This window comes from Ornithodoros turicata, unplaced genomic scaffold (genome assembly GCF_037126465.1).
Source record: "Ornithodoros turicata isolate Travis unplaced genomic scaffold, ASM3712646v1 Chromosome23, whole genome shotgun sequence".
Lineage (NCBI taxonomy): Eukaryota > Metazoa > Arthropoda > Arachnida > Ixodida > Argasidae > Ornithodoros > Ornithodoros turicata.
The window spans coordinates 2,082,801-2,154,489 of record NW_026999342.1 but is presented as its reverse complement, the minus strand read 5'-3'; the positions used below and the strand labels follow the sequence as shown (position 1 = coordinate 2,154,489).

Genomic DNA, 71,689 nt, shown 5'->3' with positions numbered 1-71,689 from the left:
TAGCGGTTCCTCGGTAGAACGTTGCACGGTACCTTCGGAGGTGGGCTTGCAGTAATTTGGGATGGTGCTGGGCCGAATTATGCTGAACATGGTGTTCGTTGTTCGGGTCACCAAATGTAGAGGAGGTGGTGTTCCCCTACATGAGTCCTGACCGGCGATGATGGAATGTCCCAGCGGGCAGATGGTCGTGGCCTCACGCTAGGACGGTGCCGGTAGAACTCATGGTTTGAACATCCACGCAGGCCCACTACAATTATTTAACGCGTAAATATCATTTTTCAAATAAAAAAAAGATAATGATAAACACACACACACACAACTCTCCAATTTCCACATTTTCTCCTGAGACCACCTCCGTCGTCACGTTCTCACGGTCCACCGTTCACCTTTGTACTCCGCACCTGTGTCCTTATTCCGTCGCCATAACCCCCCCCCCTTTTTATCCTTAATTCCTCGAAAGTCACCAACAAGTGTTCTCGTTTCCTGTGTATAAGCCCTTGAGCTCGCGTTATGTCTCGATTCTGATACCCCTGCTTTTGTAGTTATGTTCTTTTGATTTTTATCTGTGTTTGCATCCTTTCCATCAACCTGTTAACCTCTCATACCAGAACTCCCCCGTCAACTGTATATATCTGCCTGTACCATGTTTACATTTTTGTAACCTGAAGAAATGCAGTCTCGTGCGCGAAAGTCTTGTTTACCATGTGTAAATAAATAAGTTGTTCCTACCGTTTAATATCACTCTTTGATTTACTCACCACCGGCAACCTGACATCGCCTATTTTTTCTGCCTTAGAAAATAATACTTTGGTAGAATGGAACGAACTATAGGCCTAGTATTTATATCCCAGAGAGCATTTTGATAAACGGAAGTGATTATTACGAGTTAGGAGGCATGAAAGTTGCTCGCCTTGCCCAGAGGAGTTAAAATTTGAACAAGCGCGGGCACGAGGAACCGACAGTTTTCCACAAACAGACCAATACTTCGGTAGAATTATGCAACTATGCCTGTAGCATTTAACACCTGGAGAGCATTTTGATAAGCGGAAGCGTTCATGAGTTAAGGGGCATGAAAGTTGGTGTCCTCGTCTACAGCGCAAGCGCAGGGAACCAACAGTTTTCTACATAGAAAGGAATACTTTGGTAGAGTGATGCAACTATACCCCTAGTATATATATCCCGGATAGCATTTTCATAAGCGGAAGTGATTACGAATTAGGAGGCATGAAAGTTGCTGGCCTTGCACACAGGAGTAAAAATTTCGGCAACCACGCCGGCACGAGGAACCGACAGTTTTCCAAAAAGAGACCGATACTATGGAAGAATTATGCAACTATGCCTCTAGCATTTAACACCTAGAGAGCATTCTTATAAGGATAAGCGGGAGCGTTCATGAGTTAAGGGGCATAAAATTTGGTGTCCTCGTCTACCGCGCAAGCGCAGGGAACCAACAGTTTTCTACATAGAAAAGAATACTTTGGTAGAGTGATGCAACTATACCCCTAGTATATATATCCCGGATAGCATTTTCATAAGCGGAAGTGATTACGAGTTAGGAGGCATGAAAGTTGCTGGCCTTGCCCACGGGAGTAAAAATTTGGGTAAGCGAGCCGGCACGAGGAACCGACAGTTTTTCACCTAGACACCAATACTTTGGTAGAACTATGCACCTATGTCTCCAGCATTTAACACCTGAACAGCATTTAGATAAGCTGAAGCGTTCATGAGTTAAGGGGCATGAAACTTGGTATCCTCGTCTAACGCGCAAGTGCAGGGAACCAAGAGTTTTCTACCTAGAAAATAATACTTTGGTAGAGTTTGTGGGAATATTTATCCCACCCGCGGGTCCAACTGTCCATTCTGCCATTGAAGAAGGACACAAGCAATCAAAGAATAAGCAAACGGACAACAGTTTATTACCATACCGGATCCAACCCAGCCCAGCGTTCTCTGCCCACACCAACGCCCAGAGCAGCTGTCTGCGTGCCAAGCCGGATAGGCCCAGAGGAAGCTTCTCCCCTGTGCTGCACGCGCAGCTTTGCTTTTATACCAAAAGTACCGCCCATACACGACATCACAACCACGTGTGCGCATCACCCACACCACGTTCCGAGAAGGCATACATGATTATGTTATCTCAATCTGAGAGCGATGCCGCGGCGGTACAGGAAACACGATAACAGTGATCCCTTCCAAAGTTAAATAACATTCGAGATAGTATGTTCCCTACATCCCCCTGCCTCCAAAACTGGACACAACGTCAAAATATAGGTTGGGTAAATCAACAAAACAGAAGATCAACAACGAACGCAAAGTACGGTGGTGCACAAACAGTTTGGGCGAAACGTCATACTCAAACGCCAGGGATGTCTGTGAGGATGTCGTCTCTGTGGTGGTGCTCGTTCACTGGGCGCAAAAGTTCAGGGCGATGGCGTGCTAACACGGCGATAGCTGCATCCACGTCGTTAGCGGCGGTCCTGGCATGACGCGCAGCTTCTGTCCTAATGGGGTGCAGCGATCCACGACGGTGAGCTCCCCGATGAATTTCTGGGACCATACATGTAGGGCACAGCAAGCGTTGCTCCTCTTCGGTGTAGGGAACTTGAGGGTCGTTGGGGTGGCGGTCTCCGAGCGTGAGACCGTTGAAAGGGGGCAACATACGCTGCGGGCCGTCGCCGCGGAGCGGACGTTGCTGGGAAGACCATTTAGCGGAGGAAGCCCAGGATATCGGTCGACCATCAGCTACCACGGTCCAGGTTGCCGTCGAGCGTGTACGAGGCGCTCCTCCTGAGCCACGTTGTCTACCTGGGCAGGCGCCGTTCCCACGATCACGCCGGGAGTCATGCCTGTTCGAAGTTCTCGTCCTGGCTGCAGCTGGTCCTGCTCTTGGGGCTGGCGACATGTCAAAACTAAAAAAACTACAAATCACAGCGGACGGTAAGGAGGTAAACTCCGACCGCAAAAGGTGTGTCTAGCCTTTTTACAACACTGCTGATCACCGCGAACAGCCGTGACACGGGGTACATGCGATAATCAGCTGAGACCGAACCCAGTCGAGAGCACTAGGGTCTAGTGACTGATGGGCGGGAACGTTTCTTCCTCTGAACGAGGTGCAATAACGTAGAACAGGCTCGGAAACATATTCTGAGCTGCTCGCAGTGACTATTATCGCTGATGTCTGACGGCACGGCCCTCGAACTAGTCTCAGTATCTCCGAGATCTTAGCGATAGCTGTCGGTTTTCGGGTAGGTAAATGAGACTTTGAACCTGCAAACCCATGAGCGGCGTAACCGCTCCATTATTAACAGCTTGTTCAGCCGGTATCACAAATACTACTACAGATAGTAACTTATCCCATACGGATATGACGGATATCCGATGTCGCAGGGAGCGTGTCACTGTCAAAAGGTTCGGGTCGGTGATGGCCCGTACCAACCTGGATCAACCTTCGCGAAAATACGCAGGGATATTCTGCTGAACGGAATCTGACCGCGCCGTGAACGCAGGGTAAGGTGATGCAAACCCGCTGCAAGCAGGTGACGTGTGCCGAATTTAGTGCCTGCTGATGCATAAACGTGGCAAATATAACAGTCATGTAATTAGGCGGCCTGAGAGCTGCCTTTCGTTATTACGACTGCGAGAGGTGGTCCGCCGAAAAGCGTCCAGCCGAACTCGTTGTGCGAGTGTTCGTCAAGGCACTGAAAGTACCTAAAACGGTTACCTGGTCCTACGGGTCGCGTAAACGTACCCCGTGGTGAGAACTGGCTTCCTCAGGATCGCGAGTCGGATAGGCTCGTAATCAGGCTCTGTGCGCCGCAACCAAGGAATGGCACACGGGGCAATCAGTGCTCCAGGATCTGAAGTGGGTGCTAGAGAACGAACAATAAACACGCGGCGGAGCCGCTTGAGGGTCACCGGTAAAACAACCACAAGAAAAGGAAAGAAGAACCGAACCCTTCTCCAATCGAATAGACAGGACCCGTCCACAGAGCCGCTTCTCCCCATCGCCTTCCAAAGTCAGTGCAGCGTTCATAGCCTGCAGACTCAGGCGAGTGGGAGCCGCGCCCCACGTTGGGCGCCACTTGTGAGAATATTTATCCCACTCGGGGGTCCAACTGTCCATTCTGCCGTTGAAGGAGGACACAAGCAATCAAAGAATAAGCAAACGGACAACAGTTTATTACCATACCGGATCCCAGCCCAGCGTTCTCTGCCCACACCAACGCCCAGAGCTGCTGTCTGCGTGCCAAGCCGGATAGGCCCAGAGGACGCTTCTCCCCTGTGCTGCACGCGCAGCTTTGCTTTCATACCAAAAGTACCGCCCATACATGACATCACAACCACGTGTACGCACCACCCACACCCCGTTCCGAGAAGGCATACATGATTATGTTATCTCAATCTGAGAGCGATGCCGCGGCGGTACAGGAAACACGATAACCGTGATCGCTTCCTAAGTTAGATAACATTCGAGATAGTATGTTCCCTACAACCCAAGCAGCACAATGTACTGAAAGTCGAGTGCAATAGGGGTGGTCGGTATTCGTCTTATCAGAGTACTTCAGTTTCACGAGCCTGTTCAAGGCCATCCACCTACCCGTCCACCCCTATTGCACTCGACTTTCAGTACATTTTGCTGCTTGGGAAGTTATACAACTATACCTCTAGTAGATATATCCCGGAGAGCATTTTGATAAACGGAAGCGATTACGAGTTAGGAAGCATGAAAGTTGCTGGCCTTGCACACAGGAGTAAAAATTTCGGCAAGCGCGCCGGCACGAGGAACCGACAGTTTTCCACTTAGAGACCGATACTTTGGAAGAATTATGCAACTATACCTCTAGCATTTAACGCCTGGAGAGCATTTTGATAAGCCAAAGCGTTCATGAGTTAAGGGGCATGAAAGTTGGTGTCCTCGTCTACCGCGCAAGCGCAGGGATCCAACAGTTCTCTACCTAGAAAAGAATACTTTGGTAGAGTGATGCAACTATGCCCATAGTATATATATCCCGGATAGCATTTTGATAAATGGAAGTGATTACGAGTTAGGAGGCATTAAAGTTGCTAGCCTTGCCTACGGGAGTAAAAATTTGGGCAAGCGCGCCGGCACGAGGAACCGACAGTTTTCCACCTAGAGACCGATACGATGCCTGTAGCATTTAACACCTGGAGAGCATTTTGATAAGGATAAGCGGAAGTGTCCATGAATTAAGTGGAATGAAAGTTGGTGTCCTCGTCTACCGCGCAAGCGCAGGGAACCAACAGTGGTAGAATATATGCAACTGTGCCTCTAGCATTTAACATCTCGAGAGCATTTTGATAAGGTGAAGCGTTCATGAGTTAAGGGGTATGATGGTTGGTGTCCTCGTCTACCGCGCAAGCGCAGGGAACCAACAGTTTTCTACCTGGAAAAGAATACTTTGGTAGAATGGAACGAACTATAGGCCTAGTATTTATATCCCGGAGAGCATTTTGATAAACGGAAGTGATTACGGGTTACAAGGCATGAAAGTTGCTGGCCTAATCATGATTCACATTGCAACATTGTTAACCCAAGAAGCGTTCCCCTGTCGTCAAGTACATCGAATATTTTGTCTAAAGGACCAACATTTTGTTTAAATTTAAGGCCGTCAAAGCTTGATGTTGCCGCTTGCATTTTCAAAGTTTCCTCCGCTTTGAATGACCCTGAAAAATCCTCTGCCTTTTGTGAGCAAGCTATGAGACGGTTGTCCCAATGCGTTGATTTAAGATTTGCTGCAACGAAACGAGGTACCTTGCCCATAACAACCATTCAAAATGAACTTCGGATGAAAGGATTATATCTATTGCAAACGGACAAATCATCAAAGTTTGCTGTCCTACCTGTGAGCCTTTCTGAATCTAAAAAGACGGAAGCAGTTGTGAAATTGCTTAAGCCGTTCCTGGCAATTTGCAGAAATCGAAACTGGCGATTTGTTCAATGCTCATGGAAGACGATATGAGTGATATCTGTAAGGCTATACGTTCTGCTTCCCGTTCGACCCTTTCGGTCAAGTTTTTCCTGAAAGATCACAAGGTTGATATGCCTCTGAGAATTGTCGTAAATGAGAACCACACTTGCAAAAAGTTGTATCTTCTTTCATTAAGAACTGTCTCTCCTCAATTTACAAACCTAGCCCACTTGTCTTGAAAAATTCTGAGAGTCTTCTTGAGGCCTTGGCATCTTTTCACGGTAAAAAATGTCACGCATTGTCCCTGAAAATTAAGGATCTGTATTATTCTCCCCGAGCTGATACTCTGTTAAACCGTGTAAGAGATTTCTAGAGTGTAACCTGGTGCGTTTCCAATCAAAAGCAGGTATTTCTGTCTCGGATTTTATTCGAGTTCTAGAATTTTAACTTAAATCAACTGCTATAAGTATTGATGGAGAATTGTTTACCCAAAAGACTGGCATCTCTATTGGTTCTGCCATTGCACCGGTATTGTCAGAAATTTACCTGCATACTGTTGATACTGCTGTCATGTCACTTATTTCAACTGTTTCCACTGCCTCTCTTCCTGTAAGAAGGTTTCTCGATGATTTGTTGCTGTTGTCAAACGAAGAGTCCATCATTTCTGATTGTGAACGTGTTATCAGGTCTGTCGCTCCCGAACTAGAGTTTACTGTTGAGTCCCCCATGAATGGCGAGTTACAATTTTTGAGGTGCGACTTTTGTTCAGCCCTTATCTTTGCTGGAGCTATGGCAAATTATTTCCTAAACCTATCTTGTCTGCTAATGGCTGCCATTCAAAAACTGTCAAGTTTGGAGTCATCGCCGGGTTGCTGTCACATGCTGTCAAAAAGGCTTGTGTTCACCAGTTACATTCTTCTCTGGGCCACCAACTGTCTCGGTTGAGGGACGCGGGCTACTCCCATTGTATGATTTTTCATGGTCTAATGACGCTTGTAAACAAGCTTTTTTCCGTTTCCCTAAAAAAAAAATATTAATGTTACTGGTCATCGTGTCGTAATTCTGTATTTTCATAAAATTTCTCATAACCTGCTTTTTGTTGCGAAGAAATTTGATGTGAAACTTGTATTTAGAAATTATTTTCGTTTAGACTCGTTGACACCTTTTGAAAAAGTTGAAACTTGGTGTAAAACCCACAGAACAGTGTATGTGAACTTTCGTTCTAATATTGTATATCAGATACCTCTGGAATGTGGTTTTTGTTATATCGGCCAAAGTAAACGCTGCCTAAATGATCACTTGCGGGCCCTCAAAGTAAAAAATAACGGTTGTTCTTCCGAATTGGTAAAACACCTACAAGTCTAGAGATTGTGCGTTCAGATGACCTTTGTAATGTCCAGTGAAAGTGACCCCTTAACAAAAGGAAACGCTGTCCATTATCTCTGCAGAGAACTGTGTCAGCAAGCCTTCCCCGTTGGTTTTGGGGTGTTCTTACGTTATCCTCACCCTTCCTTCTCACCCACTTGAACCCCTTATATGTTTGTGCTGTTAAGTAAACTTTCAGCTGTGTTTGAGACCTTGTCTGTGTTTGTCCCCTAGTCTCGGGTTTTTAAGTTATGCATCTATACCACCAGCTCGCTTGCTACCTCTCTATCCTCTCGTAAGAATACTTTGCTAGAGTGATGACTATACCTCTAGTATATATATCCCGGAGAGCATTTTGATAAACGGAAGTGTTTACGAGTTAGGAGGCATGAAAGTTGCTGGCCTTGCACACAGGAGTAAAAATTTGGGCAAGCGCGCTGGCACGAGGAACCGACAGTTTACCTACACTCTTAGAAAAAAGGGTGTCAAAAGGGAGTTAAATACAGCTTGAACACCTTCTTGAGCACAAGGGTGTTGTCGCAACACCCCCAACGGTGGACTAATCGTGATGGGGTGCTGCCTTAGCACCCTTGTTGGAGGGGTGTTGGGGTAACACCCTATATTCCTCTGCAGCAAGCAGTGTTGTACCCGCTACCAAAACTAACGAAATATCGCTACCTGCTACTCCACACAAAAGTAATGCAATACTGGCGTCGCTATAAATTTGAAGAAGTAACGAGATATCGCTGCCAAATAAAAATAGCGTAAATACTATGCCTCTACTTATCCGCTACTGTGCCCTTCGCTATGCAACACCTCACCGGCATGTCGTCGAATGTGTCTAAAGACGGTACAATATTTAAGTTCTGTCACGCAGCCGAAATGCAGTATAAAGTATACAACTACCTAACTACAGCCAGGGCCGGCTGTATGTTTGGCTATAGCAATATCCCAATGAATGACTATAGCAATATCCCATTGTGTTTATAATAAAGTTTCGTATTCCTGTTTCAAAAGACATGACGCTTTGCTTATCTGCACCGAGCAGTAAAGCTGCAAAACACAGTTCGAAATGTGCTATCAGCACGCTCACATTAGTTTTGCAACTGATTGCATGACAGAAAGTAGCTTCGTAGCCAATATTACGCAGTATTCTATACATACATGTGTGTGTTTCGCAAATGTGAGCTAAAAAGTTAGAAAATGTACACACTTACCTTATAAAAGTTAGTAAAATTGAGGAAGACCGTCACATCACTCTGCCTAATTAACAAGTAAATGAAATGAATGACGACAAGAAATTCTGCTTTATCGTTATCTCACTGTGTTCCACATCTTCCATATTATGAAAAGTAGCGGTAGCGGAAAAAGAGTCCGCCGCTACAAGTATTTGTATCGGAAATACCGTTTTCGTTACAAATTTAAAATGTAGCGCCATCGCTACTCTGCTACTGAAAAACGTAGTGAATACTGTTGTGCCGCTGTGTACAACACTGGCAGCAAGGCCCTGTGCAGGGCCGATCTCTATTTATCAAGATGATGGTGTATGAACCCTCTGTGTCTCGCATTATGTACAATAGGCCCCACATTTGCAAAAATGTGACGAGGTTACGCCAAATATCTGGGGCCTGACTACTCTAGGTTAACTACTGTTTGCAGTCTGAGTGAAAAGAGTGTGCTAGTTTTTCATTTAACATTTATTCGACAATGCGCTCAGAAAATTACTTCCCATCTGAGGACAACCATGCCACCAAATAAACATAGAGTTTTTGGAACGAGGCTTCTTGCCCTGGAGCGTTGAGCATCACCGTGTCTGTTTGTCGGAGTTTGTATGCAAACGTGTGCCTGCAGAATGTTTCAACATGCATATGGTGCACCTGTATGTACTGCTTGCGACATACTTGTTTGATATCTCCAGCCCCCGTAAAAGCGGGTTACCGAACCACGTTGCTGTGCTACCGTCGCCTTCGCCTCGCTTCTGTTCCCCTGGTGGCGGCGGGGCTGCGCAGCGCCACCAGACGGGAGAGATGCCGATCCGATAATCGCGCGTCGTCTGCTAGCTCCAAATGCGTCGCCGGGGCAGCGCTTTCCTCGGAATGCGGAGTGGAATGGAAATTGTAACCTGTTTCTTTTTGTTCCTGTTTATTGTTTTTGAAACATAAGTACACCAAGATTAGGCCTACACATTTGAGCAGTTCCTGGGGTCGTCAGGACTTTTTGTGAAAGGTGTCACAGTAATGCAAGGGACCACGGCTACTCCGTGAAACTAGCACAAGCGAGGGATTACCTCATTTTATTTACTGGTGTTATGTGGAGCAAGCAAGCAAGCCTAGCTTGCTGGCTAGGATAAAAACAGAAATAATAAATTTATACGAAATGAGGAAAAGAAACGCTGTGGAGCACTGGGCCTCAGTAACGCGTTGGTGCCCCGCCACTCTCAATCACTGCGCTCATTCGCCTGGGCAGGGAAGCGTAGAGGGCGGAACAACACCTTAGGAACAATCGAGAAAGTGTTGATAAGCTTATCAACACTTTTTCGATTGTTCCCCATGTGTTATTCCTGTAGTGTACTGACCATTCATCCGTCCACGCATTCGCAGTCCGCATTCCGAGGAAAGCGCTGCCCCGGCGACGCATTTGGAGCTAGCAGACGACGCGCGATTATCGGATCGACATCTCTCCCGTCTGGTGGCGCTGCGCAGCCCCGCCGCCACCAGGGGAACGGAAGCGAGGCGAAGGCGACGGTAGCACAGCAACGTGGTTCGGTAACCCGCTTTTACGGGGGCTGGAGATATCAAACAAGTATGTCGCAAGCAGTACAAACTACATGATGAAATTAGTAACTGAAGCACCTGTACAAACTTTGGGTTGTCCCCAGTTTCTATTATGAGAACGTCCCCCTTTGAATATTCAAGTCCATTGACCTTGGCAGAATTAGCTGTGTAGAGTTCATTGTTCAGGAGGTGGCTTGCACACCGATGCACTCTCAAGCAGGTCTCAAGTTTGTTGTTTTCAATGTCTGGTCAAAGAAGGTGCTATACTCAGCTGATAACTCTGAAGCAGTTGTTGTTTCGTAGCAAGTGTCAGAGGAATGCTCTTGAAGTTATGCACTCTCGTTGCATGTTGTTTGAGAAATTGATGTGTCGCCTCAAAGCGAAGGCACCAATACTGCCTCAGCGGCCCAAGTTCATGTATTATACGGGGATAGTGCACCATAAAGTGGAGCTTTGGTGGCACTCTTACGTCTGGGTATATGCCGACAAATGTTGACAGGAATTCGGCTATCTTCTCTTGAAGGTGTTCTCTTTGGGGTGAAAATGCTTAATTGCTACGATCAGATTCTATGCATGGTGATTTGTCTTTTTTTTTTGTTGTTGTTGTGGAATTAAGGTAACAGTGAATATCATTAAGTGTAGGGTAAAGCTAATAATCTTGCGATAGGGATTCAATAGATAGCAGGAGTGTTTGTATAAACCCTTTGCCGCTGTGTAGCGTAGCTCTACGCGTCCTTGGTGCATCCTCGGATTGGAAGTGATGACGTCATGCAGTGGCTCCATTGTTTCAGCTGTCTGTAGCAGTTGTGTGGACCGTTAGTGGAAAAACGAAGTGTAGCACCAGAAAATGGGAGGTTTGGTTCTTGCAGGGCATATGTGTTGCTTCTCACTGGTCGATTGTGTGCGTTTTCGTGGATTTTGTGGCGAGCAGATTTACGATGAGGACTTTTTTGAATAAGTGGAGTGTGTATGTTTGGAAATAGTTTGATGCTAGAGAGTGTGCTTCACTTTGTTCAAGTGTTTCTCTGTGCTTGTTTTCTTTTGTTGTCTAGCAGTCGCGCGGTTTTTCCTCGTGAAAGTGCTCGTTGGCCAATGTCCTGTGTCAGTTGTGAGCACCGTTGTCACAGTAAATTCGTAACGAAATAACTGAATCTATTTGACAGATTACATAGGTATAGGATAAAATCAAACGCGCAGTGCGGCCACGCGTCCGCTTTCGTTCCTGTCTCGTGATTCTCTCTCCCTGGGCGTCGGCCGGTGCGTCTGTGTCGTCATTTCATACCTGTATTTAGAGAAGCAGCGATGCCTGGCGATGGATTCTTACTTCGCTAACACTTCCGGCCTTCAATCAATTGCGACCTCGCAATTGTCATCCAGCACGATGTAGTCATTGAGCCATCGTCGCTGCCGCTTTGGACGTTGAGACATCGTCCGTGTCCGTGTGTCACAGTCGCTGTCGAGCTGCGAATGCGGAACCTCTGGCGAAGTATACTGTTGGAGTTGTCTTCATTCGAACGTGTAAGCACTCGTTTGAGCTGTCTGGCTGTAGCTAGTCGTGATTTGTGTTTGTCATTACACGTTCTTTCGATGGTGTACGTTTCGTTTTCCGCAGCAGTGATTACAAATGGTCTGTCGAATGGAGCGTCCAATTTGCTCTGTGCAATGCCGTTGTTGTACCACACAGTGTCTCCGATTTTGTAGCTCGGTACGAAATGTTTCTTGTCGTACGATGACTTCATGCCCTGAAGGTAGGTGGTCAGGTTTTCGTAGACTCGAGTCGAGATGTCTCCGCATCCCCGTGCATTTCGATTGAGATTCCCAGTTCGTTGTCAATGGAAAGGCGAGGTACGTAGTTGTACAGTAGCTCGAAAGGAGTAGTCTGGAGTCCCACGTGCTTTTGGGTATTGACTTCAAATTGACTTCAACTGCGGGGGCGAAGCTTTTCTTCGCTCGATGACCTTGCCAAGGAAGCCCGTGTCATCCAAGCGGATTTGTTGGCGGAATTCCAGCACCACCCACCGCCTAGGTCGGAACAAACACTGGAGCCTAGCTGCGCATGGAACTGGCCGAGACAGTCGCTAGACGCGGAACTAAACCCACGCGGGACTGTTGGAACACAATGCGGTTCGTCTGCCGGACCGGCATATCGTTCTTTGGATCATTTGCATATGAGCAAAAGAACCGAGCGAGGTCGGCACGAGCAGAGCCGCGCGAGCGCGAAGCCGATGACGCACGTCATGCACCGCGCAGGACACGCGCGACTCTCGGGCAGGTAATAACGCTGGAACACAACCCTGCTGTTACGGTTGCGGCGAACGCGGTCATTTTCGTCGTAACTGCCCGCAACAGACCACTACCACCCCCAGACAACCCCCGCAGGGAAACACGGGACACCTGCGGCGGTAATTGGGAATAACTCAGTTCTGTCGTCGGCTGCTGAAAACGTCGATAAGAAGCAAGCGAATTCTAACCATGCTATCTTGTCTGATAACGTAGTGGCCTCGGTCCCGCTCGCATGTCGACTGGCATTTGAGCGCAGGACGACGTATGCAACATCAGACCGTTTATCGTGGCGCGCGTTCTGGGTAAGGACGTTGCAGCTTTGGTGGTCACTGGAGCGGCTGTATCCCTGATAGGTGACACCATCCACGATTGGTGCCGGGAGCGGAACATTTCCGTCCGGACAACCAGGACCTGCCTAAGGCTCGCATCAGATGCGGTGGTACCAGCGGGAGGAGCAGTACCTCTCACCTTGACCGTCGATGGACAATGTGTCAGCCAACGCTTCATCTACCTCCCCAGACTGACGGGACTGATGATCCTGGGACGCGACTTCATTATCCGGATGGGACTCGTCCTGGACTTACGTCGCGGAGGCTACCTGCATGCAGGCGGTACTACCTTCTACCCCTTCATGGAGTGGACGACGCTGGAAATGGAGCAGAACCGGGCTGGTGAGGAGGCCCAGGATTCCGGAGCTGGACAATCTACGCCCGTTGAGCTATTTTCCGGAGCAGAACATCTAACAGCGATGGTCGTACCCGCTGTCTTGTAGGACGCCCTGAAAAGATTCCCAGGAAGCCCGGACCAGCGACGCATGCTCGCCAAAGCATTGCGGCCATTCTCCTGTATGTTCACAGAGAGGCCAGGTCTAACCCATGCATTGGAGTACCGGATAGAAACCGGCGACGGAAGACCCTGGCGATGTAATCCTCGACCTTTGAGCGTGCATAAGCGCAAGCTCTTCGATGCTGCGCTGGATGAAATGATCGAGACCGGTGCTGTAAGACCTTCCCGCAGCCCGTGGGCTTTCTCGGTGGTTCTTGCGGCGAAAAAGGATGGAACCGCAAGGTTGTGCGTGGATTACCGCCGACTGAACGAGGTGACGGTAAGAGATTCGTACCCTTTTCCCTCGATAGACTGGATCATGTATTCGTTGGGATCCGCGCATGTGTTTACAAATTTGGACTGCAGTAGAGGATTCCTGCAGATCCCGGATGACAGCACCGGATGATGTTGAGAAAACAGCATTTACCTGTCACAGGGAATTATTTGAATTTTTCCGACTACCTTTTGGACTGTCTAATTCCCCCGCTAGTTTTCAGCGAGTGATGGACGAGGTGCTTGGCGATGCGAAATACAATTTCGCCCAGAAGAAGAACAGTCTCTGTTCGAAATATCGGCGGCTTCTGTCCTGAGGCAACTCCCTTCCTACAATTTCGCTATGGTGTACATGGATGACGTAGTAATTTTTTCACGTACATTCCAGGAACACCTTTCTCATTTGAAAGTGGTGTTAGGACGCATGCAGGCTCCAGGATTGACTGTCAATCCCCGGAAGATGCAGTTGGCTACCAACAGCATCGATCTCCTCGGGTTCAAGGTGGAGTCCGGCACGTTCAGGCCGAACGAGGACAAGCTAAAGGCTATCCTAGAGTACCCCCGTCCGACGGATGTTAAAAGCTTGCAGCGCTTCCTGGGTATGACTGGTTTCTATAGACAATTTATACCGCGATGCGCAGACCTAACTCAATCGCTAACTTGGCTTTTGCGGAAGGGAGCACGATGGTCGTGGGGTGAAGCGCACGAACAGGCGCTTACCTCTCTCGCTAAAGCGATTGCGGAAACTACCCGCTTGTATCTCCCAGACTTGAACCGCCCATTTGTACTTCAAACAGATGCGAGCGATTACGGCCTTGGTGCAGTCTTGTTACAAGAGCACCATCCCAAGTAGCACATCCTATCGGGCCAGTCGCTGGAGCGATCGGCGCTCCAGCGGCGGAAATCGGCCGATCTCCTTCTTCTTTGTAGGGGGTAAGAGTTGTCAGCCACAGTCAAGTGGGTTGCTACTCTTTAATCCTCCCCGTCAGAAGCCGATGTCATGCCGAGCGACGAGTGGTGTGCGAAGAGAGCCGGCAGAGAGAACGACGAGGCGGAGAGACGGCGCGGTGGCGGTGACCAGGCTCCCAGAGCTCCCCATAGAGCCCATAGTTTGAGGTAATTCAGGCAACGCTGGACATGCAACCAATGAAAATAACTATGATGCCTACCATTCGGCCAATCAGGAGTCTCTCAGTTTGGCTCGCCTTTCGGCAGGGTACTGGCTACCATCGGCTTTTACTTTTACTGGTTTTCATGCCCGACGCTCATTGTTCCATATTCCAGAACAACTAGGCAAATTTTTGACAAAATACACATTTATTTGAAACATCGTACTGATTCAATAGTTTGACACAAATATTCACCGTGCGTACAGAGTCCAAATCGTTGCGTTCGTTGACCTAGTTCGAACTCGAAAAACACACACACACTCTACTCCCAGGAGTGAATGACGCTCACACGAGTGCATGCGATTTCACGGTGGGCATCTCCTTTCGTTGGTTGCAGTGCGAAGGTTTCAACCAAGCGGGCAATGCCTGTCGCACGAACACCGAATCCTGTCTCCGTTGTGACTGCATTTGAAAATGCGACGGCGCTCACAAGTGTTCCTCAGGCGTCAGCCCACCACTGCATTCCAGTTCTGAACTCGAGAGACTGTTCGTACGTAGGATACTTGTGTCGGGAAACATCACAACACGCGCTGGGTCACTCTGACACAGAGTTCGAGGTAACTCGTTACAAGTATCTCGTTACTGTAACTAAGTTCCTTTTCTTGGTAACTTGTAACTTAACTCGGTACTTTTGGGCCGTGGTAACTTTAAGAGGAACTCGTTCCTTTTTTAGGTAACTTTGCCAAAGTAACTTAAGTTAAGTTCCAAGTTACTTTTAACTCGATTTTCACTCACGTTCACATATTTTCTTGCTTTCTCTCCGGTTCCTTCATGGCATTTTCCCCATAAAACGTGATATTCAATCAATTACAGTATTTTATTCAGGAAGTAAGAACCGCTGCCATTGAAATGACGCTGAACCATTGTGCGCCCACAGGGGGAGTAAGATGCAAAGCGTTCGAATAGACCTCTACCAGAGAAACGTCATCATGGCATAGACAGACTGAAACCGAAACAAATCGGAAGGAGAGGGCTGGGTTCCACGAACGGGCACTTATTCGCTGCCTCCCATTGAAAGAAAAGTAGGACAGAGGGTCGCGTCCCTTTAAGGGACCATATCGTAATCCCCTCAAGACCGTGGCTCTTGGGCGCGACCTTGTTCACCTCTAGCTTCGAGCGTAGTTCAATTCTACCAAATTTTGGCGCTGTCGAACACTATGACGTCATTTGCTTACAAACAGGGAGAGGTCTATTGTTGGACATAAACGAAAACGATCTAAGCGTGTTGCACTCCTCCGGAGGCAACTTCAGGTCTAAGTCAACTGCTCACGCGCGCTGCACCTGCGTAATTCTATTTTGTGTCCGAAGTAACTTGGAAGTAAGTCGTTCTTTTTTTTTAAGTAACTCAGTAACTGCGAGTTACATTTCAGGCTGAAGAACTTCGTTATTAACTTAGTTACATTTTGCACACGGTAACTTAACTTGTAACGAGTTCTTTTTGACGAATAACTTCTCAATCTATGCTGACACACTAACAAATTTGGGACTTCTCTTTGACATCGTCGAGACGCGAGACGCCGCTGCCACTTCTCTCCCTTCTCTTCTGGCAACTGCCCGCGGAAGAATGCTCTTTTGAAACTTTGCCAACCAATAGCGGAGCGCGCAATGTCCTTCGACCAATGGGTATCAACTATGATGCCTGACGGAGTAATACCACGTGTTTATGACGTGCAAACATTTTTTTAGAGCCGCGAAGAGGGGGAGCTATGGGGCCTGGCGGTGACGTCCAAGCACTTAGTTTTTCTTTTTGTATTGGCTGCGTTGCGCATGCGCAGCGGTGACTTCCAGCACGCTTCTCCCAACGAAGTTTCTCGTTTCCCGGCTGCTGGTACGAACTTCGTTGTTTGCCAAGTTACGACTTCGTCGTGTTCACAAGTAAGAAGTCGCTAAAGTGTGCTTCTGTGGTTAACTGTAACGTGTTGTGTTAGTACAAGACTTCTTGCGGCGTTTGACAGAGTACATGCAGCGCCGTACATTCAAATTGTCATGGCCTCGCTATCGTGCAACCGATGTTCTGCTTCGCATTTATCGTGTTTCTTCAAATTTGTAGCTGGTATTATCGAAATATTGGCAAGATGAAATGTCGCGTATGAATACACCGATCTACAGGTCTCTCACCGGAAAGTAACTGACACCAGGCTATGACGTTGACAACAAGTTACGACGTAAACAACGAGAATTGCCGAGGTAGACCACAATTCGGGACGACACAGACATGTGAGCCTCAATCCCCCCAAAATTAACGAATTCAAACGACTCAAGGAAAAGAGGTGATGACGTCAGGAATGGAGCGATTGCTGGCGTGAGTGGCGTGAGCACCTCTTTTCTCCGAGTTGTTTGAACTAGTGGTAGTTGTACCTGGTTGTGTTTGTTCAACTTAATATGGCGAGTTGGAGCAAATAAAAACAGCGAATTTCCGCATATGTTTTCGTTTCTCATGCGGTTGATCTTGACACATAACACTGCCAAGTTTTCCCCTTTCGTGTATCACAGATTGCTTGTACGGCGTTTAGCTGTGTGTAGAACTATTACACTTCGTGTATTCGTTTCTTTTTACACCTGTCATTCGTCCCTTCAAGTATCCTAAATCCTTCTCTATACTCTTGCAGCAGGGTGGGAAAGCATAATATGTAAAATTGTAATCTGCCTCCACCCGTCTATGTTACAATATAGGTATTGCACATATGACCCTATAGTTAATTTCTGAACTGCACGCATGCCACAAATCTCTGTTTTATCTTTATTGCGGATGTGTCTGTAGCGAACCTTGCACAGGTGCATTTCAAGGATGGCCTCCTATGCGGGGAAGCAGGCAAACTGCTGTTTTCTTCTTCTTTTTTATTTCAAATGGCCGACTGTGTCCTACCCATGCGCACTACATATGAGTTGAATTAAATTGAGAGAACATGAGAGAAGAGAATATAATCCAGAAGATGTGGGTTCGAGTCCTACAGCTGGCTAACCTTTTCAGTGACTTTCATCTTTCTTCGTTACTTTCTACGTGAATTAAATTGCCTGCTTTTTCAAATAAAATAATAATAATAATAATAATTTATTTCACCAATGACACTTGGTGAGGGGATACAGACAAAAAGCTGCAAAAACTGCAGCTTGACGAGGTCTGACCCCCCTTTGTACACTCGACAGATACAACAAAGCAATCACAAATAGCAAACCAGACAATGCAAAGCGAACAGCAATGACAAAATAGCAAACCAGACGAATTACGGAGTGAGACAATGGTATGAACACAATGCATAAAACAAAAAAGATATGAGAACAGACGAAATAATATGACTATCCTAGTGAACATACATGGCCTTTATAGAGCGAATTGAAAGACAGCTGATGTTAATGTTGTTTTGGATATGGCAATTGATATGTCGTGGAAGATTATATGAAACCAACTGTGAGCCATAATTAGTTCGTGCACACGATGTGAAGTAGGGCTCATTGTAGCGTAGTGAATAAGGGGTTAATCTCATGGTTAAATTGGCTAGGGCTAGAAAGATGTGATTATTTTGCTTTACTGAAGTTGCATATGTAATGGACATACGGTACTTATAGAGATCCATAATTCTGATTATGCTAAATTTCGCGAAGAGGGATCCTGTTGGGATGTAAAAAGGGAACGTTTTTCTATGTGACGAAGTACCTTCTTCTGACACAAAAGTAACCTTTTGTTTGCGTTGTGGTTCCCCAAACTAGGTGACAGTATGTGAGGTGAGAGTAAACCAGTGCGTTATAGGTCTAACGTTTGCCGTAGTTGGAAGGACGTTTCTGTGTCGACCTAAAATGCCGATCACGCGCGATATTTTTGTTAGTGATGTAACTGACGTGTTTATCCCACGACATCGTATCAGTGAACCAGACGTCCAGTGACTTCACCTCCTTGACAAAAGATATCGTGCTTGTACCGATAACAATAGATTCGGAGCAGTAAATAGCCTTATGCAGTGGGTGGAAAACAACAGCCTTGGTTTTAAGGGGGTTAATTATATATATATATATTTTTGTAGACCACGTGTAGAAGGTTGATAAGAAGTTGCTCATCTTTGTTGTTAAATCTGTGAGACACTTTCCTTGCAGGAATAGGGCGGTGTCATCAGCATAAGCTACTATCTTAATGTGGTTCGATAAGGCAAACATGTCATTCACATAGATAATGAAAAGCAGTGGCCCAAGAATGCTCCCTTGTGGTACACCGGTTGTGATGTGGTGTATTCCCGAACATTGGCCCTGAATATCAACAAACTGTTTGCGATGCTGAGGATAAGTGCGTATTAAATTTAATGGAACACCGCGGATACCGTAGTGCTCAAGCTTTAAGAAGAGAACACCGTGATTCAGTAAATCGAAAGCCTTGGTGAAATTGATGAACAGACCGAGAATAATGAGTTTTTCTTTGAACCGGGAAAGGATATATTCTTTCTGGGACGGAAGAGCTAGTTCTGCCGAGCGTTGCTTTCCAAATCCAAACTGAGAATCGGAAAGCATGATATTCTTTGTTAAAAATGATAAAAGACGGCTATGGATTAATTTCTCTAAACCCTTTGAATATACTGGTAGGATTGATATGGGCCTATAGTTACTGAGAACACTAGGGTCCCCACCTTTATGTACAACGACCACTTTTGCAATTTGCATGTCCTTCGGAAACACACCGGAATAAATTATTTTGTTAAAAATAAAAGCTAATACAGCAGCAATTATACCGAGAACGAATTTAATTTGACAGATCTGAAACCCGTCTTTATCACAACTACTACTATTCTTGAGGTTTTTAAAAATTGAAATGACCTCCTGTGAATCTGTTGGAAACAGAAAGAAACCGTGGTCTTGGCGTGGAACGGAGTGTATGCCAGGAGAATGTGAACTTGTACCTGTGGAATTGTGTAAGTTTGACAGGGTTGCAAAAAAAGTGTGAAACTCTCCAGCTAACCGTGCACCAGTAGAACCGCTCCGCCTACGGCCAACTCCTCGACAGAGCTGTTTTCCCGACAGTAAATTGATTTAAGACTCTTCCATGCAATATTTGGCTTAGCTGAAACATTCTCGAAAACTGTATTGTAATATAGCTTTTACGTAACTTCGAGTTTACATTGTTTCGGTATTTTTAAAAAAATAATTAGATCTTCGGGTGACCTATTTTTTATGAACTTTCTATAAAGCTTATTTCTAATATTTAACATTTGTCTCAGTTCCTTTGTTACCCAAGGTTTACGAATAATAAAGAACATGTATAATTAACAAACACCTGCAGACCTATACCAATATGCAGGTAATGGGACTGATACTATAATTTACATAAACAATCTGTAGGATGTAGAAAGGGGGGGCGGATGTCCTGTCCACCCCCTCAATTTCCATTGTTACATAATGCTTCAATTGGCCTTGAGAGTGTACCAGCAAGCTATCCAGGGCAAGACCTCCCCCCGAAAAATCTTGGTGCAAATCTGCTTGCAACAACGTGAAAAGAAGAACTCCAGAACAATGAAACAACTAGAAAACAACAATGGCACTAAAACACTTATACACTCTTGTGCGTTACCTGATTTGGACCCCGGCGTCGGGAAATTGGCGCCCCCATCGCCCGGCAGCAGCCGCAGTAGCCCCCTCCTGCATTCACGGTTGGGTCGCCGCAGGAGGGAGTCCCCGACGTATAGGCGTGCGTGGCTTTCCCGTGTCTGGGGAAAGCGGGATCCTGGCAGTTGAGTGGACTCGGAGGTTGGTTTGGACCCTTCGGGGCCCCTCCGGGAAAACAACACACTGCTTTGGCCCCTGCTTCCCATAGACGGGTGGTCCTGGAAGGCCCGGCCAGGATTATTCAGCTAGTCGCCATCTCTCGCGCTCATTACTTTCACTCTTTTCTATTTTCCCTTCTAATCTTTCCTTTTCACCTTCTTTGGCGGCGAGGGCCAACCTTGTGCAGTCTTTTCACTCCTTTGAAACCTGCACTAGGGTATAGTGCAGAGGTACGTGTTAGCGTGCGGGGCACGTTCCCTTGGTTGGGCTCGATGGTGGGCGACACACCTACTGCGCTGAATCTCAACACTGTTTATATGGATGCATCAAAACAAAAAAACCTGATCGGCTCCTCAAAAGGAGTCGCACCGAGAGACAGACACTGAGCATCTTCTTCATTCTTGATTCTTGATTCTTGTTCTTGATTATTCAGCCAAGTAACGAAAACATCTCACTGGCAAAAGTATCACCATTTCTCGTGGCAAAAGTTCTTGAACAGGTCATAGGCAAATCCTATCAAGCAAGAAAACTGAACTCTGGTTCCATCCAAGTAGAAGTACATACAAAGCAGCAAAGCATAGCACTTCAGTCACTGAAAGAGATAGGGGACACACTTGTATCAGTCAGTACACATCGTACACTGAACATCGTAAAGGGCGTAATTTCAGAGGATGAACTGCTTTCCTGTTCTGAATCTGAAATTGAAGAAGGTATGAAAGAACAAGGAGTCGTCACAGCAAAACGAATATTCATCCGCAGAGACGGCAAAGAGATCCCGACAAAACATATCATACTATCATTCAAACTTCACTCACTGCCCTCAAGTATCAAAGCCGGCTACCTTAATTGTAATGTAAGAGCATACGTCCCAAGCCCAAGGCGCTGCTTTAAGTGTCAGCGCTTTGGGCACAGTTCACAAGTCTGCCGTGGCCATCCTGTTTGCCCAAAGTGTGCAGGGAAGGACCATACACCAGAGAACTGTAACAACGAATTCCGTTATGCAAACTGTGAGGGAAACCATCTGGTGTACTCCAGGTCATGTCCCCGTTGGAAAGATGAGAAGCAGATAATTAAAATCAAGACAGAGCAGAACCTTACATATAAAGCTGCAAAAGCACAGCTTGACTTTGCAAAGAAAGGTAGTTTTTCCGACGTGGTGCGCAGGGGGGGTGGCACCACAGAGGAGGTCTGTGGAGACTCAGACCTGTTTTCAGGTAACTGAGACTCCACTCCACACCCCCAGCAGGATGTGGGAGACATGCATGTGCCTCCCACATGGCCAGTGGCTAATCGAGAGACTGGCCACAACAAAGGAGCCACGACCTCGTCCAAGGTCGATGGCGCACAGTCTGTTTGGGACGGGAACGTAAAGGTTCCTTCCCAGATATCTCAAAGTATGGACGTCGATGATGATGACTGCATGTCGCAGAAGTCGTCATCGAGTATATCCAGCTTGCCTGGAAAAGAAAAAAAGAGAAAGAAGAGATAAAGGGAGAGGTAGAGGCTCTAAGCCTAACGCCCCTTCCAATGAGCAGCGAAGGCCCATCCCCCAAAGGGTGCTGCCACCTTAAACATAAGTTATGCTTCAGGTAGTAACCCTTAATTTGTTGGTCCCTTTAGTTACCTGCATAATGGGCATTTCATTATTGCAATGGAACTGCCGTGGCGCTGCTCAAAACTATGATGATATTTGTGCCCTACTGAATATACATAGGCCATATATCTTCTGTCTGCAAGAAACCATGTTGAACATACACACAAAACTATTTAAACATCACACAGTCCACCGTAAGGACCGCATAGGTAGCACCGGAGGGGGTGTTGCAATTGTGGCTAACTCTGGTGTAATCATAAAAGAGATACCTCTAAATACATCTTCGGAAGCAGTGGCTGTTAGGGCACAACTGAAAAATCTGACAACTGTAGTCTCTCTTTACGTACCTCCAAGCAGCAATCCCACACTAGGCGATTTTCTTGACCTTATCAATCAGTTGCCAGTGCCATTCTTTATCCTGGGAGACCTAAATGCACACCACCCTCTCTGGGGCAGTGAAAGGAGAGATGCACATGGCAAATTGATTGAGGAAGTATTAGACACCACGAACATCACCATCTTGAACAATGGTGACCCAACATATTATAACAGTACACATAAAACATTTTCATGCATTGACTTGTCTTTAGCTTCCTCAGGTATGTCGTTGGACTATACCTGGTCCGCAATTCAGAATCCGTATGGGAGTGACCACTTTCCTATTCTTATAGAAACACGATCGTTAGCACCAACGCTGGAGGTGCGTCCACCTCGATGGAAACTGGAACACGCAAATTGGGACACATACAGAGAACTGGCAACAATCGATCATGAACATCTGATGCACCTATCAGTAGATGATGAAAATGAAGCGATTACACACACCATAATAGATGCAGCATCAAAAGCGATCCCTCGGTTCGGTGGACGACTACGTAAAAATCCCAAACCATGGTGGAACGAAGAGTGCTGCAAAACACGTCAGGCGCAGAACAAAGCCTGGAACTCTTTCAAGCGCGCTCCAACAACAGAAAATCTGATTGCGTTTAAAAGGTCAAAAGCCAAGACCCGTTACACTAGAAAACAAGCCAGACGAAAATCATGGCAAAGGTTCGTTAGTGGTATAAACAGCCAAACACCAGCAAAAGCTGTTTGGGAAAAAATCAGAAAAATGGACGGAGAGCCATAGGGCTTTTACAATTCCTCTTCTTTCTACGAGTAATCCAAATAGCACGTCCCTTAAGGATCAGGCAGATCTATTAGGTGAACACTTTTTCAAAGTGTCCAGTTCTGCTGGGTACACAAGTAGATTCTTAAAGCACAAAGAAAAGGCTGAACGAAATAGGCTTTCAAGCCCAAAGACAAAATAAGAATATGACTGTGAGTTTACGATGTGGGAGCTTGAGGCAGTATTGTCGAGCTGCAAAGCAACAGCTGTAGGACCTGACAGTGTCCATTATAAGATGATACAAAAGCTACCACCTCCTTCACTGCAGGGTCTGTTGTCATTCTTCAATAGGATTTGGGTGGAGGGCAAAATCCCTAAGGATTAGAAAGGAGCAACTGTGATTCCGATTCTCAAACCCGGCAAAGACCCTAGCTGTGCAGAAAGTTATCGGCCCATTACTTTGACGAGCTGTCTTTGTAAAACATTCGAACGGCTTGTTAATAACAGATTGGTATATATTCTCGAAAGTAATGAAATGCTAGACCGCTTTCAGTGTGGGTTTCGTCATGGCCGATCCACACTTGATCAGCTGGTTCGTCTGGAAACGCAGATAAGGGAGGCTCACATTAAGAATCAGTATTGCTTATCTGTGTTTTTCGACCTAATGAAGGCTTATGATACCACATGGAGATATGGAATTTTACAAGACCTCATAAATTGCGGAATCGGAGGAAATATGTACCATTGCATTCAAGACTTTCTTTCTAACCGAACTTTCCGAGTCCGCCTCGGAAATACATTATCAGACCTGTTTGTACAGGAAAACGGAGTCCCTCAGGGCAGGGTCTTGAGCGTTACGCTTTTTGTCCTGAAAATCAATTCCATTGTTCGTGTCATCCCTCCCACAGTCCAGTACTCATTATATGTAGATGACCTACAAATAAGCTTTCGTTCGTGCAACCTTGCTATATGTGAACGCCAAGTACAGGTAGCCGTTCATCACCTTACCAAATGGGCCGATGAGAATGGCTTTAGATTTTCTTCAAAGAAATCTGCTTGCGTCTGTTTTCATCGCAAGCTTGGCCTGCCTCCACAACCGAACTTGCTCCTTAGTGGGGAAGCTATTCCACTGAAAACAGAATATAAGTTCCTTGGTTTAATATTTGATTCCAAGCTCACATTCGGGGTTCATATTCAGGAACTAAAGTTGCGTGCGCGGAAAGCATCAAATATTCTTAAAGTACTTTCCCACAAAACATGGGGTGCAGACAGGACGTGTCTCTTACGTGTGTACAGATCGCTGATACGTTCAAAGATAGACTACGGATGCATAGTCTATGGATCTGCCCGATCGTCCACGCTGAAATCTCTTGACCCCGTTCATCACTCAGCCTTAAGATTTGTAACTGGTGCATACCGTACGCCCCCAATACAGAGTTTGTATGTCGACGCAGTTGAACCGTCTCTAATCTTTAGGAGGAAATTCTTAACCTTGTCTTATATGGCAAAAACTTTCTCACTTCAAGACCACCCTTGTCAAGGTATTTTGGAAAATGATCACATGAATAGATTATTTGAAAACAAGCCAAGATGCATTCCAAGTTTTCCAATTCGTCGAAAACAGTTTGCGCAAGAGTGTGGAGTTGAACTTATAAAAGGACATATAATTCGTCCTCAAAATGAGATTGCGCCATGGAGGAAAAAAGAAATTCTATGCAATTTCAAGTTAGAAAAGTACAATAAGAAATCTACCCCTTCCATTGTTATAAAACAGGAGTTCTTGAGAATAAAACACAGCTATAGGGACTTCGCTGCATTTTACACGAATGGCTCTAAATCATCAAACGCGGTAGCAGCTGCAGCCGTCAATGAAGTGGGTGATGTGCAGCACCTTACGCTTAACCCAAGAGCAAGTGTCTATACGGCCGAGTTATATGGGGTCTTTTTAGCACTCGATAGAATATCGAGCGAAAACAAAAAGAAAACTGTAATATACACAGATTCAAGGAGTCTAATGATGGCAATGAAAACAAAAGAGCCAACTAAAAATGCTCTTTTCCATAATCTAATTGTACGCCTTCACAAACTCTCTGCAAAAGGGCATGACATACACTTTTGCTGGGTCCCCAGCCACGTAGGGATTGCTGGAAATGAGCTAGCTGATGCTGCAGCAAATGCTGCATCCCTGTCTCCTCCGCAAACTATGCAAATTCCCTTTCAGGACTACAGACCAGCTCTAAAAAAGGCTCTCGTATCACAGTGGCAGCTGACATGGGATACAGAACTTAGTAATAAGTTGCATTTGGTAAAACCAGTAATTAAAGAGTGGGAGAGTTCCTATCACCGAAATCGCTTCTTTGAAGTCACACTTTCCAGACTAAGAATAGGGCACACTCACCTAACACACCAGCACCTACTTCTTGGACAACCACAGCCAGAGCGCCAATACTGTCAGGAGCCTCTAACAGTTATTCACATTTTAATAGCATGCCCAGTGTATGAGCAGTATCGTTTTACCCACTTTTCACGATTCTATCAGTATTGCATACCATTTCATCCCTCGCTTTTGCTTGGCAATGAGCCTATAGTACCTCACGTGAATGTTTTAAGGTTTTTAGATTGTATCAAGATCTTACAAAGTATATAAGTATTTTAGTCATCACTGGTATTTTACTTTTCACTAGACACCTCTCGAGATAAGTTTTACATATACGCATATATTTTAACGTCTTCCTGATTTTAAACAAATCATTCATTACATAATCCATGAATTTTTTCATCAGTGACTTGGCGCTCTTTGGCCTAAGTAGCCCTTGCGCCAGAAAACCTCTAACTACATACACACACATACCTGATTTGGACAAATCAGGGACAAGAGCCACCCAAACACAGAGCCTAGTGAGGGCAGGTTTAATATTGTGCACTCTATTTGTGTCTACAGAATTCCATATCTTCTCCTTGAAATGCTGCAGACCTATGACCATATACATTACTGATCTTCCTAAGATTGGAGTTGTCTAAATCCTTCTCCCTGGTCAATCTCAGTTTGGGATGTAACAAGTGAACTGAAAATGGAAAATTACAATTAACAATACTATGCGTGAGTAGAACTGTACATTGTTTAACAACGTAATCAAATCTAGAACTATTTGGTTTAAAAATAAGGTCAATGAGGGGCTGTAGTAGTTCTTACATGCCATGATTCATAGACATCTTTTCTGTAACCTAAGAATAGGTTCATCATAGGGCTGTACACTGTGGCCCCATGATTCTGAACAGTAAGCGAGATATGAATGACCTAGCGTGAAATAAATAGAGCGTAGTACACTAATTGGAAACAGTTCTAAGTAAGAGCAGGGAGCAGGCTTTCAAAAGGTTTTGACAAATGTGCTGAATGTGACGTCCCCCATGAAGATGTTCGTCCAAAATTACACTGAGGTGATTTCATCAGCCTGCAGTATAAGTTTACCATGAATAGCAAGATTAAGTGTAATCCTTCGTAATTTAGATAATGTGCTACGAAAAACAATTGCGCAAGTTTCATATCTGTTTAACATAATTTTGTTTTGTCTAAAGCACTAATCAGTGTATTCTGAATTATCTTCAGCATGCCATCGAATTTGTGCGACACTTGTGTCGGGCATAAAGAAATTGATGTCATCAGCATACATTACACATTTGGAATTTTTGAGCCCCTTATGAAGATCATAATTGTATAAAGGAAATTAATATTGGTCCCAAACCTGAGCTCTGTGGGACTCCTATAGAGGTACACAGAGGCTGGGAGGGAACATTGTTACCTACAGCTGCTTGTGTTTGTGAAGACAGGTAACTGCTGCAAAACTGAAAAAAAAAATGAAGGCATGACCATGGAAACCATTTTTGTCAACGCGATCTTGTGGTTTATCGTGTCAAATGATTTTTTTAGTATAGAAAGATGCCAGCAGGGAAGGTTACAAGGTTATCTTTTAACACGTAATTAATACATTTTGTGGCAATTTGTACAGCGGAAGAAGTGGATTGCTTTTCTCGAAAGCCATGTTGCTCGGAAGAAAAAAGCTAAAACATTTCTAAAAAAGAATTGACTCTAACACTAACAAGTTTTTCAAAGACTGTGTTAATTACGGATAGTACAGACATGGGCCTGTAATTATGATAATCATTTCGGTCGCCACTCTTATATATGGGAACAACCTTGGCCTTTGTTTAGTACACGTATCAGAATACTTGCCTACATCAATAGAATGGTTATACAAAAGTGTTAGTGCGTCACTCAGAACATCAAAACTGTTGTTAACAACAGTAACCGTATCTAACCAGAATTTCTCAAGATAAGCTTTGAGTAATATTGTTTTAAATACCAATTTTTGTTGTTGCTGAATTACGATACCTGTACTTCCTACAATGCAAAAGGTAGTATATGTTTCTGTTTTCTTACCTCTAGAGTAGCAATAGGATTTTTGCTTTAATGAGTTTAAACATGTCGATGTTATCCAAGGACACGTCGGATGGTCAAAACGTAAATACTGAGGAATACAGGGTGTTTATTTTTAGCATTTACAGAATTTTTATAAACAGCTATGAGTGCAGTATAGATGTTGTATTTTGCTGTTGAGTTCTACGGCCAGTCGGATACCCTCTGGACGACAGTATTGAACTCCCAGATGACTAATTACCTTAGACTCATTAATTAACTTTTGAATTAGTTGATTTTAGGGAAAAGCGAGATAGCATATTGAGAATCTATCCTCGTTGAATGCTATTCCACGTTTTAAAATGCTGAAAAATGCACATGTGTTATAGTATGCATTCCATAATTTTCATACACAAATGAGCCTAAATGGGGGTTGTTGCAAGTGACCACTACGTGTTAGTCTCAGAAAACACCTTCGTCTACAACCTTTGGTCTGTTGGTAACCGTTTCTATTTGTACCAGTCCTGTCAGTGTGTGAGTGATACATAATGCTACTGGCGACTTCTTCAACTGGCTGGTATATAAAATTCCAAATATCCAAAATGCTACCCCTCAATAACAGTGGCATACTTTGCTCGGGATACAATTGCTGCTGGCAGTGGTTTGAAAGTTGACCATACATTGCTCACTATGGAGCATTACCAGAGGTGGACCTACACCCGGTGAGACAATGCTATGGAGAACAAATCAATCCAGCTGACCTTAGACAACTAAGCAATGTACCCAGTCTGGCGCTGTTTGAATCCCTGATGTTGTTGTGCCAGAAAATCCCAGTTCATACCAAATCAGAACCAAAGTGATACACAATGCATTAAAGCATTCATCCAGAAATTGTTGCATGTTACCATAATTAAGAGGGGCAGAAAAAAATGTCCTGTTGTGGTCTTGAACAGCTGCAAGGGAATGCTCATCATTGATGAGTTGGACTTGATTTTGATTGAACGAAACAAAAGGGCAAAAGGAGGCAAGCGATCTGATGTAGCATATGCAAGAGTGACTTTTCCTTTAGTTTCAGGAGCAGGGAACCAACGCCAACACAACATACAAGAAGTCTACCTACCTGCAGCAGCATTGTCGCAAGCAACATGCAGGTGTAGTGCTCATAGTCACAGTGAGATATTACATACTGCTTTGCACCAATCTATGACTACAGATGGCTTTCCAATCACGGCTTTCCTAAACAATGTTCACAAAAGGGCCAGCAAAGAGCATCATGCTGCTTAGCTGCCTCCATATACAGCCAGGTCATTACAGAATTCTTGATTACAAGTTGCTGATTGTTTCTGTCCAGACTTATTGTCAGTATTTAATGAACAGTCTGTGGATAAGTAGGAAAGTCCCATCCACAAAACATTCTCTGCTCTCTGCAAGCAGGAGAAAGTGCTCTTCACTAGTGAAGCACAGTTTTGTTTTGCCCATTGCTCTACAGGAACCTCCTCTTGTTCAGTATCACTATAGTGGCCACTGAGTCCATGGTCTGCTACAGCCTGTGGCCAGTAGTGACCTTTTCCACTGTACAATATGGCTTGGACAGTATTGCACAAAACATACCATGCAATTCTAAATTAAAGAGTAAAATTCCTAATTAAAAATTCCTATCTTAAGTATAACTTTTACTTCAAAATGGCAGTGTCAAATTCTACAGTCAATCCTCATTTTGTTCCAATTCCTAATTCTACATTGAAGCATCATTTGAAATTGAAAATTTCAATTTTATTTGTTTTTCTATGTTATGTTAGTGTGTTGTCTTTTATGTTTGTTACGTTATGTTTATGTATGTCCAAAGGCCTGCATATTTTGCCTGTACTGCAGTTAAAATGGCACACGTTGTGCCATGCAGAGACAAACACTGCCCACAGTGCACCTACTTCAAGGCCAAAGACGTGCAAGATTTCTCTCGCATTTTCTGCTTAAAGCCTCCAGATGCATGCTCACAGGCCTCCCAGCTGTTTGTAAACCCTAAGAAGGTATTAAGCATTTCTTGTTCTTGAATTGTCAGTATTTGACCTAAATCTATGGACAAATACTCTGAAAATTCACATATTACACTCTAAATTCCATTTCTAAATCAAATTTCAAATCCCTAATTGAAAATTCTGTGGACAATTAGAATAAAGACTGTTCAAGCTGGAGCTGGCACCCTGATCTGGCCTGTGGCCCAAAAGGGGGTGGTTCCCTCTGTTTTCACGGTAGATGCATGGACGGTGTATGCAAGAGCATATTGTGGTATTATAAATTGAAAATTCTCATTTTGCATTCTAAATTCCAATTTGAAGTTCAAGTGTGAAATGAATCATTAGGATTCTGATTTTATGTTCAAAATTCCAAATTGCACAGCCAAACTCTGAATTGGAAATTCCCATTTTATATTACAAATTCATATTCTAAATTAAAGTGTTAAATTTATCATAATTGTGATTTTACGTTCAGAATTCCCAATTGCAGAGCAAAATTCTGAAATCAACTAAAGACCATGACATGAAATTTTTGTGTACAAAATTACCAAGGTTGCATACAAATAATCTTGTTCAATTAATGCCATTAGGCTAATTACTATGAGATGTAAATATGAACTAACAATGTGTTGTGCAATTTTAAATATTATGCAGGTGACCTTGAATTTTAATCTCCAGCTGCTGCTTTCAGATTTCTCATTAGGCACCCTCTTTATCTGTCCTAATTGCTGTCCGTGTTTTTATGATGTAGAAAGGGCAGGAAGTTCATACCAATGTATGTATGATGCCACGATTCCGTTGCGTTATTTGTCCATGCACGAAGGTTTCCCTGTCGGTTCAATGTTAACAGAGGGTACTGCCCATACATCCACATGTTTTCAAAGTAGACTACAAAAGCCCCCACCCCTGGCACCTGGGGTGCAGTAGCCTTCAGTAGGCCCCATGCCATCCACACAAAAGTGGCTAGCACAAACGCCAGTGTTACCGTCTTTCTCACAAACACACACACATTTTCTTTGTGTCTGTATACTGCCGCTAGTCCACAGGCCTGCACATTGCGCCATACAGCCTGCCCACAATGGGAATGGCACCCTCTATGCCAGGAGGCATGAACACAGCCTGCAACGCACCAATGAGCGCCTGTTGAAAATCACTTCTCGTCAAGTCCAAGGACAACGCAAGGTCTTGATCTTGCATTTCCTGCAGAAACCGTCGAAAGGCATGTTCAAATGTGTCCCAGCTCCTTCCCGGCATCAAGAAGAAAGCCACGATTAAGTGCTTTCTATCCTTGTCAACATTAATAATCAATATTTGGTCGAAATATGCGGGCAAGTGAAGAATGCTTCATCCACGAAAACCTTGAAAATTCTCATTTTACATTCTAAATTCCAATTCTGAATTATAGTGTGAAATATATCATTATAATTCTCATTTTATGTTCAAAATCTCAAATTGCAAAGCCAAATTCTTAATTGAAAATCCTGATTAAATACAATGCAATTCTAATTTTTTGTTAAAATTCAACTTTTAAATTGAAGTGTAAAATCTGTGATTGAAAATTCTCATTTTGTGTTTGTATCATGTGCATCTGAGAAGGTTCTTCATGTACCAAGTTAGGGTTCATAATTTGTTGTTGCACCACTTTCTATTCCTATTTCCTGAGCAAGTAGGGCCCTGTGCATGCAGGTGTCTCCAAAATAGGCTGCAGGTGCCCCCAGACACCCTGAGTGCAGTTGCCTTCAGTAGATCCCACGCTGTCTGCCCAAAAGCGAGTGGCACAAATGTGCACATATTTTCATTGTGGGTGTAAGCGGCTGCCAGTCCACAGGCCTGCACATTTCTGAAAATGACACCTGCTGCGCAGGCAAAAACACTGCCTGCAGTGCACCAGTGAGTGCCTGTTGAAGCTATGTTTCACTCGCAATTTTTCCCTGAGGCTTCAAAATGCAAATTGATGCACCTCCAGCTTTTTCCAGGCATCAGGAAGGTACTTCTCTCGTTCACACTGATGATCAATATTTGACCTAAATTTGTGGACAAGTAAAAAGAATGTTTGTGACTCTCTGCAAGCAGGAGGAAGAGCTCTTCGGTAGAGAAGCACAATGTGTGTTGCCCATTGTTTGCCTCACTGAAGAGCAGGAACCTACTCCTATTCAGTTTCTCCGACCACTGAGCCTGCAGCACCATGCGGACAGGAGAAGCCGATTCTGTCTTTTTTCAGTATAGATTACTGCCTGGAAAGTGTCCGATTCCGCACTGTCAAATTCCAAATTTAAAATTTCTCATTTTGCATTCTAATTTTGAATTCAAAAATGGAGTGCAAAATTTGTAATTAGAAATCTGATTTTATGTTGGAAATTCAAAATTGCAGTCAAATTCTGAATTGAAAATTCTCAATTTGCTTTTTAAATTCCAATTTTACATTGAAGTGTGAAACCAAGCCAAGACTTTGCAGCCTTGATAAGGCTGCGGGGACCAAGGATATGCACTTCTCAGGTGAACAGTTTCGTCTTTCCCTCATCTGCATACCAGTGTTTCGTGATGGATATTTTAACGCACATGCTCATTTCAGGGTTTTTAGAAGGTAGAATGGCTTTCATCGAGAATTGTCTGTCACACTGGATGCTTACTTTTATCCCAAGTCCCATCATTAAAGAGTTAATTAGTGAAGTTTACATAATCAATCACCTAGAAGCTACATACTAGTATTTTCAGTAGTATAGTGCCGTTACGCACAACAGCCACTTTTTTCTAATCCAGTTGTAGGAATTTCTAATCCACCACCCATTTCTAATCCAGGTCAAGCCAGGTCTAATCCAGGCTCCACTCCTTCATGGTGATCCATCCAATTTCTATGTGATTGGCTACCCTTCATTGCCCCATCTGTTCACTCACTCATAGACAACAAAATTATCTATTCTATTCAATTCTAAGTCGGCTCATAGGCTTCCATATCGCTCTTTTTTCTAATCCAGTTCTAAGAATTTCTAATCTACCACCCATTTCTAATCCAGGTCAAACCACTTCTAAGCCCTCTAGTTGGTTGGTCACACCTCCACCCCTTCACGGTGATCCATTCAATTTCTGCATGATTGGCTACCATTCATTGCCATTGAGATATTATAGTTTGTATTGTATTGTATTGTAGTTCTCCATGAGGACACATCAATGCACGCCGTACATCTCCGCTCGCATCCATGGCGTTTTTCGCATAAGAACCATGTGGATCACCCAGGCACTCGTCCTTCTCTGTCCATGACCCAGAGGCAAACCGCAGGAGAAAACAGTATGTGACAGAAGCATTAATTCTCTTCCTCCACATCTTCTGAAGAGATGAAAGAACATTATGAGCTTCACTATTTATATCACCCACTTAAACTTACCATATTCGTAGCTTACATAAGGATCGAAGTCGACGTCATTGCACAGGTATCTCTTGTCGTCGTTTGCCATTAGACTTCTTTTGACATTTCTGATGGTGTACATACACTGCTTCTTTCCAGCTATTGATACTTGTTCGTTTGATGCGCTCGTGTGATTGAACAAGGTATTGTAGTATGTCTCATGGAGGAGGTGCTTGCGTACAATATTGTTTTTCACCCCTTTAGCTCTTGCAATTTGCTTTCCTCCAGCTAAATTGACGGAATACATTTTAGCTTTCAAACATACTACTTCCTCAATAGGTACACTACCAGTTTCACTTTTGAATGCCCCAAGTCTTCCACGATTCTTTTCAGTGTACAGTGGATGATCCCGATCAAAGAAGACAGATCTAAGTGGTCATTGGCGATCGCTCGTAACTGATCTTCATAGTCCTTGCAGAATAGGCAGAGGATCAAAGAATCCGTGTCAAAGTAGCAGGTAATCACCAGACAAGTGAGCTTGCTCAGAAAGGTTTCATAGTAAAATGAGTACATGGTTAATTTACTGAGTTCTAAAATCGTAAACCTAATCTGGAGCAGGAAATTGCATCGCACTTTTCTTTTGCGCATTTTGTACATGACACAATCTGGGGACAAAATTTCCATCCGCACGCATTCTGCCCGACTCCCGAGGCGACTCGCTGTCTCCTCATCGAAGGCTACCCGAATATCACGCATGTTAAATTTATTTAAAAGTGTTCTCCCAAAGACTGCATTATTTGAGAGTTTGTAGAAGTTTTTTTCGAAAGTCGTACACGAGGCAACGCGTCTGGCAACATTGTCCTCGATGTAGGGACGCAGGAATGTTGCTTGACGAAATTTTAGAATTCGGTGAATTTTCGTCACCCTCATGCCCAATCTACAATAGAGTGCAAGCAACGCGTAATGAAGGACGTACTGGACCTTTTCCTTGCACGTGAGCAACAGCTTTTTGCTGTTAGCAGGCTGATACATTACTTCTTCGAGAAGCCCTCGCTGGAATGGCGAGAGCCATTCCTTTGGGACGACTGCCTTCTCGGGAGCCAGGGGGAAGTACCTCGTTAGAGCGTGGATAGATTTTGGATACTCCAAACAGGGATGGGCATAAATACATTTTCTGAGTATTTAAATATAAATACAAAATACTTTGTTGAAAGGGGTATCTAAATACTCTTCATAAATACTTTTCAACATGAGTATTTAAATACAAAATATAAATACTGTATTTAAATACCGTAACTACTACTATAAATACTGTGAGGAAAATGTCCTTTGGAATTACAGAAATAACGATGATCATAACAACAAATCAGCAGCGAACGATAGCATTTATTTGTTAGATTATCATGGTGATTTTAATATTAGAAGCACAGAGTGGCCCACAGAGTGATCAGCCCACAGAGTGATAGTAGAAAAAGTAACAGTTCCTAAAACTGGGAGAGGGAAAGCATTATCCCAGCGAAAGTCGGACGTGATAAGCCGTGCCTGTTTTATCTCTTTCTGCGATGTGGGGAAGGGCTGGGTTTCCAACCTCTTTTCGTCAGACTGACAAAGATTGCGCTGAAATATTCATCGTGCGCTATTCTGTGCGACCTTTGTAGAGCATGATGTTCGGCTATTTTTTCCGATGGGATAGCTCCTGAATATCCCTGCCAATTATCATTAATTTGACTAAATTAGACACGCTCTTCACATTGGTGGGGTAAAAAAGTGACCTTTACTATTTATTTATTTATTTATACTTCTAGCGTCTTAGACGCCAAAGAAGGAGTGGGATTACATACACACGGAGAAACATCTTGCTCCGTAGCAGCCGCGGATATACAGAAAATTTAGATGAACCTCGAACACCATGTATATACCATATATCAAAACCATCTACACACGCATACAACCTTCACATAAGATTACAACAAACGTAGCAGCACACTCTACCTATAAATTTGCAATCGCCAGCATAAAACTCGACAAGGTGTCACACCGTACCATTTCTTCCATCAGTTCGTTCCATGCCTGAATGGACAGCGGAAAGAAAGAGTACATAAGGCAGTTAGTCCTAGAAAATAATTGTTTAATGGATTTGCTATGTTTCTTTCGGTGGGCTACCAGTTGTGTTAAATGTAATATAATCAGAAGGCCTAATACAGGTATGATTATTTATTATGAGCCATAGTAGCTTAAGTCGCTGAATTCGAGTCCTTTGATACAATGGTGTCAGTCCCGCGAGGTGGAGTAATTGCGAGGGGGAGTCATAACGCGAATATCTGCCATAAATAAATCTAACAGCTCTTCTTTGGATCATTTCAAGCATATGTATTTTATTCTGCTGCTCAGGGAACCATACCACCGAAGCGTAGTCCATAACTGATCGTACTAGTGCTTTGTACGCAATTAGCCGCGTGTCAGAATCTGCGTCGTATAAGGTCCTACGTAAATAATTGAGGCGGGTACCGGCCTTCCGAACAGTCTCTGTTATATGACTATTCCAGTTCAAGCTGTCGGTAAATGTTATACCTAGGTATTTATAATTTGATACTCGATTCATTACTGCACCGTTTATAGTATAAGTATACTAAGTATAAGTATACTAGGCAAATTTCCGACTTAAGGTCGCAAAAATTTACATAATTAAACTTACGTTACACGACATTCACATGAGGAGGTGGCAAAAACCCAGTAAGAACAAATGCCATTGACCGCATGACTCTAGGTGGTGCAGTTTTTTTATTATAATTCAATGACACGATTTCTGGGACACCCTGTATAGCGGCGACCTCGCTGCATGCCCCAACATGCACGGGTGCGAGGAGCCGTCATAGCCTAAAAATAACTTGCTCTGCATGTTCAAGGTCGCAGGTTGCCCTTGGCTTCACGTAATGCTCCGTCCGCCTACACCATTGCCGCACCTGAGCGCAAAGGTCGCTCTCATCATATGTCATTCCGATATGCAAGTTGCTTCCATGAGCATGCACACAACCATCCCTTTTTGTTCACAGTGGCTGTGGAATTTCAATAATATTACTTAAATGAAACAAATTGCAGTGAAATGCAGATTCATCTCAGACAGGAATCTCTACCCTCAGCATTAAACCCTTAGATACCAGCATTTCTGCTCGAAGAGCAAAATAGCTATGACTTCAAAAATTAAACACATGCTAACAAACTACCATCAACTAACAAAACACCCATTTCTGCTATCAGATAATTCTTGCATAATGCTACATGCACAGCCGCATCGTCGTAAAGAAAGCACATGACAAGGGTACACAAATTCACTTAAGCGATGAGGGAAAAGGCTTAAGACCTCAGGTCACCACACATCGCCACGCGGCAAGGTAACAACAAGATACTAGCGTCGTGGAAAATTGTAACACTGCTAAACATGCCCCAACGTGCCATGATGACGTCACAAACCAGGAAAAAAGCACACACGCGCGCGCACACAGCAGCTCAGGAATGCACAAGGAGAGGTGCTTTATTGGAGTCTCTACTCTTGGCTCAGACACCAACATTTCTGCTCAAATACCTGTAACTGCAAGATTAAGCACTGCTTACTTCTTCAATATATCGAGCACCCAACAAAATCTAACAAACAAACAAACAAAAACAAACAAACCCACTTTCTGTGATAGAACACTATTCAGCTTTACCAAGAGATTTTCTTCTGCTTTAGCAGTGAAAGAAGAAAAGAGCCATGAAAAATTACACGGACTTTTGCTTGAATAGCTATAACTGCAAAAAAAAAACGAAGCACGTGCTAATAAACTGAGAAAAAGGCACTTATTTCTGCCCTCAGATAATTATTGCATAATGCTACATACACAGTCGCGTTGTCCCTGTGTAAAGAAAGCACAGGACAAGAGTACACAAATCGAATTGGGAAAATCACGTCTACTCGCGCAGCATAATACGATATACGCTGATTTTTTTTTTCGGGTGAAAAACCACATAAGTTTATCACTCGAGTCACACGAAAAGGCATACACAATGTACTTACTCGTTAAGTGGGGTCACAGTTGCACACACACAACGAGGGACAGTAAAAAATAAGAAATTACACCCACTTCTGCTCGTATAGCAAAGTGTCAAGCATGACAAAACACATTTTCTACCACCAGAAAATTATTAAACAGAATAATACAATATTCACAAAAATTAAGCTTGTGTGGCAAACACACAACCTGAGGAACACACCCATTCACATCTGCTTTCTGAATTTGGTATACAGGCGTGAGCGATTCGATAAGAATAAAGCACGCTGCTTGGAGAAAGCATATATCATGTGTAGCTCAGTCTACTCTATTGCAAATGCGATAAACCTTATTTTTCAAAGAAAAAAAATCACAGTCGGCATAATATACGGCAATATCGGCAATATCACTGAAGTCAAACACATTGAACTTACTTGTCAAGTGGGGTCCCAGCTGCACAAACGCACACACACACTCACACATTTTTAGTGCCTCACATCGAGCAAAAACACAAGGTCTATTCACAGCCACATAAATTCATATTATTCCTCACGTCAATAATTACCCAACCATCGTCAAAACGGGGAACACGCATATGCCAATGCGAAACAATAGGCCTTCCCGCCGGATGTAACACGATATCGCCAGTCGACCGTCCCAAACCAAAAAAGAAACACAGCATCTCAGGAATGCATGTTGCCTATACATCCAAGAACAGCGTGCAGCAATTATAATACAGAATTGGATTCATTTCTTTGTACTTTTGTTTGCTTGCATATAAATATTTCACAAGAAATATTACAGAGTGTCAAAGGAGAACAGCATTCACTACACCCTCTAGCTCTTATCATATTTAAACAAACCAGTTTTCATATGTTCATAACCACACTACCATTCACTAAATAGGGGAGTCAATAATGATTCAAATAAGATAAAATATCATTCCATCGTGATTGATTGCAAACTTCACGCAAGAATAAGCAACTGCTGCGCGCCGTATTTTTCTTATAAGAAACACCAAATAGACTCAATCTCGCCGTGTTAAACACCAACAGCAACTTTGTATTTATTTTTGTCATTTCCAGCAGCTCATTACTTTGTGCGAGTCATCAAAAATTAAAAATTTCTGATCTGCTGCTGTTAAAGTGATAAAACAGTGTGCCCGCACGGGGAAACGATAACGGAGCGCGCGTCATTGCGTCAAGCGTGTCCTAACTGCGTGAACGGCTCACGTGGTTACGGTTCACGGCACGGTTACGGCTACGGTTCACGGCAACGTAACGTTTCGAGGGCACTGTTTTATCACTTTAACAGCAGCAGATCAGAAATTTTTAATTTTTGATGACTCGCACGAAGTAATGAGCTGCTGGAAACGACAAAAACAAATACAAAATTGCCTAGTCTTCATTGCTGATGGTGTTTAACACGGCGAGATTTGGTGTTTCTTAAAAGAAAAATACGATGCGCAGCAGTTGCTTATTCTTGCGTGAAGTTTGCAATCAATGATGATGGAATGATATTTTATCTTATTTGAATCGTTAGTGACTCCCCTATTTAGTGAATGGTAGTGTGGTTATGAAAACTGGTTATGAAAACTGGTTTGTTTAAAAATGATAAGAGCTACAGAGTGTAGCGAATGCTGTTCTCCTTTTACACTGTGTAATATTTCGTGCGAAATATTTATATGCAAGCAAACAAAAGTACAAAGAAATGAATCCCATTCTGTATTATAATTGCTGCACGCTGTTCTTGGATGTATAGGCAACATGCATTCCTGAGAGGCTGTGTTTCTTTTTTGCTTTGGGACGGTCGACTGGTCGTATGGTCATATCGTATTACATCCGGCGGGAAGGCCTATTGTTTCGCATTGGCATATGCGTGTTCCCCGTTTTGACGATGGTTGGGTAATTATTGACGTGAGGAATAATATGAATTTATGTGGCTGTGAATAGACCTTGGGTTTTTGCTCGTTGTGAGGCGCTAAAAATATGTGAGTGTGCGTGCGCGTTTGTGCAGCTGGGACCCCACTTGACAAGTAAGTTCATTGTGTTTGACTTCAGTGATATTGCCGATATTGCCGTATATTATGCCGACTGTGCTTTTTTTGTTTGAAAAATAAGGCTTATCGCATTTTCAATAGAGTAGACTGAGCTACACATGATATATGCTTTCTCCAAGCAGCGTGCTTTATTCTTATCGAATCGCTCACGCCTGTATACCAAATTCAGAAAGCAGATGTGAATGGGTGTGTTCCTCAGGTTGTGTGTCTGCCACACAAGCTTAATTCTTGTGAATATTGTATTATTCTGTTTAATAATTTTCTGGTGGTAGAAAATGTGTTTTGTCATGCTTGACACTTTGCTATACGAGCAGAAGTGCGTGTAATTTCTTATTTTTTACTGTCCCTCGTTGTGTGTGTGCAACTGTGACCCCACTTAACGAGTAAGTACATTGTGTATGCCTTTTCGTGTGACTCGAGTGATAAACTTATGTGGTATTGCATGAAATGTTGATTTAAAAATAAGGGTTGTTGCACTTGCATAGCAGTGGCTTCTTATTGCAATTTTCACCCGTAAAAAAAAAATATTATGCTGCGCGAGTAGACGTGATTTTCCCAATTCGATTTGTGTACTCTTGTCCTGTGCTTTCTTTACACAGGGACAACGCGACTGTGTATGTAGCATTATGCAATAATTATCTGATAGCAGAAATAAGTGCCTTTTTCTCCGTTTATTAGCACGTGCTTCGTTTTTTTTTTTGCAGTTATAGCTATTCAAGCAAAAGTCCGTGTAATTTTTCATGGCTGTTTTCTTCTTTCACTGCTAAAGCAGAAGAAAATCACTTGGTAAAGCTGAATAGTGTTCTATCACGGAAAGTGGGTTTGTTTGGTTTTGTTTGTTTGTTTGTTAGATTTTGCTGGGTGCTCGATATATTGAAGAAGTAAGCAGTGCTTAATTTTGCAATTACGGTATTTGAGCAGAAATGTTGGTGCCTGAGCCAGCTGAGCCAGGAGTAGAGATTCCAATAAAGCACCTCTCCTTGTGCATTCCTGAGCTGCTGTGTGCGCGCGCGTGTGTGCTTTTTTCCTGGTTTGTGACGTCATCATGGCATGTTGGGGCTTGTTTAGCAGTGTTACAATTTTACCTGCCGCTAGTATCTTGTTGTTATCTTGTGTTAGCCGCGTAGCGATGTGTGGTGACCTGAGGTGTTCAGCCTTTTCCCTCATCGCTTAAGTGAATTTGTGTACCCTTGTCATGTGCTTTCTTTACGACGATGCGGCTGTGCATGTAGCATTATGCAAGAATTATCTGATAGCAGAAATGGGTGTTTTGTTAGTTGATGGTAGTTTGTTAGCATGTGTTTAATATTTGAAGTCATAGCTATTTTGCTATTCGAGCAGAAGTGCTGGTATCTAAGGGTTTAACGCTGAGGGTAGAAATTCCGGTCTGAGATGAATCTGCATTTCACTGCAATTTGTTTCATTTAAGTAATATTATTGAAATTCCACAGCCACTGTGAACAAAAAGGGATGGTTGTGTGCATGCTCATGGAAGCAACTTGCATATCGGAATGACATATGATGAGAGCGAACTTTGTGCTCAGGTGCGGCAATGGTGTAGGCGGACGGAGCATTACGTGAAGCCAAGGGCAACCTGCGACCTTGAACATGCAGAGCAAGTTATTTTTAGGCTATGACGGCTCCTCGCACCCGTGCATGTTGGGGCATGCAGCGAGGTCGCCCCTATATAAATGGGGAGGATGTGTAAAGAGGCAGCAGTCTTCGCATCGCTTCGGGAGTGTGCGGAGCTCGCTTCGAAAGTAAGTATTTTTCATCTACGTTCTGTGGTGCACGTTTTCTTAGTGTTTCTTCTTTTTTTTTCAGTGTCTAGATGCGTGTTCTGCTTTTTGATCCTCATGATATCAGGGATGATGAGCCATTGGAAGATAATTCACCATCTTCTCCAGACATTTCACCTGGCACATTGCATGCTCACGTCGAGCGATCACATCCCTATGTGGACATTTCCTTCCTGCCTTTCTTTCAAACTGATAGCGCATTTCGAGGTATCGTCAAAGCGTTTGTGCTATTGGCATCTGTTCACGATCAGGCAGTAGAGGACTTGCGACAATATTTAATGAACCACCTCCACAATATAATTGCTATTTTGCGAGCGCAAAGAATACCCTTTAGGTTTTGCATTTGTTCTGACGTTCTAATGGTGAAAGAAAATCGAGGGGATGTAACCACACACATAGCTCATTTTATGGCGCTTGCTCGCGAAGTCCACAGCGACGGAGCTATCGCAAATACTTTGATGGATGTGATTCAGGAGTCCACCGGGCGCATTGAAAATTACCAGGGCGAGGGTAGTGGGTTTGTATCCACTGACGTCCAAAAGGTTCAAATGTGTATTTCCGCTGTGAAAACTAAAAAATTCGATGCAATGGGGTAGTTCCCACTAATTTGGCTAAACGCAGAAACGTGTTAACGAATGTCTCTTTACCAGAGCGTAAGAAGGGCGAGTGCTTTAAATACAATACGCTCGCCCTCTTGCACCCGCAGGAAAGGAACCAGTGGAAAAAATATGAAAATTATGCAACAGAGTATTGGTGGCCTAGTCACTTCCCTGTATCCTTCTCTGATCTTGACGAATTCGAAAACCAAAACAAGATTTCCGTGTATGTGTACGCGTACGTCGATCAGGGAGTACATGTGTAGCGACCCCCGAAACTAGAATGGGAAAAGAAAATTCACTCACAGGAAGTAGATGAGCAGTTTTTTGGAATTAAGTCCCTCGAACGCTTGTTGACAACAAGAAGTAACCATTTCGTATGCGAACGCTGCACACACTCTTTCGTGAAGGAAGAGAGCATCCTGTTGGAATTTTGCGAGCCGGGAAAAATTTTTTGTAGAGTTTACTAAAATATAGTACATGCAGCAGTACAACTACGTCATTGCGTTGGACACTGAGAGCGTACTCGCACCCAGTGGTGTTGGCATGCAACGTCACATTACCTCTAGCTTCTGTGCTGTGCTCGTGCGTACCCATGACTCAAAGGTGATGCGCATTAGAACATACCATGGGGAAGATGCGGCAAAGCAGTGTGTGAAGGCGCTCATGGGAATGTGTGATGAAATGATTGCCTTGAACGCCTGCCCCGCTGCAATGGTGCTGAGCGATGAACAACAAGCCAAGCACAGAGCTGCCAGCCACTGTGCATACTGTAACCGGGAATTCGCGAAAGACCTACCTCGTGTCCGGCATCATGATCATTCGAAGCACTGTACTGCGGGTGAGACAAATTATATCGCGACACTGTGCAACCCCTGCAACGTCGCGTGCACTACCAGAGAAAAATTGCCGATTATGGTCCACAATTTGTCTTATGATTTGGCTGAACTGTTATGGGAATTTCACGTTCTCGGGTGGAAGCGACCTCCCTTCATTGTGGCCAGCTCCATGGAAAAAATTCGTTTGTTCGAAATTGGTACCTTCCTCTTCAGAGATACCATGCAGTACCTAAATTCATCACTTGGGGAGCTTGTGGAAACCGTCAAATCCATGGGGGGTGCAGAGGCGTTCCAATGCTTGAAGCAGGTATTTGGAGACGACTTCAAAATTTTGCTTCGTAAAGGTGTGTTCCCTTACAGTTACCTTAGTCCTTTTGCAGTGTACGACGAGTTGAGTCTCCCAGAAAAATCAGCTTTTCAAAATGATCTGACTGGGGAAGATGTAAGCGACGAGGACTACCAGTACACTGTGCATGTATTTGAACATTTTGAGTGCTCGAGTTTACGGGATTATAACACATTGTACCTGAAAACGGATGCCCTATTACATGCAAACATAATGCAGCACTTCCGACGCCTGTGCTACAGCGCACGCGGATTGGAATTGCTTCATTGTGTTTCTCTGGCATCCTATTCGTGGCAATGCGCATTAAATTACACGAATGCAAAATTGGAATTGATTACCGATGAGGAAATGTACAGAACCTTCGAATCGGGCGTTAGAGGCGGGCTCTGTCAGGTGAGCAGGCGTCATTTACGTGCCAATAACCCTCTGTGTAGTGGCTATGATCCTGATAAAGAGGAGGTGTACATATCACACATAGATTACAACAATCTTTACGGATTTAGTATGATAAAGCACCTCCCTGTCGGTGATTTCGAATGGGTCGAGGATTTTAGCTCCGTGGATTTATGCGTCACACCACGGATTCGGAGGTGGGGTATGTGTACGTATGGGACTTGGAGTATCCAAAATCTATCCACGCTCTAACGAGGTACTTCCCCCTGGCTCCCGAGAAGGCAGTCGTCCCAAAAGAATGGCTCTCGCCATTCCAGCGAGGGCTTCTCGAAGAATTAATGTATCAGCCTGCTAACAGCAAAAAGCTGTTGCTCACGTGCAAGGACAAGGTCCAGTACGTCGTTCATTACGCGTTGCTTGCACTCTATTGTAGATTGGTCATGAGGGTGACGAAAATTCACCGAATTCTAAAATTTCGTCAAGCACCATTCCTGCGTCCCTACATTGATGACAACGTTGCCAGACGCGTTGCCTCGTGTACGACTTTCGAAAAAAACTTCTACAAACTCTCAAATAATGCAGTCTTTGGGATAACACTTTTAAATAAATTTAACATGCGTGATATTCGAGTAGCCTTCGAAGAGGAGACGGCGAGTCGCCTCGTGAGTCGGGCAGAATGCGTGCCGATGAAAATTTTGTCCCCAGATTGTGTCATGTACGAAATGCGCAAAAGAAAAGTGCGATGCGATTTCCAGCTCCAGATTGGGTTTACGATTTTAGAACTCAGTAAATTAACATGTACTCATTCTACTATGAAACCTTGCTGAGCAAGCTCACTTGTCCGGTGATTACCTGCTACTTTGACACAGATTCTTTGATCCTCGGCTTATTCTGCAAGGACTAAGAAGATCAGTTACGAGCGATCGCCGATGACCACTTAGATCTGTCTTCCTTTGATCGGGATCATCCACTGTACAGTGAAAAGAATCGTGGAAGACTTGGGGCATTCAAAAGTGAAACTGGTAGTGTACCTATTGAGGAAGTTGTATGTTTGAAAGCTAAAATGTATTCTGTCAAATTAGCTGGAGGAAAGCAAATTGCAAGAGCTAAAGGGTGAAAAACAATATTGTACGCAAGCACCTCCTCCATGAGACATACTACAATACCTTGTTCAATCACACGAGCGTATCGAACGAACAAGTATCAATCGTTGGAAAGAAGCAGTGTATGTACACCATCAGAAATGTCAAAAGAAGTCTGATGGCATACGATGACAAGAGATACCTGTGCAATGACGTCGACTCCTATCCTTATGGAAGCTACGAATATGGTAAGTTTAAGTGAGTGACATAAATAGTGAAGCTCATAATGTTCTTTCATCTCTTCAGAAGATGTGGAGGAAGAGAATTAATGCTTCTGTCACATACTGTTCTCTCCTGCGGTTTGCCTATGGGTCATGGACAGAGAAGGACGAGTGCCTGGGTGATCCACATGGTTCTTATGCGAAAAACGCCATGGATGCGAGCGGAGATGTACGGCGTGCATGGATGTGTCCCCATGGAGAACTACAATATCTCCGAGACTGCCAGGATGTACTCAATAAATATTGAAAACTATTTACCATGTTTTTGTGTCCTAACCATTGCCGAGAGTCGCTCAGGCTAAAAAAGAAGGCCTCCCGGATCAATAAGCAATTTGGGGAAACTGTGAGCTGGCCTAGAAATGAATGGGATTGATCAATGAGTGGTTGTCTATTATGCAGCTGGAATTATGAAGCAATATGCAGTTGAAAGCGTGTGACCGAGTAACCTGTGAGTAGGAATGACCAATGAGTCTATCGAACATGTATAGGAGGCAGCCAATAGGTCCTGAGCCAATCACTAGGTTTTAGAAATGAATGGAAGTGACCACCACCGGACCAATAGACAGGTGAGCGATTTGGAAACCTATGAGCCGACTTATAATTGAATAGAATAGATCATTTTGGTGCCTACGAGCGAGTGAGCAGATGTTGTGGCAATGAATGGTAGCAAATCATGCAGAAATTGAATGGATCACCGTGAAGGGGTGGAGCTGTGACCAACCAACTAGAGGGCTTAGAAGTGGCTTGACCTGGATTAGAAATGGGTGGTGGATTAGAAATTCCTAGAACTGGATTAGAAAAAAGTGGCTGTTGTGCGTAACGGCGCTATACTACTTTTTCGAGAGGACGTCTGCCTGGTCTTACAACGCAACTGCAAAAACCGCATCCCTACCGATCTCGTAGCTTTTTTTATGAAAGATCTGTGATCCACCAAAGAAAAAGACACTCTGCATATCAGTTCCTTTCCAAAAATTCAACCTTTCTGGGAGCTGTCAGGTGACTTGTAGCCGGATAGCCATGCATGCAGTTTCATTGCTGCACCCCATTACGACGGGGCAGATGTCCGGCAAAAAAGGGACACTACATATTGGGTTGCAGATAGATAGCTGCTATCCTTTGCAGCGGGATTGCTCCTGACTGAGGGCGACATAGCACACGAGTCAGATGGGGGTCCCCAGATATCTTCGGAATACCCGTCTACCATGCTGTTTTCACGTGACCTCACGTTTTCTAGATCGTCACTCAGGTGGCAGACATCCCTGCTTTAAAATAGAGGAAGTACTTTGTAGGTAACTAAAATGTAATAATAATATAATAGCGAGAATAGTAGGTAATAACCCGTACTTGGACAAGACGTGTTCCTCTCTAGTACCTGCTCAAAACTGGGAATTGCATGACGTAGATGTTCGTTACCTATCGGTGTGCATCACACATGTAACTATCAATTTCTGCAAATTTTAAGTGGTGTGTGTTATACGCTGGAAAATGGAAACGTGTACCAATTGATATTCCATTCAGTATAGTTTCCTGTATACACGCTCTTATCTTGCATTCGTAGGTGTCTCCTTGCACACAAGCAATTAGCAATTTTCGTGACCAATGGGCCATCCCGTGTTATAGATTGTGATTAATGAAGCAAAGCCACACCAGACCTGAACCAGTTTTGCGACAGTTGAGAGACCTTCACATAGGGGCACCTGCTTTGTCGCCACTGGGGTCTGCGAGGAGAATACAGAGAAGTACCACGTCACAACAAGCAAATGTCACTTTCCAATAATATAGCAAGTTGAAGTAAGCCATCCCACAAATAAATGTAGTAAAACAAACCATCGAATTTGAGTTCGGTTTCCTAGCATATCTGAACCTTGTATATTTGTCCCTTTATTTAGATAAATGTAAGCAGTCTTCTTTTTGTGTAGGGGGAGGCTGTGAGGAAGCTATAACATGCTCCATTGGTTTATCCTGAACTCCAAGCATGGGGGGTAATTATTACACATATATCATTACCAGCATCTCATCATAACTGAAGTAGCCATCCCTGTGGGGTTTACACATTAGGGGGTGTCACCAAACATGAGGGGATTGGGGAAAAAATATGAGGGGATAAATGAGTCTGAGTCTTGTTTTGCTAGTGTTGATGAAACACAACATTCCGCTGTTTTCCTAGTGCAGTTTGAGCTGCTGGGTATTCATACTTACCACTGATCTCTTGCAGCTGCCCTTCCACAGTCCGAGCAACAACTGGGCAGTTGATCATCCAATACTCCTTGCATTTCCACATGCTGGAGTACGCTGGAGGACGTACTTATATCCGCCCACATGCAAGGAGTCTTTTCCTTTCCGAGTTTCGATGAATTGGCCATCCATCTAGCCACTTCAGAATCTTTGCACCAAACCTCTCTGTGTTGCGTGTGCGTGCGGGCGAAGCGAACACGTGCAAATTTTATTTTGTATGGTGCAATGATACAAGAAGCATAAAGTGAGAACTAAATATGTTTTCAGAAATGCAGCAACCCAGTTTGTGTAAATGTACAAATGTTTTACGTTGCAGTGTTAGTCATTCTAGAGAGATCACAGCGAGAGGGGTGTTCGGTATCGAACATACATGTTAACCCATATGGCCCATACAGGTCTGCCGGACTATGGCAATGCAAGTTCAGTCTAGGAGAGGACCCAGGTGCCTTAGGCCACTTATTCCATTTCCTCATGAAAGTGCCTGGCAAACATCAGCGCAATTTATTTGTTTTTGAGCCAGTGGGAAACCGAAACATAACGTTGTCAAGACCGTTACTCCGGCCATTGTTGCGATCTTCTCTCAGCATATTGCTTGTCAGGGGAACTGTGAAACCGGTATGAAAGTTGCTGTGAAAGGTTCACAATTTCGAACCCAGGCAATTGACCCAAACTCGTTGTTGAGGAGCTGCCCCTCGTTTCCAGTTTCCTGGATGCAATCGGAATTGACTCATAAATACATTTGTAGGCTCCTAGCTTGATTGTTGTTGCTCATGTAAGCATAGCAGATGTGACGTATGAAGTGCACGATGAAGGAAAAAAGGTTTCTCAGGTTTCGCTTCGCACGATGTCGCTTATATTTATGGTCGAGCTATGCCCTACACACTTAAAAACAGAGCTTCACAGCATGGCATGCTCCCACACAACCATCATCCCGCATGACAACATTCTCTCTCTTCTCTTGTTGAAAACTGGAGACGTGCACCTTTTTTGTGTCACTGACAAGGTCCCTAATTGTCATAAAAAGATGTACGCTTCCCGTTTTCAGCAAACCAAGGGAGAGAACAATCTCACTCGGGATGATTGTTGACTAGGAGCATGCTTTGTGTCGAAGTTTATTTCTAAGAAAGGAGAACTTCCGAAAAAGTGGTCTAGCTGTCCGCCACCTGTAGGAACTCTTTTCATAGCGTGAAACCAGAACCGAGTCAATGCAAATTCCCATTGCATTAACCAGTAACGTAATGAAATCAAATTCTCCCTTTCGGTTCACTTTTTCCATTTCTTTTTTTTTTTGCGTGCGTGCGGCATGTGTGTGTTCAGCTATCTGGGTGCCTTTCTTTTATGATTGTTCTGTTGTTCTGTTTGTTGGGGAGTTCTGAATCATCTAAAAGTACAATACCCAAGGCACCAAGGTATGTCTGGTGTGGTAGTTTTCAGAGGTACGGGATCTGGATCTAATTCTGTACGTCAGCTGTTGACTCCCACAAGTCAACATGGCAGCTTTGAGGCATATTGAGTCCAGAATATTGTGTCCCGATGTAGGAATGCTTCCACTTCAGCCTACCTTCTGCTGGAACCCATGTTCCAAGGTAGGAGGTTTCGCTCAAGTAGAAGCAACTTATACAAGATAAATTGCTGCACAAAGCAGAAAGTGCAAACACGCTAGCAAATGAATAAAGTGACAATCAGCAATAAATTCAAATATTTATTTTGACAATAACTAACACCCCATAACAGGTATGATAACAGATATACTACAAATAGTGTGCATGCAGCAACAGTGGCAACACTATGAGAAAAAAATGTGATATCACACAATTTGATGCAAAGTTTAAGACATGTATATGTGAAATCACAAAGGTCATTTTTCAGTCGCTCGTTCTCATTTAACTGCCCGACAAAGTAAGTCCGTCCCGTGCAAGCAGGACAATGACACATCATGAAGGCAGTTCAGATAACGATAGACAAGTGTCTGTTCACTACTGCACCTCTTGGTTCAGATTGAGCACTTGAGTGTCAACCGTACTACACACGGCCGCTCACCCTTTGTCGTAATGGAGCTTGTGCACGGGCTCAGGAACAAAATGCATAACGGAGCACACGACTACACAAATGCAAAGACGTTCACATTTTTATACCGTCGGCGAAGGTGAAATGTAGGAGGAAACACAACCGCCATTTCCATTCTCAGTTGATGCCGATGTCGCTTGGCCGAATTTTAAGATTAGAGTATTATGGCTATAGTTTCGGTTTGACAGGCCCGGTGGTGGTGGTGGTGATGATGGTGAAAGGGCTTGCCGTTGTCGGCCTCACGTATGTGGGCAACGTCACGACTGACGCCCTGGGGAAATATGCGTCCTGGGCCGACTTCTAGGGGAACTGTGCCGACATATGTCTGAAAGCGTCTGAACAAAACCCAGGAAAAACCCCAGACAGCACAGCCGGCATCGGGATTCGAACCCGGGTACCTCCCAGTCAGACCGGGAAAGCTCATGTCTCTCAGTATAAAGCCAATCAACAATAATTGTTTTCTTTTCTTTTTTTTTGCAATCTACTCATGTACGTGGAGCTATGTGAACCTTGCACACTTTTGGGTATTTATTTATTTATTTGTTTATTTTATTTACTGATTTTATTATATTGGGCATAAATTATTTGCACACATTTGTGAAATTAATTTCGGCTTCTTTTTTTTTTGCTTTATATAAGCCAAGATTATCCTCACAGCGTTCACAGCCAGAATTTCGCACGATCCAGCGTACTCGCTGGAACATCCCATTTCCAGCTCGGCTCCAGTGGGAACCATCCGGGTGTCGGAATGGAAGTTGGATGGTTTCAGAATGGAACTTCAAACAGCACTCCTATATTATCTCCATGACAGCACTAGACCCAGCATGGAAACAGCCTTGGCCAGCCCAGCTCCAGCGTGGGATGGCTTTTCCCGGCTTCCAATATGGATCCAGGCTATCTTTCTTTTTTTCTTTTTTTTTAATAACTAGGCATACATGAATGCTGCGTACCGATTTCACCATCTTTTCAAACCTCCTTTGCTGTATGTGTCTACTCAACTCCAAAATGTGGTGTATCAGTTTTGTGAGCAAATCACGAGGTGCGCGTGGGCGTCAAGATGGCGGAAATTCGCAGTATCGACGACGCAGTTGTCGTCACCCTTCTGTAAGCTACAACCGGTGGCTGCGATGGTGGTAGTGGTGATGGCTCGTCGTTGTCGGCCTCAGACACGGCTGACACCCTAGGGGAATGTGTGTCCTGGGCTGACTTCGGGAACTGTGTCGACATATGTTCGAAAGCGTCTGAGGGAACCCTTGGAAAAACCCCAGACACAAACACCAAGCCGGCACCCGGATTCGAACCCGGGTACCTCCCAGTCTGCAACGCAACGAAACCGCGGCGCCTGCTCACGAGCATGTGTTTTCAACCAGTAGCAGAAGACATTTCAGAGGGCGCCACTCAGATGGGAATGCAAATACAGCTGTCGCGCGTGGAAAAACACGTATCGTCTGCATCGAATAGGAATCACCCTGTTCATGTACTGTTTGCGTATACCATTTAATTCTGCAAACAAATATGCGAGCACTAAAAAATGACACGTAGAATAAACTGCCTCCCTTCTTCTTTTTCCTCACAAAAAAAGGGGGGAAGAAAGATTAGTTGGCAAACAGCAGTAAAACGTAACAGGTGTCACGATGCCGTTCATCGAATGTGAGAACCTGGGTGTACAGCGATTAATTCGCTCATAGGCGTGAGCGCATGTACCCCAGATAGTCCCGCAGTTTTTTTATTCATCCCGCGCACAATCCCCAGCGCTTTGGAAATCGAAATCCCTTGAGCAAGTATCGTCAAAGCGAAAACAATTTTTTTACATTCTATATCACCACTGAACCAATCTACTACGACTTTGCTTATTCATGGACTGATCATACAGTACTGGACAAATCAGGGAAGAAGCAAAAACGAAACTGAAAGCCATTGCGAATTTTAGAAAACTTCGCTAAAAGCGTAATACTGTAAACCGAATGGGAAACTTGGCTGAAACGCGTCATCATTTTCCATAAAACGTTGTTCTGAACGTGACTGTCTAAAAAGGAGTCTCTCAAGCGAGGCTTGTTAAACCGGCGGGCTCCGGACAGACCTTGCATCGCTTGTTTCTTTTTGAACAATTGTTCCAATAGAATTACGGGTACCTATATAGTGTCTAATGCTTCAGTAATAACTGTGAGAATACGTATTTCGAAAAGGCATATGGAAGCATATGCGAGTATTCGACCCCATTTCTTCCTATGCCTATTTAGTGCAGGGTCACTTGATTTTTCATGTTTACTGGACAGCTACTAGTGAAACTTATTTGTGATTGTGCAGCTGAGTTGTACGGCTGTAACCTTAACCTTGACTGTCTCTAGCCAGTACCTTATCCAAGGGTTTGGTTCGGGAGGGGATGTGCAGAGAGCGAGACCTTCATCCCTATGCGAAGTCTTCATCGACCCTCTCAGAAAATTACTGATGGCTCATACTAAACTCTCTCTCCTGAAACAAGGAAAAGGGTGAAGGCTAGCTGGTACAGATCCATGAAGATCGAGAGACACGGATACAGAAGACGACACACGTGGTTCTCAGACACAGAAATAATTTAAATAATTTATTGAACAAGAGAGAACTGATGTTCTGAGGCTGGAACAACATAGAAAGGACAAACACATACAAAGTAATCCAGAAGATGGGGTTCGAGTCCTACAGCTGGCTAACCTTTTCAGTGACTTTCATCTTTCGTATTTTATTGGTTCATCTCAACTTAAAAGCTAAAAATCTAGCTTTTAATTTTTAGCTTTAGCTTTTTAGCTTTTTTATTTAGCTAAATTTTTTTAGCTTTTAAGTTGAGATGAAACAATAAATAATTGCTGTGTTTGAGAACCTACGTGTGTTCTCTTCTGTATCCCTGTCTCTCTGTCTTCTTCGTGGCTCTCTCCTGAACCTCGATTCGTATGTCGACCGGATAACTCAATTTCTTTCCAAGCTTTCGTTCTCAGTCTCATGTAACCATCACATATCTTCAACTGTTCCTGTCCTTTCGGGAGTGCAACAGGGCTCAGTTCTTGGTTCCCTCCTATTTCTTATATATATATATATATATTATAACGACCTTCCTTAGGGCATATCATCCACTGTCAGACTATTCGCTGATGATTGCGTTGACTACAGGGAAAATGACTATGCTGCTGATCGAGTACAGCAACAACAACAGCTTTATTTTGAGGGAATGGGAGCATCATTGCCAGGGGCAATGCCCTGCCCCATTGCTCGTGGTGCAGTAGAAGAGAGAAAACAACGCGAATCCAGAATCGCAAGGGGAGGTGGTGAAAAAGGGAGGGTGAATGGTTGCAGCAGCTTTACATATCAACTGCCGACGCAACCTACACTGTTAAAAAAGACCGTAAATTTACGGAACGTCGCCCACGGAACCAGAGCTTCTCTTTTTCATTGCTGCTCCAATTCCGTAGCGGTACATGAACCGTTGCTATCCCGTCGTCTTTTCCAGGAATGAGTAGAGCAATATCGCTGAAAATGAAATATTTTGTTCAGACCACGTCACGATTATGCTAGCAGAAATATGGAAGACGATTCATGTCTTCAGCGAAGCACATATTTACCGTTTTTGAACGATCCAACAGCGATATCGCAATATTCGGGCCTAACTTTTTGCTCGGATGAATGTGGCAGGCTCAAGGACGCCGGCGTCTCGCCGACAGCGAGTGCGCAGCGCGGAGCAATACAGCATTGTCACCTGAGCCGCTAACTGGAAGCCCGCGAAATTCTTTCCTCGTAGACGCATGAGACGCTCCGTGAAGTTTTAAGTGTTTGGAAGTGCATCTAGTGTTTGGTCTTTGGCCGACTGTACCCCCGCAAAGCAAAGGTGAGTTTACAACTTGTTTTGTTGTTCCACCACTATACCAAGTCAAATACGAGGACCACTTGTAAGCATGGTTGCAAAAATTGTTTCGTTGCATACGCGTCTCAGCAACGGTGTGCAACAGCAGGAAAGCAGTGTCTGTGTGTGTCACTGTGTGTAGATCATGAGTAGAAACGTAAAGAGTTGCCTAACGTTCACTCGTGCAGGGGGATGCTACTTAAATAATTTGTGTTTTGCTGTGATCTCGCACAAAAAATTGATAAATGTTGTGACTCTATTTCCCCCCCTTGGAGCTGGAGTAAACGGAATTCCTCTGTTGTGGAATGTTCACCTGAAAGTGTCCCAATCTCCAAAGTGGATATCATTCCGATATGGCCTGTTATACTTTCCATTCAAATCTGTTGCATTTGCACTATAGGAAGGCCTCCTGTTTGCAAAATTCCGATCCTCTACAGTTTGCAATTCATCAAAGAGGTCACATTTCACAGTCTTTCCAAACAAATGTACCTTTCACTAGTCTTAGCGGCGTCAAAATTGTCACCAGTAACGGTTTCATGCTCGCACAGCTGAAGGCTGTTTATAAATGGATCCCTTTTTTGCACTCTCTTGGTAGGTGATATACGGTGTTGCGAATCGCTGACTTGGTAGCGTTGCCGAATTCCAACACCCTGGCAAGAACGAGTCGGAGGCCGAAGAAGCAGAGAAACAGCGTATATTTACAGAGGTTACATTGGGAAAATAGAACACAGTGGACCCGTAGGTGGCCGCTTAAGTAGCCAGCCGTCGTGAGAACGAGGTCAATCGGCGAGACAGTTCTGTGAAGCGGACCTTGGCCGCCTTTTCATCCCCACTTGAAAGGGTAGCTTGAGCGTTGGGGAAGATGGCTTCCCGCGTCCGGCAAGATGACCAAAATGGCTAGCAGCATAAGTCGTAACAGCTCGTCGCCCGCCCGGGTTGACCTCGGAAGGCGCTGCAGTCCAACAGTGGACGACTGACGAGGACAGATGTGTCTTGACCGATGCGGGTGCAGTGGACGAAGCTTGTTGGTGTCGTCGACCTTGAATTTCGAAGAATCAGTCAAGGTTGTCATTATGACACCCCTCTTGCTTTTGTGCTGCTTGGTGCTTTGTAGATGACGGTCACTCTTCTCACAGGGTCCGAAGTAGTGGTATTGTTTCTCAGGTCATCGCTCCGCAGTATCCAAAGGTGAACTTTCTCGTGCAACAGGTGTGGGTCAGCTGGGTTAGCTATTGGTGACACGCTTCAACACTGTGACACAGACGGCGGAACAAGACACCACAAACCAGAGTATAACAACATCGTAGTGGCTATCTCTCATCACCACTTAGCCAGGAGCTCTAACTTATTACATTGCAGCACCCCCTAACCTTTTTTTTTTAATCCCTAATTTTGTTGCGGAGAGCAGCAGAGCCTCTCGAGAAATGCTCCTGAAACTATTACGCATCTCCTCAAGGTTGGGTTCTGTACATTGCAATACGTTTTCTTTGTTTGTTACAGATTTAGGGTTAGGCTGGACGGCATTGAAATTGCAAGTTAGATGCGACTAAGGCAATCAACGTTCACATTTGCCTTGCCCTTTTTATAACGGACTTCAAAATTGTATTGCTGTAAGGCCAGACTCCATCTGAGAAGTCTCGGGTTTTTGTTTGACATCTGACTTAACCAGGTCAATGGGCAATGGTCAGTTACGAAAACAAAGTCAGCTCCGTACAGGTAGCATGACAACTTCTGCGTTGCCCAGACCAGGCACGCACATTCTTTCTCTGAAGCGCTGTACGCTTCTTCTCTCACTGAGAGCTTCCGGCTGGCGTACAAAATGGGATGCTCTTCATTATCGTCACCTTCTTGACACAATATTACTCCCATGCCACGGTTACTGGCGTCGCATTGGACGACAAACGGCTTACTAAAATCAGGAGCTCTGAGCACAGGAGGGTTGGTTAGAGCTGTTTTCAGATCTCGGAAAGCCTTTTCTTTGGCATCGTCCCAGGCCACCTTCGCGGGAGCGTCTTTCCTAAGCGCGTCAGTTAATGGGCTAGCAATCTCTGAATATTGCCGAATATAACTCCGGTAATATCCGGTGAGCCCTAGAAATCCTCTGACTTCAGCCTTACTTTGCGGTCTAGGAAAGTTCGCAATTGCTTCAACTTTCAATTCGGCCGGTTTACGTTTGCCCTGACCTACTCGGTGCCCTAGGTACAAAACCTCAGATTGAGCTAAATGGCACTTGCTAGCCTTGAGCGTTAGGCCCGCTCTCCGTAATCTACTGAAAACGTCTCGGAGGTGATCCAAATGTTCCTGCCATGATTGGGAGAAGACGGCGACGTCGTCAAGATACGGTACTGCATATTTTTCGGCACCTCTCAAAATCTGATCCATCAATTTTGAGAAACAGAAGGGCGCGTTTTTGAGGCCGAAACTGAGCATCTTTGGCAGATATGTGCCAAACGGAGTCGTGAACGCTGCGTAACGTTTAGCTGTCTTACTCATGGGAACTTGCCAATACCCTCTTACGAGGTCTAGAGTGGTTATAAATTTTGCTCGGCTAACTCTTTCCACTCGTTCCTCGACGTTTGGTATGGGGTAGACTTGATTTTTCGTTACCGCGTTTAGCTTCCTGTAATCTATACAGGGTCTCGGTTCCTTGCCTGGCACCTCCACAATGATCATAGGCGAGGCGTAATCGCTCTCTCCCTCTTCGATTATTCCCAGGTCAAGCATTCGCTTTACCTCTTGTCTCATTATTTCTTCTTGGCGTGGCGAAATGCGGTACGGGCGGGAACGCACTGGGGTGTCCGTAGTAAGCTCGATATCGTGCGTTATCAGGTCGGTTTTACCAGGGATACCAGAAAACAGGTCTTTAAAATCGCGTACCAGACCTTCGATGTCATCCTTTTCTTCGGGTGACAAGATCACATTGCCTACAACCGCGCTCGCGATCTCTTCTACGCGTGTTTGGTTTTCTTCAACCTCACCCCATTCTGCTAAGTCGGAGGGCTGTTCTTCTGGGACATTTAACGCTACACTTACTACATGTGTAGAGCCGACGTAGGGCTTCATTAGGTTGGTGTGATAGGTTCGCACCTCTTTCTTCCTGCCCCGGAACTCTACCATGTACGTTGTATCCGACAGCTTGCGTAGTACGGTAAACGGGCCGTCCCAGTGCACCTGCAGCTTGTTAGCCCTGGTCGGTCGCAGTACTAACACCTTGTCTCCTTCTTTGTACACTCGTGGTCGGGCATTGCGGTCATAGTATGATTTTGCCCTTTGTTGGGCTTCCCGCATGTTAGTTTCCGCGATTTCGCGCGTACCCTGTAATCTTTGCAGCAGATCCAGTACGTATTCTAACACTGTGGTGTCGCTCTGATTATCCTCCCATCTCTCCCTTAACAGGCGCATTGGGGAACGCAAAGCGCGCCCATATACCAATTCAGCAGGACTGAAGCCTGTTGCTTCGTGAGGGACTGATCTTAGTGCGAACATGGCACCTGGTAGCCCTGACTCCCAATCGGTCTTATATTCGTGGGTCAGCGCCCTGAGTACTCGTTTTAACACAGAATGCCATTTTTCAACACTGTTGCTCTGGGGATGATACAACGAGCTGTGGATCACTCGGATCCCACACTTTCCTAAAAATGTCTTCGTCAGAACGCTCGTGAAAACAGAACCGTTATCGCATTGGATCTCCTTCGGGAATCCTATACGTGCGAAAACAGACAGGAGTCCGTCTACAATTTCAGGGGAGGTTTGTTCTTTCAGTGGCACGGCTTCGGGAAATTTCGTAGCGGGACATATCATGGTTAGCACATACTTGTAACCAGATTTAGACACGGGAAGTGGTCCGACCACGTCGATGACTAAGCGTTGGAATGGCTCAGAGATGATGGGAACTAGCGTTAAGGGCGCCTTATACCGTTCGTTGGGTTTACCCACCCTCTGACACGTATCGCAAGCCCGCACGTAGTTTTCGACATCCTTAAAACATCCTGGCCAATACCATTCTTGCAGCAAGCGCTGCTTTGTCTTGCGGCTTCCCAAATGTCCGGCCCAGGAGTTGCTATGACATAACTCTAGAACGTCGTCGCGCAAACTCTTGGGAACTACCAACTGGTCGACTACAACTCCTTTCCTATCCTGGTAGTGGCGGTACAAAAGCCCCTCCCTCTTGATGATTTTTACATTCTTTCTGGCGATCCCTTCGTGACTTCCGTGCAATTTTGTCAGCGACTCATCCTCCCTTTGCAGTTTCATTAGCGTGTCCCTATCTACTTTAATGAGGTTACTTAGCGCCCCACCTGTCGGCGCTAGTACATCTCCTAGGCTGTCACCCTGATCTTCCGGACTCTGATCACCCTGACCTTCCGAACTACTTTCGTAGGATATATTTTGCGAAGACGACATTTCACCGTCATTTACATGATTGTTTACATGGTTCACGTCCGCTTCCTGCTCTTGCGCCACTTCGGCGTCTTTCAGAGCCCTCAGTTCCCGAGCTTTAGCCCTCGTCAGTGCGCAGATTGACTCTGGTTCCCACTTCATTCCCGACTTCCGCATTAAATGTGCTGTTCGGTTTGATAGCAAATACATGTATTTGTTAGGGAGCCGGTCGCTTACTGCCGCTTCTGTTTTCAGTTCTCCAAACGGACCCTTCAATGTCACTTCAGCTACGGGAAGACATACCGTTTGCTCCTCCATAACTTGCCTAATCCAGGCGCATTTGCTCAAATAGTTCTCTTTCGAGACGAAAGACGGGTGAACTAAGTCTAAGCTGGCCCCACTGTCTCGGAGCACAGTACACGGTGACCCGTTTACCTCTAGCTGATACAAGTACGGTCTCATTAGGTCATCTTCACTTTCGCTGTTTTCACTTTCGTAGGCCATCGCGACACGCGAAGCCCTACACCCTATGGCGATGTGCCCTTCTTTATGACATTTGCGACAAACTATCGGCTGCTTTTTCTCGAAGGCTTTTGCGTTCTGCCTGTCATCGCGTCCGTCCTTTCTATTCTGTTCCCCTTTCATTTGGCCGTTTTTAGGGTTTTCCTCGTTCGGACTTTCCCTTTGTTCCCGTTTGCTAGTGGCCTGCCTTGTCTGGCGGCTGCCTTGACCTCATTAGCATCCATTCCTCTCAGCGAGACGTATTCGTCGGCAAAGTCCGCGGCTACCTCTATTGTGTGAACTCCTGACTTGTCGCGAACCCAGTTTCTGACTTTCTCTGGTATTTCTTGGAAGAATTGTTCCAGTGCTACCGCTTCTAGGATTTTCTCGGCGTCCCCAAACGCTTCCGCACTTTTCATCCACTCGCGTAGGTTAGCTTTGATATCAAACCCTCGTTCCGCAAAGCTGGTCACGTTCCTACCTGTTCCGTCACGAAACCTTAATCTAAACGCTTCGGCCGACAAACGGAAACGTTTGAGCAAACTTTGTTTTACCTTGTCATAGATTTTAGAGTCCTCTGCGGAAAGACGTGCTACGCTGTCCACGGCTTCGCACGGTAAAACTGTCATCAGTCTTGGCGGCCAAGTTTCTTTTGCATAGCCCTGTCTTTCACACGCCCGCTCGAAATTTACTAGGAAGAGCCCTATGTCTTGCCCAATTTTGAACGGCTGTAGAAATCTAGACATGTCTACGTTCTCCACTCTAGTAACCGCTTGCTGACTCTGGGACGTGCCGCTTGCTCCCCTTTGCAGTTCTACTTCTAGTCTCATTCTTTCCAACTCTAGAAGCTGCAATTCCTTCCTCTGTTTTTCTCGCTCCATTTCCTCTTTCTGCTTTTCTCGCTCTTTTTCCTCCTGTTGCCGTTTTCCAATGGCCTTGAGAGTTTCATTTATGTCATCATCGTCCAGCTCAGCCTTTACGATAGCATCTATAATGAGCGACTTCTTTGCCGTGCTGCCTATACTGATCCCAAATTCCTTGCACACGCTAAGCAAATCAGTCCTCAGGAAACGTGTAAGGTCCATGGTGCAACTTCTCGTTTGACACTTTTGCTCTCGCTAAGCTCTGACGTACCAGTTAAATACCCAAACTAATACTATCAGAGTCCCTCCCAGATAGATTTGAATGACCCACAAATCTAGTCCTGGCCAAGTAACAATAAGGTCAAACCACTCACCAGTTGCACACCGAAGCCATGGATCTCATCGCGTCGCCGGTCACCAGTCGAGCATGTAGGACGATCCCGTCGCTGCCATCCAGTTGTTGCGAATCGCTGACTTGGTAGCGTTGCCGAATTCCAACACCCTGGCAAGAACGAGTCGGAGGCCGAAGAAGCAGAGAAACAGCGTATATTCACAGAGGTTACATTGGGAAAATAGAACACAGTGGACCCGTAGGTGGCCGCTTAAGTAGCCAGCCGTCGTGAGAACGAGGTCAATCGGCGAGACAGTTCTGTGAAGCGGACCTTGGCCGCCTTTTCATCCCCACTTGAAAGGGTAGCTTGAGCGTTGGGGAAGATGGCTTCCCGCGTCCGGCAAGATGACCAAAATGGCTAGCAGCATAAGTCGTAACAACGGGTGCACTTTGTTGCTGCAGAAATTTTCTTCTCGTCGAGCTCTTTTCGACCATCTGCTATCACATGAAGATTTTGCAAGTGGTGTTTCTTGTACCATAGAGGGATGTGATGCTGCTTCCAAGAACTATAGAACCAATTCCTCCATGAGCCATCCTGACGAAATGCCAACACATTCAACACAAAAAGTATTGTCTTGAAAGTTTTGTTCTGTGGCTTCTTGCAGCCAGCCGTGTGGACAGTGAAGAAGCAGATATTGCACGCTGAAAACATCACCTCATCACAGATGCATCGTGCACTGTGAGTTGACAGTCCCTTCTTGTGTGCTTCGACAATCTTGGGACAATTCTTGGGACTCAACATACAACAGGACACTATCTTGTGGTCTCCAGAGACGAGTACAACCTGCGCTATGGGAAACCGGTACACATCTTTGTGGACTGGCCCTGAGGTGATGCCAATTTTTCTTCTTCGCATAACACATCAAGTTTTCTACCAGACCTCAGGCTATACCATCTTGAATCTCAGAGACAAGTGTATATTGTTGTGTGCGACCCTCAGAGTTAATGGACAGTCATCCATATTCAGCTTATGAAGTAATAAACTCTGTTGTTGTCTCCCTCAGAATATCGCTGCTCAGCCATGATTATATGGAGGTATATGTAGTCTGTTCAACCAAATTTTTGCAAAATATATACGCTACTTCCGGTTTTGCTTAATAACTTTGTTTTCTGACACAGAAAGTTCCATATGAGAGGTACATATCTTTCCCTGTGCATGCTACGGTTGTTGCTATATGTGTGTGGTTTTCAGAGCTTGCTCAATGCTGCTTCTTTTTCTCTTTCTTTCTTGTTTACTAGACGTTTCTGAAGATCAGGAGTAGAGATCACAAAACGACAACCCTTGTGTCAGTAACATGTCTTGAGGAGCTAATCAGAGTTGCTGTGGGTCATGGAATTTGTCAGGAGGGCAACATACAGGTATGCCACTTTTGTTATAACGTTTATAACGCTCGTGTGAGCTTCAATTGCATTGTTGTTCTAAAAATCTTTGTAACACCAGTTATTTCTTTCTAGGTGTATTTAATGGATGAGTTATCACTTCGCTCTATGGTTGCTGGTGCTGAGAAATGCCTCGATGACATTTTCATTGTTAAAAATGGACTATGGAAACAAGGTATAGTGCATCCATCTCCAGATGCCACTTTGCCCTCTTGCTTGGGGCTTTAAGTGCTATTTTTTGTTTTGCTTTCCTGTTTAGATCAGTCAACATGTGTGAGTGCACCTTCACCAATCCCACAAATGCCTGTGCTCTCACGAATTTATTACCCTTGGGAGAGCCTCAGCAAGACAGTACTTGATGCATTGGAAGCAGACAATGTTCTGCTTCCCTCTCAACGACAGGAAGTGGCACACATGGCAGCGTCATGGCCCTGCATATCCATTGAAGGTGGGAAGCACTCCTGATATTTATTCACAGGTATATTTGCTGTTTGCATGGCTTACCTGGATAGAGTACAGCAGATACAAAAAAATGTTGTGACGTGCATTGAAATGTTGTAGGAGAGCACATCAAATACTGGTAAAATATAGCATTTTGAAAGTCACGTGGTGTAGTAGAGTAACAAAAAACTGGTTTGGAAGTTTAGATGGTGCTCTAGCTTAGATTATCTGCGGGCCCGTCTTGCAAGAACCCTCCTTATATTATACTACATATTTACTCGGCTGGTACGATACATACTGCAGTAAATACAGCAGGCGATGTAACACATACGTATAGCAGAGGCCATATCAACTGCTAACCTTTCAGAGACATTCATATGCTTCACATATGGTGGTGTCTCTGGCATGCTGAACTATGCTTATAAGCATGTTTCACGGATGAAAAAAAAATCCTATCTATGTGCTCAGAAATTTGTTGTGCCACTTGCAGTGGTGGACGTGTAGTGTTCTTCATAAACTTATTTGGAATAGTTGGTAGAGAAATGGAGTGATTATCCTGATCATTACACCATGTGAAACTAAGAATATTTCATGCAATTATTTTGAATACTCATAAGGAAATTTTATTAATTGGTTGTGATTTTAGGCACCTGGTTGGTATCATTGAGAACGAAGGGAGCCAGCAGGCATAAAAAAATCAAGAGGGCTACATACATAAATGCGTGAGGCAATGAGGGCCGCAGATGAATATAGCAAGAAGTAGGAACATGTAAGTTGTAAATGCTTCCTACGAGCGTATTACATTTCTTTATTCATCAAATAATTTAATTTGTTGTGGAAGTATTATGACTAAGGAGGCTCAGTAATACTTTCTTTTCTTTTCAGCTCATGTGATACAAAGCGGTCAAATGTTCCGCCACCAAAGTCATGCACAAGTTATTTGTAGTCTTTTCAGTAATTTCCAAAATAAAGGGTTATTATTGAAAAGCTATCCTCTCTGGACACACAAAACATGAGAATTGAACAATTAACAATGAAACAAAATCTCTGGACACCTTGCATTGATCATAAGGACTGTAAAGGAAAACAACAGGAAACCAGCTAGCATCATGGTCGACAGCATTTATCCCTGTTTCAAAGCGGAATCATCGTTTCGTTACTGCACAGGGCCCCGTCATTATAATTAGTGAATTGCTGCCGTAATGAAGAGGCACATCACGAGTACAGTTTCCTATACTTACTGATATATAGCAGTACCTTGCCCAAACGGCACGTCAGCCGTGATGATGTACTATTTACTGAGTGGTAGCCGTTGGCAGTTCACAACAGACTCAACACCGTTTTTCTCACTTACGGGTGCATTCCTGTACATTCGCCGTCTACCATCAGAGCCGTAACGGAAGACTACGGGGAATTGGCTGGCATCAACGGATAGCAGCATTCGGTCCTGTTTTGAAACGGAATATTTCCTTACAGTGTAGGTGGAATTTTTTTTGCAAGTGGAACCACGTGCAAGTGCTGTAATAAAAAGATTCCCAGATTCTCATTTTGGAGAACCATGCAGAAAGCCTGAGCCTCTCAAGAAGGAACGTACGGGCTCGAGGGCTGACAAATTTGGTTGTCAGCACTTGGGCCGTCGCATGTTCGTCCTTCTTGAGTGTGCTGCAAAGCTCAGACTTATTCCTTCAGGACCTTTCCACCAGCTGGCCTGCGCGCATCTGGCATTGCCGACATGCACCTGAAGCTGAAAATACGTAGAGGCTCAGGAAAATTCAGCAAACGAGTAACAATATTAGGAAGGGAGCCGCCGATGTGTCAAGCAGAGACTTCCTGACCAACCCATCACGTTCAGCACTTGCGCTTTTAGTTGGGCTCGATGAAAAGTTTTGTTAAGGGTGCTCGGCGTCATGAATACATTCAGGGACAGACGCTACAAAGCATCAAACGCCTGAGAACGTTCAAGGACCTATGAAGGGTGGCTATTTTCAGGAAAACCAGGCAGCGAGATCAGTTTCGCGACGGTGAACTAGTGCGCTCCGCTGCGTTGCATCAAACGGACTCATAACTACCGCCCTCTAAACCGGGCCCAAAAAGATTGCTCAAACAAACCGGCCTTTCCTCTGAGTGTAGAGCAAATGGTTATGGAGACATCGACATCAGCTGTTTCTTGTGTTATTTGTTATTTGAAGCGAATGCGTGGGGATGTGTGATTTACAGTAAATGTAAACTGTCAGAAGCAAAATTGCTGCTGGTGCATTTATAGCTGAACCTGACAGCCAAGATCGCAGTGAATATACACAATTTCATGGTGGCCGTATGGGTATTTAATGCTTGGATGTGTCTCTGTGTGTATATACGTGTGGTAGCTTTGCAACACCGGTATATGGAGAAAGTTTGATATGGAAACATAAACCTATACATAAAAAGTAAACTGCATACAGTTAACACCGCGAGGGACAACGTAAGACAGCCAATGACCCAATGCTGATGACATCTGCAGGGGTGGTGGTTTGGGGACCGTATCAAAAACCTGTTTCTTTTTTCCTTTTTCCCGGAACGAGTAACGAAGTCGGTGGCATTTTCGGTGGCACACCCACCAGTTATCCACTGGAGATCTTTGAAGGCTAAATGCATACTGATGAGATCATGTATGCAGATTCATGTACCCATCAATGGGCTAAGGGGTTACGTACATAGAAGCGGGCGGGCGCGAATGTGCATAAGGATACTCCCCTTGTATGTGAACCAAAAAAGAACAGGTAACTGTCTTTGTGTTATTCACTTCCAGGAAGCTGCGGGGATATACATGTGGAAATTTTTGTACCAAACATAGGGTATTTGAAGCATCAGCAACTGCTACTATGACCTCTTCCATATGTATTCCTTTCCTCTGTATGCATTTCTTTCTTTGTTGTATTCCTTCCGTCTGATGGCTCATGCTAGAACTTCTCTCCTGAACCTCGACCCGTATGTCAACCATTGGATAACTCAATTTCTTTTCAAGCTTTCGTTCTCAGTCTCATGTAACCATCACATGTCTTCAACTGTTCCTGTCCTTTTGGGAGTGTCACAGGCCTCAGTTCTTTGTTCCCTCCTATTTCTTATATGTCAAGAGCAGCATTCAGGGATACCCCCTCTGAAACCCGGCTTGACCTGATAGCAGAGGACTACACAAGGAAGCTAAGTTTACAGGGTGGTGCCTGAGTACGTGAGGAGGAACAGATTTTGGCAAGGAGAGGAGGACATATCTGAGGCGAACAATTCCCTTCTCGCGCCCCGACCTGATAACAACACGGATAACACGCCCGGGAGCTTTCGTGTAAGATACTAAAGAATAAGACATGGGAACGAGCATGAGACTTTCCAGATATCGGGAGATTGCCGGATGAAATTGGCAGGCTTGCGCCTGTGATAGCCTTTTGGACGACAAATTGACTAAATGCGAGTTCTAAGGGTGCAGCAAGGACAACAGCTACGGTCCGCAGACGATACACAGACTACGTAATTTTATGATGATACCGTCAGTATCAAGTTGGTATCAAGAGTTATTACGAGCTAAAATAGAGGAAACTGACAATTTGGTGCCAGTGAGTGCCACTTGTGCGACGATTTGGCAAAATGTCTGAAGTATATAGATTGGGCTGGTTGGTGTAAATCCACAAGCAACCAAAGAACAAACACGAAACAACAACAGAGCGACTTGTGTGTGATCGTGTCTCCTGTTTCCTCTTTGGTCGCTTGAAAATGAACGATTTGAGCAAACGCTAATTCGCAGGCTGTAGCAAGGAAAACACGTATGGGCCACGGACTCATAGCTATTAAGCATGGATACACAGACTACGTAATTAAATGATGACATCTTGGATATCGCGTTGATATCCAGAGTTATTACTAAATGAAATGGAAGATATTGACAATTTGCCGTCTGCGAGTGCTGTGGCGATGCGAGTGGTGGCGTCTGCGAGTGGCAATGATTTGATCAAACGCGACTTCTAACCCTGTCAGACGGCATGCTCGAAGGACTTCGGGGAGTTGTCATTTGCAAAAAGTGACCTCTGACAGCCGTGTCAGACGGCAGCTCAAGGGACCTTTCTAAAAAATGACCATCAGCGCGAAAGGAGGCCCTCAATGACATTTGAGGAGCAGAAAGGAGCAATCTCGACAACAGTGTTATGCCATTGTACCCTTGCGCCCAACGGGCCTCATCAGCCCTATCGTCAAGAGCGCGGCGTTTGTCCTACTTGAACAACCACGTTGTGAGGGTCGGCGTTTTTACTGTTATGAATTCGTTTCCTTTGACGTTGTCATCCCTGTTTTTATCGCCTATGTGGCTTCCCAGGCAGCACAATGTACCGAAAGTCGAGTGCAATAGGGGTGGACGGTATGTGTCTTATCAGTGTTCTTTAGTTTCACGAGTCTGTTCAAGGCTTTCCACCTACCCGTCCACCCCCATTGCACTCGACTTTCAGTACATTGTACAATGTACTGAAAGGTGAGTGCAATGGGGGTGGACGGGTAGGTGGAAAGCCTTGAACAGACTCGTGAAACTAAAGAACACTGATAAGACACATACCGTCCACCCCTATTGCACTCGACTTTCGGTACATTGTGCTGCCTGGGAAGCCACATAGGCGATAAAAACAGGGATGACAACGTCAAAGGAAACGAATTCATAACAGTAAAAACGCCGACCCTCACAACGTGGTTGTTCAAGTAGGACAAACGCCGCGCTCTTGACGATACGGCTGATGAGGCCCGTTGGGCGCAAGGGTACAATGGCATAACACTGTTGTCGAGATTGCTCCTTTCTGCTCCTCAAATGTCATTGAGGGCCTCCTTTCGCGTTGATGGTCATTTTTTAGAAAGGTCCCTTGAGCTGCCGTCTGACACGGCTGTCAGAGGTCACTTTTTGCAAATGACAACTCCCCGAAGTCCTTCGAGCATGCCGTCTGACAGGGGTAGCAGCACGTGCTGCTTGGGTTGTTTCGCCGGCACCGTGTCAGCGTCTTATCGCTTACCCAGCGTTCGCGTCTCTACTGTCGTTTGTTTTTCGCCACCACCTATCACCTCGTTGCACCCGTCACCGCTTGTAATGTCTGATACTGGGGGCATCGGACGTAAACAAACACTTGCGCGTCGCGCTACCTTCGCAGCTGAACGTAGGAAAACCTATAAAATGCGGATAATGGAATGAAACTGTGTAAACGTATTTATATCCTATTTAGAGAAGTGCACAATGCTTCTGCATCTTGATTTGTGGCGCACAGACCAACTTCAAATTTCCACAGCAGACAGGAAAAACGAAACTGAAAAATGGAGCCGGTGAGTGCAGTCAGTTGAGGAGCACTCCTTTCCCGCCTGTCTGGCAGGCGCCCCCAAACAAAGGCCATTTGAGAGGCCGAAGGCTATTTCTCGCAATTGACATTTGAAATGCTGTCTGACTAAGGTATTCGTTGGACCAGAGATTTTGGTGCGGAGCTAAATACATTCATAATCGAAGGCGTGTATATGCTCAAATCCCAGCAGTGGGTAGGAATACAGGAGATCACCGACACCGAAGGTCACACGAGGCGGTGAAGAAGTAGAGAACACTGAGTGAATTTTATTTTAGTGTATTTACATTACTGTTTACCCATGCTTGTAGGTATAGTCGCAGGTTTATAGGTCACACGGCAATTTACAACAACACAAGAACAGACAATTACAACAGATGTTGCAGTTTCTAACTTAAAGCCCCATGTCAGATTTTGCCTTCCGCAGGTAGGAAAATTTGATTGGCTGAAGATTGGGAAAGGAAACTCAGTGACGAAACCAAAATAACATGAAAATTAGCTTATTTCTGGGGTTCATTTTGAAACGCGTTCGGTGGTGTGTAATCGCATCTCTGAATGACAATGCACGTCTGGCGCCTCCCGCCTGGAAAGGAAACATTTCCGTGATGTGATCCAGCGGGTGAAAGTATCTCTACCGAGGCGATATTCATCCCTTACAACTACACATGTAGGGTGCATCGGATGCACCGTACGGTTCTTGTTGCATTCAGTTTTTTTTTATTGCGTGTTAGCGCCGCGAAGTAACTGCGGCTATAAGCGGCGTACAGACATCGACAGATGTCTGTTGTATTCAGTAGCATGGTTATGCGTGGAAAATGTAAGGTGCTCCAAAAATAAATTGCATAGCAATAAGCGAGTTTAGATAAGCTTGAAACGAAACAAGAATAACGCGGTTTGATGGTGCCATCCGTTCCTTCAATCCCTGCCTATACCTTTGAACTTGATCTCCAAAGTTTATTGTAGATTTCCAATAACCAGTTGCATGGATCCATGGTATGAGGACTGGCATAGGATTGAGTATAGCCTTTATAGGGGAGTAGAAACTGGAACAGGGTAGAATATCGCCGGTGGCGATTAGACACCCCAACATAAAAAATAAAGTTACATTACAATAAACAAAGTTACAATAAATTAACAGATTGGGAGATAACGCTAAACAAGTGCTACGCGCCCTCGAGTACATTATTTATTTCTCGCTTAAGATGAAGCAATGCTTAGATCAGGGTAATCAGGGCTCCCACACACGTGGGCTTCCAGTCAGCTATTGTGCCCCGAGGGCTCTTGTCCACTAAATAGAATAAAGCTGCCCCCCCCCAATAATGAAGAATTCAGAATGAAACCAGGTTCTCAGGCATTGTTTCTACCCTTGCTCGATGTAGTGCTGCTCCTGTCGACGTTAGGAAGTACATTCACATTCGAGCAGTTCTTGTGACTCATGAACCTCAACAAGTAGTTACAGCGATCTGGTCTGAACGTGCATTTTGATAAGCTACACTGTAAGTAATATGATAATTGAGAAATAATAGTGGAGACACCTGCATAGAATGACATCATCTTAATTATTACACTAAGTTTATGGGCTTGCAGGAGCAGCAGCATCCTCTCCGGACATCATGCGCGAAAAACTATACGGAGCATAGAGAGGCGCAGAGAAAAAAAGAAAAAAAATAGATGGTGTAGTTATGTACAGGTCCCGACAAAAGTTTACGGAACACGCGAGCGGTGTATTTTCTCCTCGGTACGACACCCTGGCGGCAAGCGGAAGCTGGCGAAATCAGGCCAGTTCACTGCCTCAGAGGGGTGGACGACTGTGCTCTTAGCGACATACAGCAGTAGTTTCGGTATGACTACTGTTGTATGTGCCCGTAAAGTGAGTTGGATTTTACTGTTGTGCTCGCCAACAACACGTGGTTGAGATAGGGAGCTCGCCGCTATCATCGTGATAACAAGGATGAATCATAGTGGCAACACTTTGCGGTGTATTGCTTTTATTGGAAAGCCATGATATGTAGACAAGAGAAAGAAAGGTATCTTGTGAACAGTTGTTTTATTATGGACGACGCGTGACGAGCTGATAAACAATTGACGCTGACATTGATAACTGACGGATTGATTAACAACTGACGTGAGTCACGAGTTGTTGACGAGCACAACAGTTAAGTCCAACTCACTTCGCGGGCACATTCAACAGCAATCATACCGAAACTACCGCTGTGTGTCGCTAAGAGCGCAGTCGTCCACCCCTCTGAGGCAGTGAACTGGCCTGATTTCGCCAGCTTCCGCTTGCCGCTAGGGTGTCGTACCGAGGAGAAAATACACCGCTCGCGTGTTCCGTAAACTTTTGTCGGGACCTGTACGAGGGTCATTCTGTGAAATTATTAATTAGTTCTCTTTCCCTGTTTTTTTTTTTCTTTTTCACGTTGAAAATGCAAACAAAATCAACAATACAGTGTGTAAACCGACAATTTCAGTGCTCCTGAACGTTGGGATAATCGTTAGTGAAGAACTATGCACGAAGAACTTGAAACGCCTTTCACATTTTCAGTGTCTCATTTGGAAAAGCTCATTTGTTTCTGTTGGTGTGTCAAGTAAAGTTTTTCATTGACGAATTTTATATGCGAATGCCTAATGACTATACCGCTCAGCTGTTTACGCTAAGGTACTTTGCTATAATTGCAATGCTTTTCAGGGGTTTCATTACCTTCATCCCCCAGGGAGGTGTACACTCCCCCTGAATATTTCCAACCACCGCCCTGTAATTCATCAGATTTCCTGATACAGCTGAGCCACCAATGCATGCACCCATAGATATGTATCCATAAAGATATACCCCCTATGGTTCGCTCCACTCGAAATCACGCAGACATCTTATCACGCCGGGTACTGCATCTTGGTTTCTATGCGTATTGATGATGAGCCGCAACAACAATGACAAAAAAAGAAATTGTCGTTGCTCTTCGGTGCTGATACGAGTTGCGCAACGGACTAAAAGCTGATACCTGCCGTTTGAATTCAGCATGAGAGAGCCGCGAAGATATGGCAAGGAAAAAAACTTGCCAAGATACAGGGCACAGAAGTGACTAGGTAGAAAACAGCGCAGAGACGGGACACGAAGAAGAAACAAGTGCACACACAGAGCGCTGACTAGCAACTGAAGCTTTATTCCCCAAAGGGGGCAAAACCGAAAAGGAGAGAAGGAAAGGAGAACAATCAGGAACAAAGAGATTAGTTATCTTCTAGAGAAGATAACTAATCTCTTTGTTCAATAGGTCCACTGATGGCTTGCTGACACATTTTTCACCTCTATTATGAATTTGTGCTCCTTCGTAAATTTCCCTGGCGAGCCTGTCGGAGTAGCTCCTACGTACACGTGTGTCTTCCAAACGAGGTCGGCATCCGCTATCGCGACTGTGCATGGCCAGGTTTCTGCCTGTGTGAGTCTGCAGGGAGGATGAGTGTTCGTGCAGCCTGTCATTCAGACACCATCCTGTCTGTCCCACATATGACTTCCCGCACGTCAGAGGAATGTCATAAATAACATTACACTTGCACTGGACGAAAGGCCTTACATGCTTTTTGTTGCATCCGGAAGCAGCGGCTTCTTCACTGTTGATGCGTCGACACAGCCAGCCTAACTTGTTAGGTGCAGTGAATACAACGCTAACGCCGGCACGCTGGGCAACTTTCTTTATGTTGTGGGAAACTGCGTGGATATATGGAATGGCCGCTATCCAGGACGAGCGATTATGCCTGGGAGCCTCTTCGAGTTTCTTGTGCAACTTCCCGAGGAGAACCTCAGCTAAGCCTCTTATCAGCTGAACTGGAAAGCCCGCGGTTTTAAGCCTCAAAACTTGTGACAAGAGGCTCCGCTGAACTTGATGCGGGCATGAGCGTTTCACGGCATTTTCCATTGCCGATAGTGCAATACTGCGTTTGACCAGCTTGGAGTGGGTCGACGAAAACAACAAAAGGCCCTTCTTAGAGCGTGGGGCGTATGTCCAGCACAGGTGGTCAGGCTCGATGGCAAGTTCAAGGTCTAGGAATCTGAGTCGATGTTCCACTGGTAACTCCCTCGTGAGTGTGAAAGGTGAGAGGCTGCGCTGGAAGATGCGAGTTATGTGTTATGTGCGCTCGTCCACGGGCACGTTCTCAGTGTCAAAGATGATCAAGTAGTCGTCAACGAACCGGAAAACCCTGGGGACTCCCATATCGCGGAGGGCACGTTCAAGCCGCCTGCCGTATCTCGCCAGCAGCAAGTTGCTGAGCTCGGGGGCAACACATGAACCAATGCAAACTCCGGCTCTTTGCAAGTACACTCCTCCCAAAAACTCGACCGTAGTTGATTGAAGGTACAGTCTGAGCACTGCTAGGAAGGTGGAGAAATCAACTCCAACTTCATTTTGAAACCGAACGGTTCCGTAACGGTCGATTCCCTCACTAACAACTTCGATGAGCTCGTCATGTGGCAGGGAATAATACAGGTCCTTGACATCAAGTGAGAAGACACAACGCGATCCTGGGCTTAAACCCTTGAGGAAGTCGGATACGTCGCTCGGGCGGAACACAAGGAACGGATCCTCAATCTCCAAGGCTGAAAGCGCCTTCTGGATGAAACGTCCTACCGGCTGCTGCCAGGTATGCCGCTCTGACACGATGGCACGGAACGGTGAGCTTTCCTTGTGAGTTTTAATGGAGAAGAAGTGCTCTGACGTGCGGGAAGTCATATGTGGGACAGACAGGACGGTGTCTGAATGACAGGCTGCGCGAATACTCATCCTCCCTGCAGACTCACACAGGCAGCAACCTGGCCATGCACTGTCGCGATTGCAGATGCCGATCTCGTTTGGAAGACACACGTGTACTTAGGAGCTACTCCGACAGGCTCGCCAGGGAAATTTAGAAAGGAGCACAAATTCATAATAGAGGTGAAAAATGTGTCAGCAAGCCATCAGTGGACCTATTGAACAAAGAGATTAGTTATCTTCTAGAGTGTTCCTGATTGTTCTCCTTTCCTTCTTTCCTTTTCGGTTTTGCCCCCTTTGGGGTATAAAGCTTCAGTTGCTAGTCAGCGCTCTGTGTGTGCACTTGTTTCTTCTTCGTGTCCCGTCTCTGCGCTGTTTTCTACCTAGTGATGTACCAACTTGCCCAAATCTCCGCCTTAACACAGAAGTGAACTTGCACGGCAAATCGCCGGCAGTCCGAACATTTACACGGCAGCAGACACCTGCGAGCACTGGTGCTAAAGTCTGAGGAAAAGACATCATAGATGAAAATACATATTCGTTACGGAGCCGTTTGAATTTCACTGTTCATGGTAATGGACCAATTTTTCTCGAAGTGCAGCACGCATAGAGAAGTCCATGATTCGCTTACACGTCTACCCGCAAAAAAATGACCCACAGTCTCCTTCTGAAACATTGCATCACTTGCCAACTTCTTTGAGAAAAGTAAAAAGTAACCTTTCTGCAACCCCGATGATGGCAGGGGCATCCAAGGAATATACCACAAAGAGTCACTGGTGTAATTATCAACGACTTATACTAGGCTCTTGTACTGGGAACAGTGGTGACCGCAAAATTTGGAAAAGGCGATCACAGGCCAACACGGGCGATCGCCAAATTCGGAAAACGTGGCAGCAGAGCCCTCTTAAACGAGCAAAACCCCTTGTGTCATGCTGCCAAAGACTTATTATCAACAACTTATACTATGCCATTCTACCGAGATCATAACACAGGCGACCGCAAATATCGGGAAAAGATGCAGAATAGCCCTTCAAAACGGGCGAGACCCCTTGTATCATGCTGCCAATGACATGTCATCAATGGCTTGTGCTATGCCCTTCTACTGAGATTGTAACAGAGGCTACCGCAAAATACGGAAAACGCGGCAGCAGAGCCCTTGAAAACAGTCGATACCCCTTGTATCATCGTTCCAAAGTCATATACGTATTCGCAACGGCTTATGC

At 44.7% G+C, this 71,689-nt stretch overlaps 3 protein-coding genes and 2 long non-coding RNA genes across 8 annotated transcripts; 3 read left to right on the top strand and 2 right to left on the bottom strand.

Moving 5' to 3' along the window:
- The first annotated feature begins 12,608 nt into the window (after positions 1-12,608).
- On the top strand, positions 12,609-46,771 carry LOC135373246 (uncharacterized). 2 transcript variants are annotated; one of them, XM_064606481.1, is made up of 6 exons: positions 12,609-12,654; positions 12,706-13,457; positions 13,839-14,049; positions 28,550-28,631; positions 29,381-29,507; positions 46,478-46,771. In XM_064606481.1, exons 2-6 carry the CDS (start codon positions 13,167-13,169, stop codon positions 46,631-46,633), a joined length of 867 nt encoding a protein of 288 aa, XP_064462551.1. In that variant the 5' UTR covers positions 12,609-12,654; positions 12,706-13,166; the 3' UTR covers positions 46,634-46,771. The 2 variants fall into 2 exon arrangements, 1 of the variants encoding a protein (XP_064462551.1); XR_010416375.1 differs by lacking the exons at positions 12,609-12,654; positions 12,706-13,457; positions 13,839-14,049; positions 46,478-46,771 and adding an exon at positions 14,058-16,494 and having other exon boundaries at positions 28,550-29,672.
- Positions 25,963-27,763, bottom strand: LOC135373247 (uncharacterized). The gene is made up of 2 exons (XR_010416376.1): positions 26,810-27,763; positions 25,963-26,131 (listed from the first exon to the last, which is right to left on the bottom strand). It is a non-coding gene; the product is annotated as an uncharacterized LOC135373247 (long non-coding RNA).
- LOC135373268 (uncharacterized) lies at positions 40,540-44,515 on the top strand. 2 transcript variants are annotated; one of them, XM_064606495.1, is made up of 3 exons: positions 40,540-40,686; positions 40,751-44,229; positions 44,288-44,515. In XM_064606495.1, the coding sequence occupies exon 2, from the start codon at positions 41,802-41,804 to the stop codon at positions 43,149-43,151; it is 1,350 nt and encodes a 449-aa protein (XP_064462565.1). In that variant the 5' UTR covers positions 40,540-40,686; positions 40,751-41,801; the 3' UTR covers positions 43,152-44,229; positions 44,288-44,515. The 2 variants fall into 2 exon arrangements, with proteins under 2 accessions (XP_064462565.1, XP_064462564.1); XM_064606494.1 differs by having other exon boundaries at positions 40,540-44,229.
- Positions 46,772-53,971: 7,200 nt separating the features above from the next.
- LOC135373319 (uncharacterized) lies at positions 53,972-57,319 on the bottom strand. Its single transcript, XM_064606543.1, has one exon. The coding sequence runs from the start codon at positions 57,317-57,319 to the stop codon at positions 53,972-53,974; it is 3,348 nt and encodes a 1,115-aa protein (XP_064462613.1).
- Positions 57,320-59,854: 2,535 nt separating this feature from the next.
- LOC135373279 (uncharacterized) lies at positions 59,855-61,143 on the top strand. Of its 2 annotated transcripts, none has more exons than XR_010416396.1 (4): positions 59,855-59,929; positions 60,026-60,125; positions 60,210-60,398; positions 61,038-61,143. It is a non-coding gene; the product is annotated as an uncharacterized LOC135373279 (long non-coding RNA). The 2 variants fall into 2 exon arrangements; XR_010416397.1 differs by having other exon boundaries at positions 60,012-60,125.
- Positions 61,144-71,689: the final 10,546 nt, after the last annotated feature.

What these genes read in the sequence shown, in the direction of transcription:
- LOC135373246 (XM_064606481.1), top strand. Translation starts at nt 13,167, where the DNA reads ATGCTCGCCAAAGCATTGCGGCCATTCTCCTGTATGTTCACAGAGAGG. An exon ending in GCCGACTGAACGAGGTGACG is followed by an intron (nt 13,458 to 13,838) that starts GTAAGAGATTCG and finishes CGTACATTCCAG; the next exon opens with GAACACCTTTCTCATTTGAA. An exon ending in TTGTCGCAAGCAACATGCAG is followed by an intron (nt 28,632 to 29,380) that starts GTGTAGTGCTCA and finishes TGTGCCATGCAG; the next exon opens with AGACAAACACTGCCCACAGT.
- LOC135373319 (XM_064606543.1), bottom strand. Translation starts at nt 57,319, where the DNA reads ATGGCCTACGAAAGTGAAAACAGCGAAAGTGAAGATGACCTAATGAGA.
- LOC135373268 (XM_064606495.1), top strand. Translation starts at nt 41,802, where the DNA reads ATGCAGCAGTACAACTACGTCATTGCGTTGGACACTGAGAGCGTACTC.